General features: G+C 48.3%; 1 protein-coding gene, 1 long non-coding RNA gene and 1 pseudogene across 8 annotated transcripts; all 3 read left to right on the top strand.

Annotated features, from left to right (window-relative positions):
• Positions 1-2,299: 2,299 nt before the first annotated feature.
• STEEP1 (STING1 ER exit protein 1) lies at positions 2,300-43,827 on the top strand. 7 transcript variants are annotated; one of them, XR_006295780.1, is made up of 9 exons: positions 2,300-2,504; positions 5,641-5,758; positions 8,573-8,662; positions 19,468-19,509; positions 21,774-21,912; positions 22,991-23,080; positions 23,684-23,776; positions 25,717-25,888; positions 43,736-43,827. XR_006295780.1 is itself a non-coding variant. In XM_043571370.1 (8 exons), the coding sequence occupies exons 1-8, from the start codon at positions 2,381-2,383 to the stop codon at positions 25,789-25,791; spliced, it is 771 nt and encodes a 256-aa protein (XP_043427305.1). In that variant the 5' UTR covers positions 2,300-2,380; the 3' UTR covers positions 25,792-28,939. The 7 variants fall into 7 exon arrangements, 6 of the variants coding, with proteins under 6 accessions (XP_043427305.1, XP_043427309.1, XP_043427310.1 ...); XM_043571370.1 differs by lacking the exon at positions 43,736-43,827 and having other exon boundaries at positions 25,717-28,939; XM_043571372.1 differs by lacking the exons at positions 25,717-25,888; positions 43,736-43,827 and adding an exon at positions 25,194-25,621 and having other exon boundaries at positions 2,307-2,504.
• Positions 26,562-28,939, top strand: LOC122477133 (annotated as a pseudogene).
• Positions 43,828-51,857: 8,030 nt separating the features above from the next.
• Positions 51,858-56,654, top strand: LOC122477886. The gene is made up of 2 exons (XR_006295779.1): positions 51,858-53,084; positions 56,428-56,654. It is a non-coding gene; the product is annotated as an uncharacterized LOC122477886 (long non-coding RNA).
• The last annotated feature ends 4,294 nt before the right edge of the window (positions 56,655-60,948 follow it).

The raw sequence follows: 60,948 nt of genomic DNA, 5'->3' as shown, positions 1-60,948 counted from the left end.
AAAGCATGAGCAGGGGAGGGGCAGAGAGAGAGGGAGACACAGAATCTCGGAAGCAGGCTCCAGGCTCTGAGCTGTCAGCACAGAGCCTGATGCGGGGCTCGAACCCACGAACTGTGAGATCATGACCTGAGCCGAAAGTCGGACGCTCAACCGACTGAGCCACCCAGGCGCCCCAAGACTTGAATCGATTTTTAAAAATTTGAATACAGGTTAAAAAATTGTGAATATAGTTGTCACATGATGTTATATTAGTTTCAGTTTTACAACATAGTGGTTCAACGACTCTATACATTAAGCTATGCTCATCACGATTGTAGCTACCATCCATCACCGTGCAATGCTAGTACAATGCCATCGATTATATTGCGTACGCGGTACCTTTTATTCCCATGACTTCTTCATTCCGTAGCTGGGAGCCTGCATCTCGAACTCCCCTTCACCCATTTTGCCCATTCTCCTACCCCCCTTCCCTCTGGCAACTGTTTGTTCTTGGGATTTATAGGTCTGATTCTGCTTTTTGTTTGTTTTACTTTTTAGGTTCCACATATGAGTGAAACCATGTGGTATTTGTCTTTCTTTGACTTATCTCACTTAGCATAATACCCTTTAGGTCCATCCACATTGCACATGGCAAGATCTCATCCTTTTTTATGCTTGAGTAACACTCCGTTATATATATATTATATATGCATATATTATATATATATACACACCACATTTCTTTTATATTTGATTTAATTCACATTCGTTTGAGGTTCTAGCAGATGCCTTTAAATTCCCCTTGGTTTACACCTTGTGTGTTTTGAACTTCTTTCAGCCAGCCAAACTGTCAATTTTCTAGTCACATGCTCCTGCTGCCTTCAGTAAGTTCTGTGTTAAAAATCCACTATTTTGGTGTTGTCACTTGGATTTTTGAAGTTATCCAATGTGAACTGCCTCAATGTCCTTATTCCGGATGGCTCCAGGCTCTCGTCCTCCACAAAGAACATTCTGGGGCAGTTTCTGGGTTGGGGAAGGAAGGGTGGAAACTGTCCCCTTATGACCGTGGCAAACAGGATTATTAAGAGGCCTCTGTTTGTAAGTCATTTGCATGATTAGGGTCTAGTATCTAGAAGGTATAACAATCTCTTACAATTCAGCAATAAGATGACAACCCGTTTCAGAATGGGCAAAGCATTTGCATAGACATTTCTCCAAAGGAGATACATAAACGGCCAACAAGTGTGTGAAAAGGTGCTCATCATTAACCACCAGGGAAAGGCGAGTCAAAACCACAAGGAGATGTCACTTCACACCCACCAGGATGGTCATGATCAAAAAGACAGACAAAAGTAATTATTGGTGAGGCTGTGAAGAAATCAGGCCCCCTCCCCTGTGTATTTGTAGTGGGGATGCAAAACGGTATGCACCGAAGAACACGAAAAACGTCCGTCCTCACAACAACTTGTACGCCGACGTTCACAGCAGCGTTGGTCGTTACATCCAAAAAGTGGGAACAACCCAACTGTTCATCGGCGGCCGAGTAGATCAACAACATGCGGGATAGCCACACAACAGGATATTCAGCCGTAAGAAAGAATGAAGCTCCTTTTTACTGATTCATTACTGCTGTTTACCCATTCACGCTACAACACGGGATGAACCTCGAAAACACGATGCTGAGTGAAAAGAAGCCAGACATCAACAGCCACATGTTGTATGATTTCATTCACAGGAAACGTTCAGAAGAGGCAAATCCACAGGGACAGAAATTAGACTAGTGGTTGCCGGGGGGGCTGGGAAAAGGTGGGGAGTGACTGCTAACGATATGGGATTTCTTTGGGGGATGATGAAAATATTCTGGAATTAGTTCTGCAGGTTGCACAGCTTGGTGAATATACTAAAAACCACGGCATTATACACTTTTTAAGGGGTGAATGTTATACTACATGAATTATATCTCAACTTTAAAAAGATATCTCTACTTCATTAGGTTCTCATCCTGAATACGGCCATTAAAATCAAGACCATATTTAGATGCACACCTAAAATCTGTATGAAGCCGGTAATGTGCACATATAGTTCTTTGTTCGCTCTGGTTTCATATAGCTGCATATACAGACGTGTATACCAATATACATGAATTAACTTCAGCAGTATCAGGACTGTCCCAAGCAAAGAAGTCCCAGCTAACTCAGGCCAAGGCAGAGGAGGTTCTGAGCGCTTCAGGGCGTCCCCCCCCCCCGCATCCTGGTCGAATGGAACCACCCGGAAGTCCACGGGACTGCTACTGACACGTGACCAGCCTTCCGGCTGGGAAGAGGCTCGAGGCACGTCTGTGACATCATTTCTGCGCGACCCTTCCTTTTTGGCCAGAGTTTTCCTGCTGCTCTTCAGAACTATGCCTAAAGTAGTGTCCCGGTCGGTAGTCTGCTCCGACACCCGGGATCGGGAGGAGTATGACGACGGCGAGAAGCCCCTCCACGTCTACTACTGTTTGTGTGGCCAGATGGTCCTGGTGCTGGGTGAGTGGTCGGGGAACTGGGCGGTGTCTGCAAGACGGGAAACTTCGGGATCTAGGAGGCACGTCTCTTTGAAGAGTGGTTTTCCTCGCTCTCCATCCCTGCCCCGCTCCGGGATAGCTTTTCTGTTTTCCGTTTAACTTTGTGAGTGTATCCAGGCTTCTCTCAAAAGTAAATTTCTCCTTCAGGAAAAATAAACTGGCCATCTCCCTCTCCTCCCAGTCCGCCTCTACAAACTTTGTAACCTTTCTGCCGGGTGCTAGGATGCTGCTATGGCTCTCCTCTTAAACCAGAATAAAAGCCTCCCTTGGTCCCTCCATTTTCTTCCAGCTGTATCCCCGTTTCTTTGTTTCTTTTATAGCAAAACTTCTAAAAAAAAAAAAGCTGCCTATATTGACTGTCTCTGTATCCTCACTTCCCATTTCCATTCCTGCTGAGCTCATTTCAGGCAGGCTTTCCTTCCTGCCCCACCACCGAAACCGTATTTGTCAAGGTCGGTGACTGAACGCGTTACTAGTCCCGGTGGTCAGTAATCAGTGCTCATTTTGGTCCACATCTTAGTGCCATTTGACAGAGATGATGATTCCATCCTTCTTAAAAACACTTTTTTCTTGGCACCTGGGTGGCTCAGTCGGTGAGACCTCGGTCTTCGGTTCAGGTCATGATCTCATGGTTTGTGAGTTCCAGCTCTACTTCGGTTCAGGTCATGATCCCATGGTTTGTGAGTTCCAGCCCTGCATGGGGCTCTGCACTGACAGACAGTGCTGACCCTGCCTGGGATTCTCTTCTCTCTCTCTCTCTCTCTCTCTCTCACTCTCCCTCTTCTTCTCGAAATAAAACAAAAAACACAACAACAACAACACTTTTTTCTTTTACTTCCAAGACTCCACAATCTCCTGATTTTCCTCCTACCTTGATTTTGCCCCTTGTCAGTGTCTAGTTCCTTTTTCTGACTCAGGTTTGTAGGCATCGCAAGGCCCTAGGGCTCAGTCCTCTTACCTACTCTCAGCCCATACTCACTCTCTAAGTGATCTCAACCAGTCCCAAGCTTTAAATACCATCTCTACGGTCATGACTCCCACATGTTCATCCTTCAACCACACTTCCCCTCAGACTCCAGCTGCCTGCTCCGTGTCTCCACTTGGATGTCTAATGGGTCTCTCAAAGAGATCGTGTTCAAACGGACTTCATGACCCCCTACTTCCCACTCTCCCCTATTCGCCCAGAATCTCGGAATCGTTCTTGACTTGTCTCTTTCTCATACCTTCGATGTATCCAGTCCATCAACACGCTGGGCCGGCCCTTCCTTGAAAAATCGATCCAGAACCTTACTGCTTCTTACCACTTCATTTCTGCCACTCTAGCCCAAGCCACCGTCGTCCCTCACCTGGAAGTGCCACGATAGCCTTTGACCCTCCACTCTTTGTTTCCAGGGGGCTTTTTCCCACACAGCTGCCGGAGTCCTGTTCCAAACTTGGTGCTTTCCTATCAAACCAAGAGTAAAACCAAAGCCCATGCCTAGACCCTGCATGATAAGATCCTCAACCACCTCTCCGACCTCATCCCCTACCCCTCTTCCCCTTGCTCACTGTGCTACAGCGACAGTGGCCTTTTTGATTTTTCTTCATCACGTCAAAACCTTCTGCCTCCCAGAGCCTTTGGGATTGGCATTTTTTCTGCCTCGAACACTCTTCCCTAGGTGCTTCCTTATTTCACTGAGGGCTCAGCTGAAACGTCTCTTCATTTGAAAACTCTTCCCTGGGGGCTCCTGAGTGGCTCTGGCAGTTAAGTGCCAGAGGTCGGCTCAGGTCATGATCTCGGTCACGATCTCCCACGAATCCCAGTTCGTGGGCTCGAGCCGGCATCAGATCAGGGTCTGTGCTGACAGCTCAGAGCCTGGAGCCTGCTTCGGAGTCTGTGTCTCCCTCACCCTCTGCCCCTCCCCCACTCACGCTGTGTGTGTGTGTGTGTGTGTGTGTGTGTGTGTGTCTCTCTCTCTCTCTCTCTCTCTCTCTTTCTTTCAGAAATAAATAAACATTAAAAAAAAAACCCAGGAAACTCTGCCTGATTTTTCTTGGTAGCACTTATCACTGAGATCACCGTCCATCCTCTTAATATCCGGCCAGGGTTTTTTTTTATTGGCACTTATCATTATCCAAGGTCATATTTTGTAATTCTTATTTAAAAATTTTCTGCCTCCTCCACTAGAATGTAAACTGCATCAGGGCAGGGACTTGGCTCTGTTATTTGCTGAATCCCCAGCACTACGTTTGAACGGCACCTGGTGCTTTGAGGGCCCTCGCCTATTCATTGAATGAATGAATTCTCTTTTGATCACCTAGAGTTGAGTCTGGATACTTGTTGTCCTCAGTAAATGCACACTCTTTGGCAGCCTCAATTCCCTCACCTTTAAACTCTGAATTGGGCCAGGAAATGTCTACTCCAGCAGGTCATTGTGAAGATTAATCAACATGCAAACTGCCTGGCGTTCTCTGACTCCCCCTCCCTCTCCTCCATTAATCTCGAATGGCTGTGGTCACTTGACTTCTCTCTGACCCTTTAGGTACTTAATTTGCATTATATCAGTTTCCATCTGCTTTGTAACTGCACCTCATGTATTTCCTGCGTGTTTTCATTGTTTTCCGATGGAAACGCCTCTAGCCTGGCTTGGGTCATTTGCATACCACTTGTAGCATAGCACCTCCCCTGTCTGTCTCCATTTGTAACCACGGATCCACCCTCCCCAATGCCTTCCTAAACGAGGCTTGATGACGATGTCCTTCCTGTCTGATTCTCATGCATTATAACACGAGCCGAGTGTCCCACGGTCACAGAAACACTCATGGAAAACTTGCAGTGCTGGGAAGGACTTTTGAGACACTGTGATCTACTCATCCTTCAAATAAGGGGGGAAAAAAAAACCCCAAAGGAAGTTGCCAAAGATCACCAAGATGGTAACGTAACAGCTGCGGGTGTTCTGACACCAAGTCATTTTTTCGTTGGGGAATCCAATAATAGCCATCAATAAGCATAGCAATTATAGTGCAAAATTACAGCGCTAAGGGCCCCACTGGAAACTTGTGATTGCCTCCAGGTATCTCAGTGGCTCCTGTGACCGAATCTTTCTCCATTTCTTCAGACTGTCAGTTAGAGAAACTGCCCATGAGGCCGCGGGATCGGTCCCGGGTGATCGATGCTGCCAAACACGCCCACAAGTTTTGTAACACAGAAGACGAGGAGACTATGTATCTTCGGAGGTAAGAAGTGGATGCTCTCTGTCTGGAATTTCCTTTCTGTGCCGCAGTCGGGTTCTGAGGAATAGAAACACCCCGTCTAGCGCTGAACGGGTCATTCTTGTGGGCCTAACGCTTTGACCTTTGCGTTGGCCCTAACTTCTGCGGACACAGCAATATCTTCGCTGTGCTCTGTTGAAGTGCTGCGGATATGCGCTTCTGTTGCCATTTGATAGCTGTAATTTGGGGGGATTTTTGCAAGTAGAATGAGGTCATTTGACCTGTAATCTCTGGGAGCATGCCACGTGCCAAGCACTGAGCTGGGGACTGGCTCTGGGAAGGTGGATAAGGTATTGGGGCGCCTGGGTGGCTCAGTTGTTTAAGCATCCGACTTTGGCCCAGGTCATGATCTCGCGGTTCGTGAGGTCGAGCCCCGCGTCGGGCTCTGTGCTCACAGCTCAGACAGAGCCTGGAGCCTGTTTCGGATTCTGTGTCTCCTTCTTTCTCTGCCCTTCCCCTGCACTCACTCTCACTCTCTCTCTCCCTCTCTCTGTCAAAAATAAATAAACTTACCAAAAAATTAAGATGGGTAAGGTACTGCCCTTACCATTAAAGAGCCCATCCCTCATCGAGCGGACTGGTCACCTGTTAGGATAAAATGCTGGCGTGGTGGACAAAAGGCTATGGAAAAACAGATGGGAGTGGGTCATTCTCCTGCAGAGTGATCAGGAAAGGCACCGAAAGATGATGGCATTTGTGTGTGGCCTTGAACTAGGATTTCACCAACCAGATGAGGGGGTTGAGAAGCATCCCAGGTGGAAGAGATATGGAAGCATTGAAAGCATCACATATGGTGTGCTTGGGAAATTTGAATGGTCCTTGGTGACTATAGCCCAGGTTACTTTACAGGAAGGGGTTCGTGCATCCTGGGGTGGGGACAGAGTAAAATGCCGAAATAGACAAATTTGGACTTTATCTGTCGGCAATAGCTTGTTCTCTTTTTTAAGCAGGAGAGTGACATGGTTAGATCCGTTTTAGATTGGGAGTCCTTGCTTGAGATGGGGAGTTGAAGCCTGGGAAGGGCTAAGGTTATGTGGAGTGCAGAGCAAGAAGAGAGAGGACTCAAGATACAATCCTGGGAAACACTGGACGTTTAAAAAGCACACAAGGGGGGATGCACCTGGGTGGCTCAATCGGTTAAGCATCTGACTTCGGCTCAGGTCACGATCTCACAGTTCGTGAGTTTGAGCCCCACGTCGGGCTCTGTGCTGACAGCTCAGAGCCCGGAGCCTGCTTCGGATTCTGTGTCTCCCTCTCTTTCTGCCCCTCTCCTTCTCACGCTCTGTCTCTGTCTCTGTCTCTCTCTCTCAAAAATAAACAAACATTAAAACAATTTTTTTTAAAGGGACGCCTGGGTGGCTGTCTTGGTTAAGCATCTGACTTTGGCTCAGGTCATGATCTCACAGTTCATGGGTTCGAGCCCCGCATCGAGCTTGGTGCTGACAGCTTGCTTTGGACTGTGTCTTCCTCTCTTTCTGCTCCTGCTTGTGCTCTGTCTCTCTCTCTCAAAAATAAATAAACATTAAATAAAAAATGAATAAAAAAAAACCAGACAAGGGGGGCACCTGGGTGGCTCAGTCGGTTAAATCCAATTTTAGCTCAGGTCATGATCTCATGGTTTGTGAGTTCGATCCCCCCACATCAGATGAGTTTGAGCCCCGCTTCAGGTGAGCCTGAGCCCTGCTCTGGGCTCTGCACTCTCTCTTCCTCTCTATATCATGTGGGATTCTCTCTCCTACCCCACCCCTCACCTCCCTTGCTCACTCGTACTCTCTCTCTCAAAAATAAATAAAAAAAATAAAAATAGGGGCGCCTGGGTGGCGCAGTCGGTTAAGCGTCCGACTTCAGCCAGGTCACGATCTCACTGTCCGTGAGTTCGAGCCCCACGTCGGGCTCTGGGCTGATGGCTCAGAGTCTGGAGCCTGTTTCCGATTCTGTGTCTCCCTCTCTCTCTGCCCCTGCCCCGTTCATGCTCTGTCTCTCTCTGTCCCAAAAAACTAAAATAAACGTTGAAAAAAAAAAAAATTAAAAAAAAAAATAAAATAAAAATAAAAAGCAGACAAGGGGCGTCTGGGTAGCTCAGTCGGTTAAGCATCCAACTCTTGATTTCCGCTCAGGTCATGATCTCATGGTTCGTGAGTTTGAGCCCCGCATTGGGCTCTGCGCTGTCAGCACGGAACCTGCTTGGGAGTCTGTCTCCCTCTCTCTCTGCCCCTCCCCCACCTGCACGCACGCATGCCTGTGCGCTCTCTCTCAAAATAAATTACACTTAAAAAAGCAGACAAAAATAATTGGGACCTGGTGACGTGGGAACCGAGAGGAGAGAGCATCGAGGAGTGTGTATATCGGGGGACAGTGGCCGTCAACAGGTGCCTGATACCACAGAGAGGTCGGTTGTGGGGAATTAAAAAGTCCATACGTCCCTTCACGTATATTTTATTTATTGGGCCCCTCCTGTGTGCCAGGCACTGTCCTAGAAACCCGGGATATGCCGCTGTATTCTTTTGCGAGGACTGCTGTAACAAAGTATCACAAATGAGGTGGCTTAGCACAACAGAAACTGCCTCACATTTCTTCTGAGTCCTAGAAGTCTGAAATGAAGGTGTTGGCGGGGCCGTGGTCTCTCTGCAAGTTTGAGGGCAGGATCCTTCCTTGGCCCTTCCCAGCTTCTGGTGCTTGCCACCGGTCCATGGCGTTTCTTGGCTCGTAGATGCCTATATTATCACGTGGTCTTCTCCCTGGGTCTCTGTCTCTGTTTTTCTTCTCTTCTTTTTATAGGGACACCAGTCATATTGGATTAAGGGCACATCCTACCCATCTGCATGACCTCATCGTAACTAATTATATCTGCAAGGACCCTCTTTCCAAGTAAGGCCACATTCTGAGGTTACTGGAAGGACATGACGTTTTAAGGGATCCATCCAACCCATCACGACCAGTAAACAAGCAACGCACCCTGCCTGTATGGAGTTTGTGTTCTAGTGTTGAACTGGGAAAAGCTATAAGCTGACATCTTACTATGTTAATTTAAGTAACCAAACTGCTGTCAGCCCGCACTAACAAAGAGAAGCGGAAATACTGCTAGGCGATTCGGTAGCAAAGCAGGCATCAAGCCCCATTGGGACAACTGGGTTTCTAAAATGGTGTAGCTGGGGGCTCCTGGGTGGCTCAGTTGGTTAAACGTCTGACTTCTGCTCAGGTCATGATCTCACAGTTCGTGGGTTCGAGCCCCGCATGCTTGCTTGCTCGCTCGCTCTCTCTCTCTCTCTGTCTCTCAAAAATGAATAAGTGTTAAAATTTAAAAAAAAAAATTTTTTTTTATTGTTTGTTTATTTTTGAGAGGGAGCAGAGTGCAAGCTGGGAAGGGGCAGAGAGAGAGGGAGACAAAGAATCCGAAGCAGGCTCCAGGCTCTGAGCTGTCAGCACAGAGCCCGACACGGGGCTCGAACCCACGGACTGTGAGATCATGACCTGAGCCGAAGTCAGACGTTTAACCAGCTGAGCCATCCAGGTGCCCCAGTGTTAAAAAAAACTTTTTTAAATACAATAAAATGGTGTGCCTGAAGCGACGACAGTTGGTTCTATACGAGATACAACTCGAGGCCAATAATACGACCAGATTCTAAAATTGATGAGATCTGCAAAGGAAGGCCCTTCAGGAAACAATGGGGAAAAATACTCCAAACACTCCATTATGGTATACAGGAGGCTTTACGAGGAAGACACCCTGTCCCAAGCTAATCCATTGTCTTGTGCCTTTTCTCCCTCCGTTAACCTTTAATTTTCTGATTTTGAAAGTGGCCAACTGACTGTCTTTAAGATCACCAAGATATTTATTATGGATTTGTTATATGTATTGTAATTACATGTAGTAACGTATGATTGTATTGTATATTACGTGTATCGAACGGATGTATATTACTCAGTTAATACAGAAACTGATCTAACAACACAGCCCGGCCACAGGTCCCTATGGCACTAAAAGGCAGATGCCCTCCCCTCTGGGCCAGAAAACTGAACGGCCTTAGGCTGAAGTAGAAATCCCGGAGTCCAATCAGCCTGGCCCTAGAAGCGAGCCAGCTCCGGGCCTAACGTTAGGACCAGGTAGTTCTTAGAGTTTACCAACGAGGTGTCGTCTGCTTCCCCCCCGTTGGCACTGTTCCCTCTCTAATCAACAGTCTTTCCAATGGCCCGTTCTCGGGTGCCCCTCTGCTGGCCAGGGTGGAGTTTCGCTCTGCTCTTCTGCAGCCAAGCTGTGTGGGAGAGCACGGGTTGCTGAAAACGTGGCGGCCTGGCCACCAGAGGCCCTGGAGCCTGTCGCTGTCCGCCTCCAAGTCACGCATTCTCTTTTGGCACTGTCGTTCCCCAGGCGCCCCTTTCCCTCCTCCGCCGCTCGCACAGTTGCAAATGCGGTGCTTTTCTGTCTGGATCTCTGGTGACCGTGCCTCCCTGGTTGCTCTCCTTCCTTGATTTCTGTGAAGCTGTTCTGGAGATTCTCCTCCTCCTTTGGCTTTCTCAGTCTTCCGGATTCTTCCTCTGCCTGCCCGTTAAATGTTGGCATTCCCCAGGGCGCTGACCTCCCCTCTTTATGCTCTCCTGGGACATTCTCACCGCCTTTCATGACATCAGTTACACTTAGATGCTGAAGCCTCACAGAGTCTCCCATCTGCCTGCATTTCTCTCCCGTACTCAGAACTGTGTACCTCACTGCCTCCTCTCCTTCGTCGCCTGACGTTCTCTCTCAGATCCAACAGGCTCCATCCAGGCTCTGAGCTGTCAGCACAGAGCCCGATGCGGGGCTCGAACTCACAGACGGTGAGATCATGACCTGAGCTGAAGTCGGATGCTCAACCGACTGAGCCACCCAGGCGCCCCAGTTTTTTTTTTTTTTCCCTTTTTGTAAGTAAGCTCTACGCCCAGTGTGGGGCTTGAACTCGTGACCCTAAGATCAAGAGTTGCACGCTCTACTGACCGAGCCGGCCAGGTTCCCCTTGATTTTTTTTCTTTAAACACAACAACATTTACCATGTCCTCTAGTTTCTGTGGGTCAGGGATTCAACAGCAGTTTGGGCGGGTGGTTCCCGTCTCTTCGTGAGGCTGTGGTTACGAGGCCGACCAAGGGTGCAGTCATTTGAAGTCTCGCTTGGGGCTGGCGAGCTGAGGGTTGGCAGCTGAGTGCTGTTGGGGAGGAGCCCCAGCCCCTCATCACAAGGGTCTGCCATAAGGCTGCTTGAATAGCCTTGTGATGGGACAGCTGGCTTCCCACAGCATGAGTAATCCAAGAGAGAGCAAGCCACGATATCTTTTGTGACCAAGACTCAGAAGTCCCCATCATTTCTGCAGTGTCCTCTTGGTATTACAGGTCAGCCCCCCTCCTTTTGGGAGGGGACTGTGCAGGGTGTCAATACCAGGGTGCAAGGATTATTGGGGGCCATCTCAGAGACTGCCACAACCAGGGAGAATGTTGTGTTGCGTTTTGTTTTTGGCCTTCCCTCCCTCACATATTCCTAGAGATTAAGGGCAGGACAGAAAATCAAGGTCAATTAGTCCAGCTAGCTAGCTCATGTTAATCACTTCCTTGTACCAGTTAAGTACCTTGTCTCCATATCAAGGTGAACTTTTCGAGCGCAAGAATCCTGCCTTCTACATCCAAAACCCTTAGTACATCTTGCCTGCTTCTTGGCACATAGTTAGGAACAGATAAGTTTTTATAAACTTGACAAAATCCCATCGGTCACTGGTATTTGAAGGTTAACTCATTGAGAAGTATGCAGTCCCCTTTATTTGAAATCCTGTGGTTTGAAAGCTCAGGCTTATGAGATTGACCGACTTCGGGATTCTAGAAGTCGCTTGCGTGGCGAATCTCTCCGCTTCAGGCTGAGGTTGGATTTAGAGTCCCAGTAGGAACCAGAAGTGGTACACGGAAGCCAAGATATTGCCAAGGCCCTAGTCGCGTGACATTGGCGAATGGTGGCGCGTTTGACACAAGCAATACTTGTAAGAGAAATGGAATGTTAAAGATGGCACAGACTTCGGAGTTCTACCCCAGGCAGGACCGCTTTGTGACTTTGGGCAAGTCACCTAAGCTTTTTGGGCCCGTTTCCATGTCCCTCAACTGGGAGAATAATAATCGTCAGTCTCTACAGTCTCTATTCCTCAGCAGTTCTGCTCTTCGCACGCACCCTCACGTAGTGACTCTCCCCCCTGGCTGTGTTAGCACCATCCCGGGGACTTTGTTTTGTTTTGTTTAAGTCCTGATGCCGGGGCGCCCAGGTGGCTCAGTCGGCCGACTTCAGCTTGGGTCATGAGCTCGCGGTTTGTGGGTTCGAGCTCCGCATCAGGCTCTGTGCTGACAGCATGGAGCCTGCTTCGGAGTCTCTGTCTCCCTCGCGCTCTGCCCCTCCCCCGCTGGCACTCTGTCTCTTTCTCTCTCTTCTCTCAAAAATAAATAAACATTAAAAAAATTTTTTTAAAAAAGGCACCAGAGGGGCGCCTGGGTGGCTCAGTCGGTTGAGCGTCCGACTTCAGCTCAGGTCACGATCTCGCGGTCCGCGAGTTTGAGCCCCGCGTTGGGCTCTGGGCTGATGGCTCAGAGCCTGGAGCCTGCTTCCGATTCTGTGTCTCCCTCTCTCTCTGACCCTCCCCTGTTCATGCTGTGTCTCTCTCTGTCTCAAAAATAAATAAACATTAAAAAAAAAATTAAAAAAAAAAAAGGCACCAGAAATATTGTAGCTTTTTATGTCTAGCATCTTTCATTTAGCATGTTTTCTTTCTTTTTTTTAAATGTTTTTATTTATTTTTCTTTCTTTTTTTTAAAAATGGTTTTATTTATGTTTGAAGGAGAGAGAGAGAGACAGAGCATGAGTGGGGGAGAGAGAGGGAGACACAGAATCTGAAGCAGGCTCCAGGCTGTGAGCTGTCAGCACAGAGCCTGACGCGGGGCTCGAACCCATGAACCGTGAGATCATGACCTGAGCTGAAGTCCTACGCTTAACCGACTGAGCCACCCTGGCACCCCTGTCTTTCTGATCATGGTGATCCTAGTGTGCGTGAAGTGGGAGCTCATTGTGGTTTTGATTTGCATTTCCCTCCTGGCAGATGATGCTGAGCAGCTTTTTCATGTACTTTTTGGTCATTTGCATGTCTTCTTTGGAGAAATGTCTATGGATTTTTTGCCCATTTTTAATTGGTGTATTTGTCTTTTTAATTGTTGAGGTGTAAGAATTCTTTTTTTTTTTTTTTTTTAGTTCAAGGGTTTTAATCCAATTCTATCACATATTAATTCTTTGACCTTAGGCAGGTTACTTAACCTTGTTTTTTTAAATTTTATTTGTCATTTTTTAAAATTCACATCCAAATTAGTTAGCATATGGTGCAACAGTGATTTCAGGAGTAGATTCCTTCGTGCCCCTCACCCATTTAGCCCATCCCCCCTCCCACGATCCCTCCAGTAGCCCTCAGTTTGTCCTCCATATTTATGAGCCTCTTCTGTTTTGTCCCCCTCCCTGTTTTTATATTATTTTTGTTTCCCTTCTCTTATGTTCATCTGATTTGTCTCTTAAAGTCCTCATATGAGTGAAGTCATATGACTTTTTTCTTTCTCTGACTAATTTCACTTAGCATAATACCCTCCAGTCCCACCCACGTAGTTGCAAATGGCAAGATTTCACTCTTTTTGATTGCCGAGTAATACTCCAGAGTTGTAAGAATTCTTTATAACGGATACTGGCCTCCTATCAGATAAATAATGTGCAAATATTTTCTCCCATTCTGTGGATTAGCTTTATAGTCTCTTGATGATATTCTTTGAAGCATAAAAGATTTTAATTTTAATCAAGTCCTGTTTATTTTCTCTTTGATTGCTTGTGCTTTAGGTGTCTTGTCTAAGAAACCGTTGCCTAATTCAAGGTCTTGAAGGTTTATGTCTACATTTTCTTCTAAGAGTTTTATAGTTTTAGTCCTTTTTTAAAAAAAAATATGTATGTATTTTGAGAGAGAAAGAGAGAGAGAGAATCCCAAGCAGGCTGGCTTCATGCTGGCTTCATGCCCGATACGGGGCTTGATCTCACAAACCGTGCGATCATGTCCTGAGCCAAAATCAAGAGTTGGATGCTTAACCAAGTGAGTCATCCAGGCGCCCCTTTATAGTTTCAGTTCTTACGTTTAAACCTTTCATCCATTTTGCGTGAATTTTTTAGATGGCCTAAGGTAAGGATCTAATAAATTCATAAGAGACTCTGAAATACAGAGAACAAACTGGGGGTTGCTGGAGAGGGGGTAGGTGGGTAGGTGGGGTTGAATGGGTGACGGGCATTAAGGAGGGCACTTTCTGGGATGAATGCTGGGTGTCATATGTAAGGGATGAATCACTGGGTTCTACTCCTGAAGCTAAGACAGCACTGTATGTTAACGGACTTGAATAAAAAATAATCAGTTAATTCATCCTTTTACATGTGGATATCCAGCTGTCCCGGTACCATTTATTGAAAGAAAGAATGTTCTTTCTCCTTTGAATGGTCTTGACACCCTTGTCAAAAATCCAGGGGTGCCTGGGTGGCTCAGTTGGTTAAGGGTCTGACTCTTGGTTTTGGCTCCGGTCACGATCTCACAGTTCCTGAGATCGAGACCCCTGTGGGGCTCTGCGCTGATAGGGAGGAGCCTGCTTGGGATTCTGTCTCTCCCCCTCTCTCTCTGCCCCTCACCTGCTTGCACCCTCTGCCCGCCCCCCCCCACCCCCATAAATAAATAAATAAACATTAAGAAAAATCAGTTAACCAAATATGTATGGTTTTATTGTGGACTCTCAGTTCCTTTCCATTGCTCTATATTTCTATCTTTTATGCCAGTACCACCCCGTCTTGATTACTGTGGCTTTTGTGGTTTCAAAATCAGCAAATGTGAGTCCTCAAGCTTTGTTCTTTTTCAAGATTGTTTTGGCTATTCTAGGTTCCTTGCAATTCCATGTGAATTTTGGGATCAGCTTGTCAATTTCTGCAGAAAAAGCCAGCTTGGGTTTTGATAGGGATTGTGTGGAAGGTGTAGATTCATTTAGGGAGTATTGCCATCTTAACAATAGTAAGTGTTCAGTCCACAAATACGGGATGTCATTCCAGGTACTTAAGTGTTCTTTAATTTCTTCCAGCGGTGTTTCATAGTTTTCAGTGCACAAGTCTTGCACTTAATTTGTTAAATTATTCCCAAGTATTTTGTTCTTTCTGATGCTATTGTAACTGTTTTCGTAACATTATTTCTTATCATTCATTTTTAGTATATAGGACTACCACTAATTTTCATATATTGATTTTGCATCGTGCAGCCTTGCTAAATGTATTAGCTTTAATTGTGTGTATGTGTGTTCTGAAGGATTTCTACATGTAAGATCATGTCATCTGCAGATAGAGATGGTTTTACTTTTTCCCTTCCAATCTGGATGCCTTTCTTTCTTTCTTTCTTTCTTTCTTTCTTTCTTTCTTTCTTTCTTTCCTTCTCTCTCTCTCTCTCTCTCTCTCTCTTTCTCTTTCTTTCTTTCCTTCCTTCCTTCCTTCCTTCCTTCCTTCCTTCCTTCCTTCATCTAGTTGCCCTGGCTAGGCTTTGTGTAGTGTTGAATAGAAGTGTTGAGAGTGAGTCTCCTTGGCTTGTTCCTGATCTCAGGGAGAAAACTTCAGTCTTTCACCATCAAGCATGATATTAGTATATGTAGCTTAGGGATTGTGGGTTTTTCACAAATGCCCTTTATCAGGTGGAGGAGGTTCCCTTCTATTCCTAGTATATTAAAAGGGTTTTGAGTTTTGTGAAAAGCTTCCATTTGGGGCCTATTGAGATGATCGTGTGTGTTTTCTCTTTTATTCTATTACTGTGGTGTATTATTGCTTTGGTTAATTTTTTTTTTTTTTGTTTTTGTATGGTGCACCAATCTTGATTTCATGGGATAAATTCCACTTGGTCATGTTATATAATCTTTTTTCTATGTTGCTGGATTCAGTTTGCTAGTATTTATTTTTATTTGAGGATTTTTGCCTGTGTATCAAGCAGGATTGATCTCTGTTGTGTTGCTGTACCTTTGCCTGGTTTTGGCATCAGAGTAATACCGGCTGCATGGGATGAGTTGGGAAGTGTCTCCTCTTTTGAAAAGTTTGTGAAGCATTGGTATTCATTCTTCTTTGAACTTTTAGTAGAATTTACCAGTGAAGCCACTGGTCCTGGGCTTTTCTTTGTGCAGGTTTTTGATTACTAATTAAATGTCTTTACGTGTGATAGTCCATTCAGGTTTTGTTTCTTTTCTAGTGAGTTTTGATAGTTTGTATTATTCTGTTGTTTTAGGAGTTTGTCCATTTCACCTAGGTTATCTAATTTGTTGCCATACAGTCATTCATAATGTAATCTTACAAGTCTTTTTATGCCTGTCAGATCAGTAGTACTCCCTTGATTTTTTTTTTTTAAGATTTAAAAAAAAAAATTATTTTTGAGAGAGAGAGGGAGGGACAGAGGGGCAGTGAGAGAAAGGGAGATACAGAATCTGAATCAGGCTCTGGCCTGATTCTGAGCTGTCAGCACAGAGCCCGACATGGGGGCTCGAACTCCCAAACCACGAGATCATGACCTGAGCTGAAGTCGAACGCCCAACCAACCGAGCCACCCAGGCACCCCACTCCCTTGGTTTTTTAAAGTCCTAATAACGTTAGACTATTTCCCTGAGTATGCTATACGGTTTTGGCTTTGCGCATAGTATTCCCACTGCTTGAAATACTACTTTCTATCAGGAGTGTTGGCTTGAAATCACCTCCTCACGAAGCCTTCCATGACTGCCTCAGACAGACTTGTTGTGCCCACCTCTGTGTTCCCATTACAAGGCATACGTTTTTTCCATTTAAGAACTTCCCGCCATGATTATAATTTTTCTCACTAAAACCGAATTCTTAAAAGGATAGTTTCAACCAATATTTATTACATGCCTACTTTGTGTCCAGTGCTTTGCTCAGCTCTGGGCATAGAGTGGTCAGATAGGCATGGTCCCCGCTGCTTTCGGAGCCCATGGACCAGTGGGCTGACAGAAAAATAAAGTAATTATGATTATGGAAAGTTCTGTGAATGAAACCAAGGGCTTATACAGGGTATCTCACGAAAACTTCTCTGAAAAGGTAGTCAGGGAGGGTCTCTGTGACTAGGTGATATTTGATCTGTGACCCCCAAAAATGAGAATCAGAAAGCAGGGAGAGAAGCATTCCAAGGAGAGAGAGAAGGGTGTGTGTGTGAAAGGTCAGAGGTGGGAAAGCGCTGGTTTGTTCCAAGAATAGGAGGGAGGGAGGGAGGGCATCTGTGGGATGAGGCAGGGGCCCAAGCGGGTGCTCAGTTGGGGCCGGTAGGCCGTGGTAGGGAGTTTGATTTTCTTCTAGGTGTGTTAGGAAGCCACTCCTGCTTCTGTTTCAAGAATGATTTGTAGTGGAAGCAGGTTCTAGAATAAGCAGTTGGAGTTTGTATGTTAGGTATGAACTTAGGATGGGGAAGGCCTAACTAAATACCACCCCCCCCACACACACACGTGCACACATACTATCGATGTGACTGCACAAAAATCTAAAATTTCCACACGGGTTAGGAGGAAGTCAAGGACAAATGTCAAACTGGGGAAAAAATATTTGCAAGGCCCGTTCACATTGGCAAGTCTCAATAAACAAAAGATGTGAAGTGACCACTCACACAAAAAAAGAAAACACAAATGCCCATTAAATATGTGAAAAGATGCCTGACTTCACTCCTTAAAAAAAAGAAATGCAAATGTTGAGATCACGGTTTGCACGAGCCAGATTGGCAGCTGTGCATTTTATTAAAAAATAAATTTTTTTTTTTTTATTTTTGAGAGAGCAAGCAGGGGAGGGGCACAGAGAGAGGGAGACACAGAATCCAAAGTAGGTTCCAGGCTCTGAGCTGTCAGCACAGAGCCTGATGCGGGGCTTGAACTCACGAACTGTGAGATCATGACCCGAGCCGAAGTCGGACGCTCAACAGACTGAGCCACCCAGGGTCCCCAGCAGCCTTGCATTTTAATAACATACCTTGTTGGTGAGACTGTAGAGAAACAGGAACTCTCACACTGGTAGTGGGGATGTAAGTTGGTTCAGCTTCTCTAGAGAGTAGTTTGGCAGTATTTATCAGAATTTAAAGTGGATACACTTCTAGGAATTTATCCAACAGGTAAAAGACCTCGGCACATCCATACACAGGAATACAACGCAGCCCTTAGGAAGAATGACGCAGCTCTTTGTCGATTGATAGGGAAGGGTCGCAAATATATATTTTCCAACCAGGATACATTTTTAAGTGAACAAAGAAGTGTGCTCTCTTTGTCTAAAAAGGAAAAAAAATCTGTTTTCTTTATATACCAATAAGGATTCTTTGCTTGCATCGTCAGCTGTCTCTGAGAGGAACAGAAGAAACCAGAACAGTATTTGCCTCCGGGGAAGAGAACGGGGTGGGTGAAGGGTGGGGGGGATGATGTTTACTTTTCTTTGGACCCCTCTAGGGTACCCCTATATTTGTACCGATATGTACCACGCATACATACTGCCTATTAAAAATTTGAAACCAACAAGGGGAGGGGCCGTGAGGAGACCAGTCTGGAAGCTGTGACAAGTCATCCAGGGAAGAGACGCTGGTGGCCTGGGCTAAGACGGTGGCAGGAAGGTGGAGCAAAGCAGATCGGTTCAAGAACTTTTTTTGGGAGGAATCCAAAATCTACTGATGGAGTAGATGTGGGAAGTGAGGGAAAGAGAAGAAACAAGGATGAATCCTAGGTTTCTGTTAAGCACCTGGGTGGGCGGAAAAGCCGCTTACCTAAGGCAGTGTCGTGGGCTCTTGAGCTGGACGGGCCTGAGCCTGAAGTCAACCTATTTTTTTTTGTTTTTGAATTCAACCTATTCTGCTTCCTGTGACCTTGGGCAAATCATGTGATTGGTTTGTACTTAGGAGCCTTCATCTATAAAATGGGAACAATAATATGACCTACCTCACAGAGCCACCGTAAGGATTAAATGACTTAATACATGTATACTTGAGGGGCGTCTGAGCGGCTCACTCGGTTAAGTGTCTGACTCTTGGTCTCAGCGCAGGTCATGAGTTCACGGTTCGCAAGATCGAGCCCCCTGAGTCAGGCTCCGTGCTGACAGTGCGGAGCCTGCTTGGCATTCTCTCTCTCTCTCTCTCTCTCTCTCTCTCTCTCTCTCTCCCTCCCCCACTCATGCTCTCTCTTGCACTCACTCTCTCTCAAAATAAAAATAAATAAACATTTTTTTTAAAATTAAAAAATACGGAGCGCCTGGGTGGCTCAGTCGGTTAGGCGTCCTCCTCTTCGTCTTGGCTCAGGTCATGATCTCATGGTGGTGAGATTGAGGCCCCCCCCTCCCTTTCTCCACGCTGGGCATGGAGCCTGCTTAAGATTCTCTCCCTCTGCCCCCTCCTCTGTGTACTTTCTGGCACGCACATGTTCTCTCACTCAAAAAAAAAAAAAAAAAAAAGATTAAAATGAATACAGGTTTAACTAACCAGTCAATCTAGGAAATGAAAATTTTTGAAAGGCCCTATTACCATTTGAAGAAATGAGGTAGTGAGGTGGGTAGGTTATGAGATTGGTTCATATCTTTTTTTTTTTTTTCTTTTTAATTCCATTTTCTGCGCAGGCCTGAAGGCATTGAACGACAATACCGGAAGAAGTGTGCCAAGTAAGTATTTAACAGTGTGGGTTTCTCCAAGCATAAGAAAGTAGAGGCAGTAATGTGTTCAGAAAAGAATTATTGGATACAATTCTCTGTTGTATCTTTATCCTTATAATCTCCATTGCCTTTGAACTTCCACTGCACAACCACCAATATGCTCCCCAAACAGACTAGTCAAAGTCACATCCCTGACCAGCTGGCCACGAAAATGTTTTTCTATTTTAAAACATAGTATCAATTTTTAAATGGAGATGTGAGACTACTAAACTACAGTAAGTTTAATCTTCCTGATGTAAGTACAGTTACATCTTGGCTCTCGGAAGACTAGGAGAATTAAGGCAGGGAAATGGCCAAGAAGGCATTTTAGTTCACAGCCACACTGGATTCGTTAAATTCGTTTTAACATGTCTCATGGGTCGACTTCATGTACCTGAAAACAAGTCTAATAGAAATGACCGACCCCAATCCCTATCAAAATAACACCAGCATTCTTCACATAGCTAGAACAAAGAATCCTAAAATTTGTATGGAACCAGGAAAGACCCAGAATAGCCAAAGCAATCTTGAAAAAGAAAACCAAAGTGGGAGGCATCACAATCTCGGACTTCAAGCCGTATTACAAAGCTGTAATCGTCAAGACAGTATGGTACTGGCACAAGAACAGACCCTCAGATCGATGGAACAGAATAGAGAACCCAGAAATGGACCCACAAACGTATGGCCAACTAATCTTTGAGAAAGCAGGAAAGAATATCCAACGGAATAAAGACAGTCTCTTCGGCAAGTGGTGCTGGGAAAACTGGAGAGCGACATGCCGAAGAATCAGCCTGGACCACTTTTTTATACCACACACAAAAATAAATTCAAAATAGATGAAAGACCTAAATATAAGACAGGAAGCCATCAAAATCCTTGAGGAGAAAGCAGACAAAACCCTCTTTGACCTCGGCTGTAGCAACTTCTTGCTCAACATGTCTCTGGAGGCAAGGGAAACAAAAGCAAACGTGAACTATTGGGACCTCATGAAGATAAAAAGCTTCTGCACAGTGAGGGAAACAATCAGCAAAACTAAAAGGCAACCGACGGAATGGGAGAAGATATTTGCGAACGACATATCGGATAAAGGGTTAGTATCCAAAATCTATAAAGAACTTATCCAGCTCAACACCCAAAAAACATAATCCAGTGAAAAATGGGCAAAAGACATAAATAGACCCTTCTCCAAAGAAGACATCCAGATGGCCAACCGACATATGAAAAAACTCATCACATCACTTATCCACATCAGTCATCATCAGGGAAATACAAATCAAAACCACACTGAGATACCACCTCACCCCTGTCACAATGGCTAACATTAACGACTCAGGCAACAACAGATGTTGGCGAGGATGTGGAGAAAGAGCATCTCTTTTGCATTCTTGGTGGGAATGCAAGCTGGTGCAGCCATTCTGGAAAACAGTATGGCGGTTCCTCAAAAACTTAAAAATAGAACTACTCTAGGACCCAGCAATCGCACTGCTAGGTATTTATCCACGAGATACAGGTGTGCTGTTTCAAAGGGACGCATGCACCCCAATGTTTATAGTAGCTCTATGGACAATAGCCAAGGTATGAAAAGAGCCCAAGTGTCCATCGATGGATGAAGGGATAAAGAAGATGTGGTCTATATGTGTCAGCTCAGGTCACGATCTCGCGGTCCGTGAGTTCGAGCCCCGCGTCGGGCTCTGGGCTGATGATGGCTCAGAGCCTGGAGCCTGCTTCGGATTCTGTGTCTCCCTCTCTCTCTGCCCCTCTCCTGTTCATGCTCTGTCTCTCTGTCTCAAAAAAATAAACGTCAAAAAAAATTTTTTTATTTTTTAAGTAATCTCTACACCCAACATGGGGCTCGAACTCTCAACCCCGAGATCCAGAGTTGCATGCTCTACCGACTGAGCCGGCCAGGCGCCCCAGAACGGCAGCAGCTGTAACCGGAAAGCCGTCAGTAGCAGGAGCCAGCATTTCCCAAACTTGTCGAATGAGAAGAATCACTTGGGATCCTGAGGGAAATGACAGATGCCCGGGCCTCAGCTCCCCGATTTGCTGAATCAGGATCTTCTGGGGGAGGGACCTGGGAATCTGAGCAGCAGTTTTAACAAATGCTTGCCTTGTAAAAGTGATCCCTCAGTGATTCTTAGGAAGTAGTTTCGGGATCTGAGCACACTTCGTGAAGCCGTGTCTTGGGGGATTTGTATTCTGAGCTCCCCAGAGATTCATTCTGCTGTTTGCAGGTGTGGACTGCCACTCTTCTATCAGTCCCAGCCGAAGAACGCTCCTGTGACCTTCATCGTGGATGGAGCAGTGGTCAAGTTTGGCCAGGGTTTTGGCAAAACAAATATCTATACCCAGAAACAGGAGCCTCCTAAGAAGGTAACTATTGACACATGGGTTAATATAGCTACAGATCGCCCTACATTTTTCAATAAGATTATAATGAGAAATCGCCCTTTGGGGCGCCTGGGTGGCTCAGTCGGTTAAGCGTCCGACTTCAGCCAGGTCACGATCTCGCGGTCCGTGAGTTCGAGCCCCGCGTCGGGCTCTGGGCTGATGGCTCGGAGCCTGGAGCCTGTTTCCGATTCTGTGTCTCCCTCTCTCTCTGCCCCTCCCCCGTTCATGCTCTGTCTCTCTCTGTCCCCCCCCAAAAAAAACGTTGAGAAATCGCCCTTTATGGATGCATTCCTTATTAAGAGAATGCCATTTTCATGTATAAGCAGATGTTACATGTGACACATCCATTCTGTGTTCTTTTTGTCTTTCCTAGAGCTGTCCTCTGAGTAAAGTGAGAAGTTGTATGGTTTTAATGACCATTTATTTCCTTTGAAATGTCTTCCTTTTTCAGTGTGGACAGTGTATTATGCTGCGGGGAATAAGTCAGAGAAAGGAAATAATAGGATTTCACTCGTGGAATTTCAGAAAACAGATGAACATAGAGGAGGGGATGGAAAACTAAGATAAAAAACAGAGAGGGAGGCAAACCATAAGAGATTCTTAAATACAGAGAACAAACTGAGGGTTGCTGGAGGGGTGTTGGGTGGGGGGGGGGTGGGCTCAATGGGTGAGGGGCTTTAAGGAGAACACTTGTTGGGATGAGCACTGGGTGTTACATGTAAGTGATGAATCACTAAATTCTATTCCTAAAACCAATACTATGCTGTATGTCAACTAACTTGAATTTACATCAATAATGAAATAAGAAATAATGAATCGGGCTGAGTTTTAAATATACTTTTTAAAGCCTTGACGGCAGATGTTAGAAAAACATAATCCAAATAAAAACCATTAGCATTTGTAGATAGGCCAGCCTGTCCCAAAGAGGGGAGTGTCCCCTGCCCCAGCCCCCACCCCCTGCGGTCAGGCATGTGTGCCCGCAGGGACACATGCGCGCGCGCACGTGGCTCACAGAGCCAACTGCAGTGAATGAGACCGAGTCCTCCTCCTGTGACTCCAGGTGATGATGACCAAACGGACGAAAGACATGGGCAAGTTCAGCTCTGTCACGGTGTCTACGATTGACGAAGAGGAAGAGGAGATCGAGGCTGTGAGTGCTTCTGTTCTCAAGGGATCTGGATGGACTGGGGGTGGGCCCGGAAGGAAGGGGGACTCTAGAACCAGCCCATTCGGGTAGCAGCATAATTAGAAACTTACTCTGCTGGTAAGGGACTAGAGAACGCGGGGCTAGTCCCTGTCTCCCTGGGTCTCAAGGACATCCGCACGGTGAGAGCCAGGGAGTTGGACTAGCTCAGTGCTTGGTGTCCTACTGTGTTTTGAGCCGCTTTCAAGGGGGCAACCCCCTCATCCCTCTTCGGTTTCAAAACTATTAGACTCAACAATTTCAGGTCCCTTCCATTCTGGCTCGAGTGGTTTGTGTGGCTCTCCTTAGCGGTAGCGGCACTTACCTTTACGGTACTTGAGTATAACGAGGTTTGCGGAGAGGTGTGATCTGCTAGTTTTCAGCCGCTTTCGCTGCGATCTGCGATCTGAGCTCTTCGGGATTTACTGAAAACCCGAAGCCTTTGAAAGGGGACAGAGTCCGTTTCGGTACTTTTGGAACCGGAGGAGTCTGCTGCTCAAGGGCGACTTAAGGGCTCTGTTGCTCGTGGGCAAGACCGCTGGTTTAAAGGTGCCGCTGCTTCACCCGCAGAGAGAAGTCGCTGACTCGTACGCGCAGAATGCCAAGGTCATTGAAAAGCAGCTGGAGCGCAAAGGCATGAGCAAAAGGCGGCTGCAGGAGCTGGTGAGTGGCCCAGGCTGGCAAGGGTTTCTTGGTCTGGAAGACCCTCGGACGCTCAGGGAGATCCTTTTGCAAGTCTGTCAGGGGCTACCGGCGTGGTGGGCTGCCAGCGTGAACCCTGCTCTGGTGACCACAGCGTCCAGGCCCTCCGGTTAGAGTCCTGGTGAGTTGGCCCCAACCAGAACGATACTTCACTCTGCTGCCTGTGGTCCAAGGTCAGGAGTTAATGGATCGGGGCTCCTGGACGCTCTCCCAGGATGCAACGGCGGGCGGCGTTGCTACAGCGACAGTACCGGGACCGGGGCTTCGGCACTTCTGAGAGCACACTCCGGTTTCTGTGTTATCCACGGGCTCATCGCGGAGCACGCACGTTTATATCTGATGTTGCCCGCGTTTGTGTCTTCTTGATAGTAACGTGCTTATGCTATTGCCTTAAAATCCGACACCACTGTGCCTCCTCAGAGGGTGTACCAGTCTGTTCGAATGACCGTAGAGGATTTTTTGGCGACAGAGGTGGGGGGAGGGGGCGGGGTCTCGGGAGCTGCATGATCTTGCCATAGTGTCCAAAGCAGTGCTTACCGAATGTTCTGAGGTGAAGGGCCAGTGCTTGCTTTTTTTTTTTTTTTTTTCCTAATGTTTACTTATTTTTGAGACAGAGACAGAGCATGAACGGGGGAGGGGCAGAGAGAGAGGGAGACACAGAAGCCGAAGCAGGCTCCAGGCTCGAGCTGTCAGCATGGAGCCCGACGCTGGGCTCGAACCCACAGACCGTAATATCATGAGCTGAGCCGAAGTCGGACGTTTAACCGACTGAGCCACCCAGGCGCCCCCCCCCCCCTTTTTTTTTTTTTTTTTACAGTGCTTTCTTTTTTAAATTTCCGGCTTGTCAAGAGCAAGTTTATAATTTATCAAATGCAATAAAAATGAATTTGCCTCAGTTACTCCTATCAAATTCCTTGATTTTGTTATCCCTGTCCAATGGCTACGCAAGTTGCAGAATGCTTGCTCTCGATTCTTATACGTATCTTGCACGAACCAATAACAAACAGTTCGTGGGCAGCGCAACCTGCAGTAACACTGTTCTAGAAGAGCATTTCTTCCTGTTCTGCCGGGAATAGGATACCGGTATGCCACGATAGATTGCTTCCCTCGGCCCTTGGAGGAACCTGGGGCTGCAGGAGCCCTGCACTGATCACCTTTGACCACAGCCTTGCACGCTGCCTCCATTTTGCCACGCAGACGTCATCATTTCCTCTGTGAACCGTAACATCAGAAACGTTGGAAAGCAGCTGCTGGACACCGCCCTTCTGGTCGCTCTACTGAGTGAACACGACAGGATAGAGTTTGGGCAGTTAGAGTAAGGAAGGAAAGTACGAATTTCACGTCACGTATCAGGGCGTATGCTTTTCTTCCTCTCCAGGCTGAACTGGAAGCCAAGAAAGCGAAAATGAAGGGGACCTTGATTGATAACCAGTTCAAATGATCAGGACCTTTCTCTCAACCCACACTGGAGATCACGAGGAAAAAGAACTTTTTCTTGACTGCATGGACTGCTGTCTACCTTTTTGCCCCCGCAGAAGGCTTTCCATTGCTTTCCATTGATTTCTCCTACCTTCAGTGAGGTCTTTGAGTCCATCTGACCTGCTTTCTAGAGATGGGGTTTTTTTTCGCCAAATCTTTCTGTATATAGGTCCTCAGTACTATTTTTGGTCCATTTGATATAAACCTCTTCAGCTGTGTAGAAACTCTCTGAATACATCAGTGCTTGAGAGTCTCCAGTTTCTAAAGTAGCTGTTCTTATACCTTCTTCAAAGTTAATAAAATGCTTAAAGATTTTTGAAAAAGATACTATGATGTGTCACAGAAGAAAGTGGCATGAATTATATTTAAAGCCATAGCAAGTCAGACTCTTTGAAGTTGAAGTGACTCTCTTCTATTCTTAGACTGGCAGGTATCAGCTCTGGTTTGAATCTCTCTGCTGTCGGAAGAAAATCCATAAAAAGCCAGAATGTACGTAGAGCTTCCTTTACTTGATGTTCAGAGAAACTTGCCCAGTCACAGACTCCAGAAACAGCACAGCCTTGCTTCCTGTACTTCAAAATATTAAAGCTCTGGGTGAGTTCTTCCTTCTCAGACTTTGTACTTACGAAGGAACAGCCAGATTAGAGTGGGCGGGGGCAGGGCAGCTCGGCTCCAAATGGAAATGGGGTCTCAGCTAATAACTGCCATCCCTTCACGCAGCTGACAAGAGTATGGGAGGGAGACGTAGAGGCAGAAACGATACTGAGACAAAGGGGCCTGTCGGCCATCGGGTATTTCACAGTCGCTATCCGTAGAGGAGTGTTGTATAGTTAGACACTTAATGCCCCGCCCTTTCGGTGGTGTCAGTACGTAGTGTTGTGTACGTGGTTTTATCTGTTCCCCGGTATGACGCGCTGTCGGGGCAGGAAGGGCACTTTAACCTCGTGGCGTCGTCTGCCGTGGGTTCAGTCGTCCCAGACGTGTGTGTGAGGTGCTGTCGGGAAATAATAGGGCATTTTTCTCTGCCTGTTTTTCCCCAGCTTCCTTATTTGGAAGGAGAAGTAGGTTGGAGTAGGGGTGGACGGGAGTTAGCAAGAAGTGGGAGAAGGCGGGGGGGGGGGGGGGAGCTGGCAGTCCGGGGACAGCCCCGGGTGGGGCCGTGTTTCCATCTTCCCAGTTAGCCTGCTGCACCCAGCGGGCTCTTTGCATCTGAGGCGTCCCTCCCCACCTCATTTCCTGTCCTCACCCTGAGAGGCGCTTAGACACCATGCGGGTGGTCGGTTGTAACCTCCACAGTTCCTTGACTTCGCCTCCAAACGGTGACCTTTACCTTCACGCTAGCCACGAACCGCCATGACCACAGCCCGGCGGGCCTGTCCCGCCACCTCTGAAAGCCAAGATTCTAGAGATCCAGAGCTCTGTTCTGGGACCACAGCCTCCACTTCCTCTCGCTTCCACTAGCCCTGTTCTGTTTGGTTTTTGATTTTGATCTGATCTGATTTGATTTGGTTTTTGATTTGGTTTTTTACAAATGAGTATCTCAGGCTCTGGGAGTTATAAGTTTCCCGAGATCCCATAGCCATCAAGTGATAAAGCCAGAAATCGGGCTGCAGAACTAGGCTGAACTGCCTCTCCTGGGGGACTTTTAAGAAATATATTGTTGACAACAGATAGCAGTTTCATTTTGAGAAACCAAGTAAAATGCGTTGTGAAGACACTTACGCGGGGGGCTCCCTGTAGGAAATGTGTCGTTACCTTTCCACACATTTTCCGAAATACTCGTCCTTAGATACTAGCCCTAAACCGTTGGAGCATCTGGTTCCAATTGTGCATTTTGCTTCATCTTTAAGACTGCCAATCATTAGGTCATTAGCACCAGATAAGCACGGGCCCTTTAGTGTTTTATTCTCTCGTTCTGAAATGCTTATTGACATAGTTTCTCTATTACCTTTATTTTCTTGTAGAATGTGAGCAGCAAATACAGGGTTTTAGTGTTAGCATAAAGAGCCATGTGGAAATTTTGGAGTCTTACTCTGTGCGTGTGTGTGTTTGCACATTGTCAACTGTCATAAAATAGTAAAATGTAAAATGTTTAATAGCTGTAATAATTGGTGACATTTGGAAGTGTAATTATACTGCATAAGAGAAGTTAAAATGCTTTTTAAAAACTAGCTTGCCTCGACCATGTGGGGATCCTTATCACCGGGGACCACCTCCTTTCCTTAAGGAAAAAACTTCCCTTTTTGTCTTCCTTGATTTGTTCTGCCGCGCCCTCACCTGTCTGACTGCTCCGAGTTTTCACTCACTTCGAACAAAGCACAGTCCCTCACACTTGAGCTTTTAGTATTGGAGAATTCCTCCAGGAAAACGAAAAGCATCACTTAGAGTGAACTGAACCGGCTTCTAAACTTCGTAGGACCCCGATCCTCCTGTTTTCTCCCAGTGTTGCCATTCTGTCACTGCCTCGCTTCCTTTGGGCCCAGCCTGATCCTGTGGTTGGGGATCTGAAGGCCCCTCACCTTCAACTCTTCTCACCTGGAGTTTGTGTGTTTTTTTTTTTTAAGTAGGCTCCACGCCCAACGTGGGGCTTGAACTCACGACCCTGAGATCAAGAGTCGCATGTCTACCAACTGGGCCACCCAGGTGCCCCTAGTTTTGTTTCCTAAGTAAGCTCTACGGCCCAACATGGGGCCTGAACTCATGACCTGAAGATCAATGGCCCCATGCTCTACCGACTGAGCCAGCCAGGGTGCCTGGCCTTGAGGTTTTTTACCTTAGAAAAAAACCTTTTTTTTTTAATGTTTGTTTATTTTTGAGAGAGAGAGAGAGAGAGACACCATGAATGAGGGAGGCTCAGAGAGGATGGGAGACACAGAATCGCTAATGCCAGCACCGCCTCTAGCTCGCTGAGCTCCAAAGGAGAAGGGGATTAAGTAGGGAGGTCTCCCCACCGTTGCTTGGACAAAGCAGGCTGCACGCGAGTCGACCGGAGCCACCGAGGAAGCAACCGGCTACAAAAGCCGCTCGCAAGAATGCGCCCTCTACTGCAGGGGTGGAGAAACCTCATCGTCACAGGCCCAGTACCGTGGCATTCCGCGAAATTACAGGTTATCAGAAGTCCGCGGAACTTCCGATCCGCAAACTTCCTTTCCAGCGTCTGGTGCGGGAGATCGCTCAGGACCTTGAAACAGATCTGCGCTTCTGGAGTGCGGCTGGCGGTGCTTTGCGGGAGGCAAGCGAGGCCTACCCGGTGGGCCTCTTGGAAGACACCAGCCTGCCAGCTGTCCGTGCCAAGCGTGTAACAATCATGCCCAGCTAGCACGCGGCATACATGGAGAACGTGCTTAAGAATCCGCTCTGATGGAAAACGTTTCATTCTTCAATTTAAAAAAATTCTCTTCTTCCTCTTATTGGTAGATATTTTTTTTTCCCCATGGGGTCAGAGGTACCTAAGTATATGATTGCAAATGGAAAAACGGGGGACAGAAGTAGGTATTGGCAGTTTTTCCATTTTCATTTGTGTGTGAATTTTTAATACAAACGCGGGGACACAAAGCATTGATGCGAGTCAAAATGTTGCGGTGAACACGTTTCAGCAGTTCAACTTTATAACCATTATAAATAAACCTGTTACATTTTTCTGGACAGTGCCAGCGTTTGGACTTTTTTTAAGACAAGTAAATTTCTTATTGATGGCAAAAACAAATACATAAATACGTAAAATTTAAAAATTAAAAAAAAAATCTTTGAATAATTTGAGATGTACAGAAAAGTTCCAGAGATCGTTCAGAGAGTTCCTGTATACTCTCCACTCGGTTCCCCTAATATTAACATCCTGTATAATGGTCCGGGCTGAACTGTGTCCCCTCCAGAATTCCTCTGTTGAAGCACTAACCCCACAGCGTGATGGGATTCAGGGGATAGACCTTTGGGAAACAATCAGGTTTAGATGAGGTCATGAGGTGGGACCTTCATGATGGGATTAGTACCCTTAGAAGAAGAGACGAGAGAGCTCTCTTTCTACCTGTCTCTCTCTCTCTCTCTCTACCACGGGAGGACACAGCAAGAAGGCGGCTGTCTCCTAGCCAGGAAAAGAGCTCTCCCTAGGAACTGAATCAGGTGGCACCTGGACCTTGGACTTTGTAGCCTCCAGAACCGTGAGAAAAAAAAAAAATGCCTGTTGTTAAAACCACTCGGTCTGGGGGCGCCTGGGTGGCGCAGTCGGTTGGGCGTCCGACTTCAGCCAGGTCACGATCTCGCGGTCCGGGAGTTCGAGCCCCGCGTCAGGCTCTGGGCTGATGGCTCGGAGCCTGGAGCCTGTTTCCGATTCTGTGTCTCCCTCTCTCTCTGCCCCTCCCCCGTTCATGCTCTGTCTCTCTCTGTCCCAAAAATAAATAAACGTTGAAAAACCACTCGGTCTGTGGAATTTCGTTACAGCAGCCCGAGCAGACCAGTCCATACAAAACCATAGCACAGTGGTCGAAACCCAGAGATTAACGCTGGGACAATAACGTTAAACTACACACTTCGTTTGGATTGCACCAGTCGTTCCACTGTGTCCTCTTTCTGTTCCAGGACCCAATCCAGAATCGCACACTGCGTTCAGCTGTCGCGTCTCTTTAGTCTCTCTCTCTCTTTTTAATTTTAAGTAGCGGGGCCTAACGCGGGGCTTGAACTCACAACCCTGAGATCAAGACCTGAGCTGAGATCATGAGTCAGAGGCTTAACCTACTGAGCCACCCATGTCTCTTTAGCCTCCTCTGATCTAGGACAGTTGCTCAGGGGTATCTTGTGCTTTTGATTTGCGTCTCCCTAATGAGAGGAGGTCTTTGCAACCCTGCTCTCGATGCTTCAGGTAAATACCCGGAAGTGTTTGGATCAGACGGTAATTCTGTGTTGGGTTTTTTGAGGAACCACCATATGGCTTTCCACGGCGGCCGCCCCCGTTTACACTCCTACCAGTAACGTCCAGGGCCCCCATTCCTCCGCATCCTCACCAACACCGCTTACTTCTATTTTCTGTGTTTGACGGCAACCATCCTAACAGGCGTGAGGCTGGACTTCATGGTTTCCGTTAGCATTGAACAGCGGTGTTGAGGAACTTTTCGTATGATTCTGAGCCATTTGCATATTATCTCTGGAGCAAGGTCTAGTCAAGTCCTTTGCCCATTTTTCATCAGACTATTTGATTTGTTGTCGTTGTGAACATATTTGTATTAGTTAATTTGCCACCTGTATATCTTCTCTGGAGAAGATCTGTTCAGATCTTTTGCCCATTTTTAAACGGTGTTTTCTTATTGTTTATTTATGTATTTTGAGAGAGAGAGAACCCCAAGCGGGCTCTGTGCCTTCAGCGCAGAGCCCAACATGGGGCTCGACCTCACAAACCGTGAGATGATGACCTGAGCCGAAAATCAAGAGTCAGACGCTTAACCGACTGAGCCACCCAGGTGCCCCTGTTGTTGGGTTTTAAGAGCTCTTTGTACAGTCTGGATAGAAGTCTTTTATCAGATATGTGATTTGCAACATCTCCCAGTGTGGGAGTTGTCTTTTTATTCTCTTAATAGTGTAGTAGCTTTCATGACCCAGGACCGTGCAGATTTTCTTCCATAAGTTTTATATTTTAAATTCAGTCTGTGACCCATTTGGAATTAATTTTTTTTTTAGTGTTTATTTATTTTTGAGAGAGAGACAGAGAGACAGAGCACAAGTGGGGGAGGGGCAGAGATAGAAGGAGACACAGACTCCGAAGCAGGCTCCAGGCTCCTGGCTGTCAGCACAGAGCCCGACGCGGGGCTCGAACTCACGGACCGTGAGATCGTGACCTGGGCTGAAGTCAGACGCTTAACTGACTGAGCCACCCAGGCGCCCCTGAATTAATTTTTGTAGAAGGTGTGAGGCATGTGTTGAGGTTCTTTTTTTTTTTTTTTTTTTGTATACAGATGTTCAGTTCTGACACCATCTGCTAAAAAGCCTTTGCTTTCTCCATTCGGTTGCCTTTGTACCTTTGCTAAAAGTCCGTTGACTCTAGTTTTGGACTTTCTCTCCTGTCTGTTGTCTCTGTGCTTGCACTAATACCCCACCATCTTGACTTGCTTATTACAGATGTGTGGGAAGTGTTGAAATTGGGTCGTATGATTTGCCTAGCCGTGTCCTTTTTAACATTTGTTTTGGTTACTCTGGTTCCTTCGCCTTTCCTTCTAAGTTTTATTTATTTAAAAACATTTTTGTTTTAATGTTTGTTTATTTTTGAGAGAGAGAGAGAGAGAGAGAGCACGAGCAGGGGAGGGGCAGAGAGGGAGGGAGAGAGGGAGAATCCTCAGCAGGCTCCACGATGTCCGTGCGGAGCCCTCAGAGCCCAGTGTGGGGCTTGAACCCACACATGCCACGCGATCGTGACCTGAGCCAAAATCAAGAGTCAGACTCTTAACCAGTCGAGCCACCCAGGCACCCCACGCATGGAATTTGACACTGTCCCGATAGCTAGCCAATCCTGTGTGTTTGGGGTCGGCAACCCTCCTGTTCCCCCCCGGAACAATTTACGGCCTCCACCACTTTGCCCCAGCCTCTCTACCTGTGGGCCCCCTTTCTCCCAACAGACCTTTTTCTCCCCAGAGCACCGAGGACACAGGGGCACCCATTAGTTTCATCTCTTTCCATCCTTTTCTCCTTCCAGCCCCAGAGGAAGAGATGGCCCTCTTCCTGCTGAAGTTCATCTGTTACCTTACTCCGTGAGCTTACTGTATACCGAGTAGCTGCTCCGTGCCAGATTTTGCAGTAGGAGCTGGGGACAGAGTGGAGAACAGAGCAGCTCATGTTCTGGGGGCAGGGGTGCCAGACAAACAAGGGAACAAGAAATGGGTCAGTTACCATAGTGTGATGTGACGGAGAATGACAGGTGGTCAGGGGTGGACTCTGGGGCGGGGCCGTTGAGCCCAGGGGACCCGCGGGACGAGAATGAGCCAGCCAGGTAAGGATGGGTGGGGGAAGCAATCCGGGGGAGGCTAACAGAAAATACAAAGGCCCCGCAGAGGGATAAGCCTACCGCGTCGGAGGAACACAAAGGCCGGCGTGCCTAGATTGTATTGAGCGAGAGAACAAGCAAGCAGCAAGAGGTGGTCAGGGGAGTGAGCAGGAGCCAGGCCGTGTATGGCCTTGCGGGCCCAGATGAGGAGCTTCCATCTCAATGGCACAGTGGGAAGCTGGAGACTTCTAAGCAGAGGAGTAACATGGTTTATGCTTCCGAACGGTGCCAGCTGCCACGCACAGAATGGCTTGTCACCGGGAGGCCAGAATGGAAGCAAGGAGACCCACCAGGGGACCCCTGTAGTGGCCCGGGCGAGAGAGGAGAGCGGTCGGCCCAGGGTAGTAGAGGAAGAGTTGGAGAAACTGAAGGGAGATGTGTTTGGGAGGATTTGTTATCGGGGCAAAAGCCGATGGGTTGGATGTGGGAAGCGCGGGGAAGAAGGGAATCAAGGACGACCTCTTAATTTGTGGCTAAAATAACTGGGTGAACCGAAGCGCCATTTACTGAGATGGGAGGAACAGCTTTGGGGGGGAAGACCAAGCACTCTGTCTCAGACATGTAAAGTGCAAAACGCCTGCCGGCTGGCAAAGTGGACACGTCAAGTAGGCAATATGCAGTCCGGAGCTCAACTGGGGACGTCTGGCTAGAAGCTATCAACGTGGGAGGTTTTGGTGTATAGATGTTCTTCAAAGCCACAAGACAGGATGAGATTCCCCAAGACATACGTGTACACAGAAAAGAGAGCTGGTGCAAGGATTGAATCCTGGGGCGCCTGGGTGGCTCAGTCGGTTGGGCATCTGACTCTTGGTTTCAGCTCAGGTCATGATCTCACGGTTGTGGGATTGAGCCCCACGTAGGGCTCCAACCTGTGCATGGAGCCTGCTTGGGATTCTCTCTCTCTCTCTCTCTCTCTCTCTCTCTCTCTCTCTCTCTCTCTCCCCCCCTCCTCTCTCCCCCGTCCTCTCTCCCCCTCCCTCCCTCCCTCCCCCCCCCGCCTTGGTGTTACTCAAGTCCAGGATCAGGGACCACCCAGAAGCAGCAAGGCTGGCCCAGCAGGAGCTTGGTCCATGGAGGGAAGGCCTATCCCGGGGGAGCCACAGAGTAGATACAGTCACTGTTTTAGAGATGACACTCAACACAGAGGGAAAGGAAGGGGGTACCGCAGCTTCTACTCTCCAGTCTTCAGCCAGTGATTCCCTTTAGCCAAACCCATCAGGAAGTCAGAGGGGAAGGGCGCCTGGGAAACGTAGTCGTCCGTTCCACACAACAGAGCAGAAGAGGGAAAATGGCTCTGCGAGCAAAGAGGCAAATGACCAGCACGCGGAAGAAAGACGAGGACTTGGAAATGAGTATTGCATTTAGTAGAGGTCATTGGTGACCTTGACAAGAGCAATTTAATAGGGTGGTATGAGCAAAAGCCTGACGGGAGTGAGTTCAAGAGAGACCGGGAGGAGAGGAATCAGAGGCAGCGAATACAGATAATTGTGGGTTGTTGGGTTTTTTTTTTTGAGTTTTGCTGTGAAAGGAAAAAGAGAAACGTGGTGTGTGTAGTGGCAAGTGAGAGTGACAGTAGGTGTTTTCTGTTTTAAAAAAAATTTTTAACATTTATTTATTTTTGAGAAACAGAGAGATAGAGCATGAGCAGGGGAGGGGGAGAGAAGGAGGGAGATACAGAATCCGAAGCAGCCTCCAGGCTCTGAGCTGTTTGTCAGCACAGAGCTCAACGTGGGGCTCGAACTCACGCACCACGAGACCATGACCTGAGCTGAAGTCAGACGCTCAACCGACTGAGCCCCCCAGGCGCCCCAGTAGGTATTTTCAAGACAGGAGAGAAATACCAGCATATTTGAATGCTGATGAGGAAAAAGCCAAGAGATAATGCAGGAGAGGGAGAGAATTACCAGGGCAATGTACCTGAGGAGACAGGAGGGGATAAGGACCCAGTGCAAAAGTGATACAGTAACACAATTTGTGGAAAATCAGTCCTAGTATCTTCATCACTCAAGGGTGGAAAACACCTTAAAAAATCATGAGCTCTAACCTCCCACATACAGGAATTCCCTGTGCCACTCCCCCAGACACATATTTGGTCCAGCCTTTGCTTGAAAGTCTCCAGGCTTACCCCCTCTTTAATATAGCAGTGCTCGCAGGTGGAAGACAAATAACAAGCTTTTAAACCACACAAGGGACAGAACACTAGCCCAAATGATGAAACGGAAGAATTCTCCTCACAAGAAATGACAGCTAAAGAATTGACAAAAAACAGATATAAACAACGTAATGAACCAGGATTTGGAATGATAGTCACAAGATTAATCGTTGGGCTTGAAAAAAGCCTCGAAGACAGCAGAGAATCTATTGCTGCAGACATCGAGGAACTAAAAAATACTCATGATGAATTTGAAACTGTTGTAAATGAGGTGCAAAATAAACTAGAGGCAGTGACGGGATTCAAGAGGCAGAGGGGAGAATAAGCGAAACAGAAGATAAAGTTACGGAAAAATATGAAGCTGAGAAAAAGAAATTCTGGACCACAAGGGGGAGCATTAGAGAACTAAGTGACTCAGTGAAATGTAATAATATCTGTATCATAGGAGTTCCAGAAGAAGAAGAAGGAGAGAAAGGGGCAGAAGGTGTACTTGAACAAATCATAGCTGAGAACTTCCCCAATCTGGGGAAGGAAACAGACACTGAAATCCGCGAGGCACAGAGAACTCCGTTCAGACCTAACAGGAATAGATTTTCTGCACGACACAGAGTGAAATTGGCAAAATACAAAGATAAAGAGAGAGTTCTGAAAGCAGCTAGGGACAAACGGGCCTTAACCTACAAGGGTAGACACGTAAGGGTAGTAGCCGACCCATCTGCTGAAACTTGGCAGGCTAGAAGGGAGTGGCAGGAAATATTCAATGTCCTGATAAGGAAAAATACGCAGCCAAGAATCCTTTATCCAGCAAGCCAGTCATTCCGAATAGAAGGAGAGATACAGGTTTTCCCAGGCAAACAAAAACTAAAGGAGTTCATCACCACTAAACCAGCCCGACAAGAGATCCTCAGGGAGACTTTGTGAGTGAAATGTTTCAAGGACCACAAAGTACCAGAGACACCACTACAAGCATGAAACCTACAGACATCACAATGACTCTAAATCCATATCTTTCAATAATAACGCTGAATGTAAATGCACTAAATGCTCCAATCAAAAGACATAGGGCATCAGAATGGATAAAAAAACAAGACCCATCTATTTGCTGTCTACAAGAGACTCATTTTAGACCTGAGGACACCTTTAGATTGAGAGTGAGGGGATGGAGAACTATTTATCATGCGACTGGAAGCCAAAAGAAAGCTGGAGTAGCCATACTTATAGCAGACAAACTAGACTTTAAACTAAAGGCTGTAGCAAGAGATGAAGAAGGGCATTATATAATAATTACAGGGTCTATCCATCAGGAAGAGCTAACAATTATAAATGTCTACGCACCCGATTCAGAAGCACCCAAATATATAAAGCAATCACAAACATAAACAATCTTATTGGTAAGAATGTGGTAATTGCAGGGGACTTTAATACTCCACTTAGAGCAATGGACAGATCATCTAGGCAGAAAATCAAGAAAGAAATAATGGCCCTGAATGATATACTGGACCAGATGGACTTGACAGATATATTCAGAACTTTGCACCCCAAAACAGCAGAATACACATTCTTCTTGAGTGCACATGGAATATTCTCCAAGATAGATGACGCATCGGGTCACGAAGCAGCCCTCAATAAATATAAAAGAATTGAGATCATACCATACACATCTTCAGATCACAATGCTATGAGAAAAAGTTTGGAAAGCTTCCAAGTGCAAGGAGGTTAAAGAACATCCTGCCAAAGAATGAATAGGTCAGCCAGGCAATTAAAGAAGAATTTAAAAAATATATAGAAACAAAAAATGAAAACACGACAGTCCAAACCCTTTGGGATGCAGCAAAGGCAGTCCTAAGAGGAAAATACATTGCAATCCAGGCCTATCTCAAGAAATAAGAAAAATCCCAAATACAAAATCTAACAGGGCACCTAAAGGACCTAGAAAGCAGAACAACAAAGAAACCCCAAGGCCAGTAGAAGAGGAATAATAAAGACCAGAACAGAAATAAACAATATAGAATAAAAAACAAACAGTAGAACAGATCAATGAAACTAAGAGCTGGTTTTTTGGAAAAAATAAATAAAATTGATAAACCCCTAGCCAGACTTCTTAAAAAAAAAAAAAAAAGAGAGAGCGGACCCAAATAGAATCACGAGTGAAAATGGACTTATCACAACCAATTCCTCAGAAATACAGTCATCAGAGAATACTGTGAAAAATTATATGCCAACAAACTGGACAACTTGGAAGAAATGGACAAATTCCTAGACACCCACACACTACCAAACTCAAACGGGAAGAAATAGAAAATTTGAACAGACCCTTAACTAGTGAAGAAATTGAATCAGTTATCAAAAATCTCCCAACAAGTAAGCTTCCCAGGGGAATTCTACCAGACATTTAAAGCAGAGTTAATACCTATCCTTCTCAAGCTGTTCCAAAAAATAGAAACGGAAGGAAAACTTTCGGACTCATTCTATGAAGTCAGCATTACCTTGATTCCCAAACCAGAGACCCCAAAAAAAGGAGAATTACAAGTCAATATCCCTGATGAACATGGATGCAAAAACTCTCAACAAGATACTAGCAAATCGACTTCAACACTATATAAAAAGAATTATTCACCATGATCAAGTGGGATTCATTCCTGGGCTGCAGGACTGGTTCAGTATTCGCAAATCAATCAATGTGATACATCACGTTAATAAAAGAAAAGAACCACATGATCCTGCCAATCGATGCAGAAAGAGCATTTGACAAAATATAGCATCCTTTTTAAAAATTTTTAATGTTTATTTTTTTGAGAGGGAGAGAGACAGAGTATGAGTGGGGGAAGTGCTGAGAGAGAAGGAGACACAGAATCCGAAGCAGGCTACAGGCTCTGAGCCGTCAGCACGGAGCCCTACATGGGGCTTGAACCCACGAACCGCGAGATCATGACCTGAGCCGAAGTTGGGTGCTTAACCCACTGAGCCACCCGGGTGCCCCTAGCATCCTTTCTTAATAAAAACCCTCCAGAAAGGATAGAAGGACCGTACCTAAACATCATAAAAGCCATTTATGAAAAGCCCACAGCTAATATCATCCCAGTGGGGAAAAAGAGTTTTCCCCCTGAGATCAGGAACATGACAGGGATGTCCACTGTCACCACTGTTGTTTAACATAGTGTTGGAAGTCCTGGCATCAGCAATCAGACAACAAAACGAAATAAAAGGCATCAAAACAGGCAAAGAAGTCAAACTTCCACTTTTCACAGACGACATGATACTCTCCATGGAAAACCCCAGAGGCTCCACCCAAAGGCTGTAGAACTGATACATGAATTCAGCAAAGTCGCAGGGTACAAAATCAATGAACAGAAATCAGTTGCATTTCTATACACAAATAATGAAGCAACAGAAAGAGAAATCAAGAAATTGATCCCATTTATAATTGTACCAAAAACCATAAAATACTTAGGAATAAACCTAACTACAGATGTAAAAGATCTGTATGCTGAGAACTATAGAAAACTTAGGAAGGAAATTAAAGAAGACACAAAGAAAGGGAAAAACATGCCCATGGATTGGAAGAATAAATATTGTTAAAATGTCAATACTACCCAAGACAATCTACACATTCAGTATAATCCCAATCAAAATTGCACTAGCATTCTTCTCAAAGCTAGAACAAACCATCCTAAAATTTGTATGGAACCACAAAAGACCCTGAATAGCCAAAGTAATATTGAAAAAGAAAACCAAAGCGGGAGGCATCACAATCCCAGACTTTAGCCTCTACTACAAAGCTGTAATCATCAAAACAGTATGGTACTGGCACACAAACAGACACATAGACCAATGGAATAGAATAGAGAACCCAGAATTGGACCCACAAATGTATGGCCAACCAATCTTTGACAAAGCAGGAAAGAATATCCAATGGAAAAAAGACAGTCTCTTTAACAAATGGTGCTGGGAGAACTGGACAGCAACATGCAGAAGAATAAAACTAGACCACTTTCTTACACCATTCACAAAAATAAAGTCAAAATGGATAAAGGACCTGAATGTGAGACAGGAAACCATCAAAACCCTAGAGGAGAAAGCAGGAAAAAACCCTCTCTGACCTCAGCCACAGCAATTTCTTACTTGGAACATCTCCAAAGGCAAGGGAATTAAAAGCAAAAATGAACTATTGGGACCTCATGAAGATAAAAAGCTTCCGCACTGCAAAGGGAACAATCAACAAAACTAAAAGGCAACCAACGGAATGGGACAAGATATTTACAAATGACATATCAGATAAAGGGTTAGTATCCAAAATCTATAGAGAACTTACAAACTCAACACCTGAAAAACAATCCAGTGGAGAAATGGGCAGAAGACACGAACAGACACTTTTTCAAAGAAGATACCCAGGTGGCCAACAGATACATGAAATGATGCTCAACGTCATTCATCATCAGGGAAATACAAATCAAAACCACACTGAGATACCACCTCACACCGGTCAGAGTGGTTAGAATTAACAACTCAGGAAACAACAGATGCTGGTGAGGATGCAGAGAAAGAGGATCCCTTTTGCACTGCTGGTGGGAATGCAACCTGATGTAGCCACTCTGGAGAATAGTATGGAGGTTCCTCAAAAAATTAAAAATGGAACTACCCTACGACCCAGCAATAGCACTGCTAGGAATTTACCCAAGGGGTGCAGGAGTGCTGATGCAGAGGGGCACTTGAACCCTAATGTTTATAGCAGCAGTTTCAACAACAGCCAAATTATGGAAAGAGCCCAAATGTCCATCAACTGATGAACGGATAAAGAAGATGTGGTTTATATATACGATGGAATAGTACTTGGCAATGAGAAAGAATGAAATCTGGCCATTTGCAGCAACGTGGATGGAACTGGAAGGTATTATGCTAAGTGAAATAAGTCAGTCAGAGAAGGAGAGATATATGTTTTCACTCACATGTGGATCCTGAGAAACTTCACAGAAGACCATGGGGGAGGGGAAGGGGGAAAAATAGTTATAAACAGAGAGGGAGGGAGGCAAACCATAAGACACTGTTAAATACAGAGAACAAACTGAGGGTGGATGGGGGGGGGAGAGGGGAAAATGGGTGATGGGCATTGAGGAGGGCACTTGTTGGGACGAGCACTGGGTGTTGTATGGAAGCAATGAACCATGGGAATCTACCCCAAAAACCAAGAGCACACTTTGCACACTGTATGTGAGCCGATTGGACAATAAATTATATTAAAAAATAATCATGACATATTAGACAAAAAAAAAAAAAGTCTCCAGTCTTACAATTTCCCAACACAGCCATTTCCATTTTAAGACAGATATAATTGTTAGAAAAATTTTCCTTTTCTTCTTTTTCCATGTTCAGATCTCCTAATATTTTATTGAACTTCCACCTGTTGTGTTGTATATTTCATTCGCAGGGGTTTTTTTTAGTGGTTTCAGGACTAGAACTTAGGACTCATCACTCACATATAACACCCAGTGATCCTCCCAAAAAGTGTCCTCCTCAAGGCCCGTCACCCATTTAGCCCATCCCTCCCACCCCCCACCCCTCCAGCAACCTTAAAATTTTTCCTTTTCCAAACCAGATGCAATTCATGCCTTTCTTCTAGATTGGGTGATGGTGTGGACAAACCAGCTGTCAGGCTCATTTCAGGGTCAATTGGGAAAATAGAAATATGTGATATTAGATGAGATGAAAATGCGTTAAAATGGTGGAGGTTATTGGCTGAAGAAAGCAGCTGGCAGAACAGTAGACGGAGTGATCTTATTTGGTTTATTATATATCTGTTCATGTGCACACACACCCGTACACGGGGCGGGGAAGATCTGGAAGGAAATGCAGTGAGATACTAACCAGTGGTGATCTCTGGGTGATAAGAATATGTCATTGAGACCTAGCAGAACTTCAGTGAACAGATAGTTCTTAAACCTTCAGAGAATAGAAAGAGATCATTTTCCCCAATTCCGGACCAGTCTCACCAAAAAATATACATATAAAAATCCTGAATATAGATGTGCTAAGGTTCTAAAAAAATATATTAATAAATGGGACACCGCAATCAGTCGGTTGAGCGTCTGATTTTTTTATTTCAACTCAGGTCATGATGCCAGGGTCGTGAGCCTGAGCCCTGTGTTGGGCTTCATGCTAAGTGTGGAGCCTGCTTAAGATTCTCTCTCTCTCCCTCTTCCTCTGCCCCTCTCCCCCACTGGCGCATGCTCTCTCTCTCTCTCAAATAATAATAGAAATAATAAAATAGGATTTAGATGAAATTCTAGAGGCATTTTCTTTAATGTCAGGAATGAGACTGGGATGCTTGCCATCATTGCTATTACTCAATATTATTCTGGAATGAGCTAAGAAAATGGAGAGGTATAAATCTTTAAAAAGGGGTGCCTGGGTGGTTCAGCTGGTTAAGTGTCTGACTCTTGATTTTGGCTCAGGTCATGATCTCAAGGTTTCTGAGATCCAGCCCCATGTTGGTTTCCGCACTGAGAGTGCAGAGCCTGCTTGGGATTTTCTCTCTCCCTCTCTCTCTGCCCCTCCCCTGCTGATTCTTTCTCTCTCTCTCTCTCTCTCGCTCTTTCAAAATAAATAAACATGAAAAAAATTTTTCAATAAACAAATACTGAAAGTGACAAAATGATCATTGTTTTAATCAGGCTTCTTTGGATATTAGGAACAGATACTCAAGTTATCTTAAAGAACAGGCATTTATTGTAAGGATACATATGGGAATAAGGGACTAGGAATGGACGAAAAATTCTTAATTATGATAAAAGCCAACTATAAAAAAAACTGTAAAGCAAGTTACATACTTAAAAGCTTGCCTCCAGAAATTGGAAATGAGACAAGGATTCCCTCCATTACTAGAGTATTGGAAATCTTAGTGCAATAAAAGAAGAAAAAGAAACAAAAAGGTTAAAGATCTGGGAAGGAAAAAAATAACACTGTCATCATTTGTAGAAAACACAATTGTGTACAAAGAATATCCAAAAGAAATGAAGGATAAACATTTGAATTGACGAATGAATTTAGATAGGTTGCTGGACATGTGGTCAATATGGAAAGCTAATTGTATTTCCCTATATAAGCAACAAGCATTTGGAAACTTAAAAAAATAAATAAGTCCTTATAATAGCATAAAAAATACCTAGGCTTAGGGGTGCCTGGGCGGCTCAGTCGGTTAAGCGTCCAACTTCGGATCAAGTCATGAACTCACAGTCTGTGAGTTCGAGCCCCGCGTCGGGCTCTGTGCTGACAGCTCGGAGCCTAGACCCTGCTTTGGATTCTGTGTCTCCCCCTCTCTCTGTTCCTCCCCTGCTTGCACTCTGTCTCTCTCTCTCTCAAAAATAAATAGAGATTTAAAAAAAAATTTTTTTTTAAATACCTAGGGATAGATCTCCTAGCACAGAGCCTGCTTAGGATTGTCTCCCTCTCTCTCTGCCCCTTCCCTGCGCTCTCTCTCTCTCTCTCTCTCTCTCCCCCTCTCTCTCAGAATAAATAAACATTTTTAAAAGAGAAAAGACTATAAAAGATTATTGAGAAAAATGAAAATCTAAATAAATGGATGGAGTGATATACTGTATTCATGGGTTGGAAGCCTTGATAACATTGAGGGGTCAGTTCTCTGCATAGCGATTTGCAGATTCAATGAGACCCCATTCAAAAATCTCAACAGTTGTATGTGTGCGTATGTGTGGGGGAAGACTTGGCAAGGCAATTTAAGTTCTATGGAAACCGTCCTAGAATAGCCAAGGAACTCTTCAAGAGCTAGGTGGAAAGATAGGTCTAGTAGATATTGTCTTATTATATAGTGAAAGTAATGAAAACAATATGATATTGGCCCAGTGGAAGGCAAATAGACCAACAGAAGAGAACAGGGAGTCCAGAGACAGACCCACGCAGGTAATAACAGATATATAACATAGGTGCCACTGCTCCTCCGTAGGGAAAGGATCGTCTTTTTCAGTATACTTTGCTAGGACAATTATCTCCCATATGGCAAAAAGAAAACTTGACCACTCTCCCACATCATTCACAAAAAATCACAGATCTACATGAGCAAGATAAAAAAAACTTCTCGACTAGGGGATGCATGGCTGGCTCAGTCAGTAGAGCAGGGGACTCTTGATCTCGGGATCATCTGTTCAAGCCCCACACTGGGCGTAGAGTTTACTTAAAAAAGAAACTTCCAGGGGCGCCTGGGTGGCTCAGTTCGTTGAGCACCCAAACCTTGATTTTGGCTCATGATCTCACAGTTCGTGGGACCCAGCCTCAAGTTGGGCTTGGTGCTGACAGCATAAGGCCTGCTTGGGATTCTCTCTTCTCTCTCTCTCTCTCTCTCTCCCTCTTTCTCTGCCCCTCCCCTGCGCTCGTTCTCTCTCTCTCAAAATAAATAATCTCCAAAAACTTTTTAATAAAAAAGTTTTTCTAGAAAACAACATAGCAAAGTGTTTTCATTATCTTTGGGAAATGAAAGGCCTTTCAATCAAAACACAAAAAGCACTAACCATAAAAGACGTACACATGTGACTACATTAAAGCTAAGAGCTTCCGGGGGCGCCTGGGTGGCTCAGTCGGTTAAGCGGCCAGCTTCGGCTCAGGTCACGATCTCACGGTCCGTGAGTTCGAGCCCCGCGTCGGGCTCGGTGCTGACAGCTCAGAGCCTGGAGCCTGTTTCCGATTCTGTGTCTCCCTCTCTCTGACCCTCCCCTGTTCATGCTCTGTTTCTCCCTGTCTCAAAACAAAATAAATAAATGTTAAAAAAAAAAAATATATATATATATATATATATATATTAAAAAAAAGCTAAGAGCTTCCGTTCATCAAAAACCACCATTAAGAGAGTACGATAGCCAAGTCGCAGAGTGGGTAAAGATATTTGTAATACGGAAACGTGTAAAGCTCGTGTGCAGAATCTCCAGAGAACCACACGTCCTCTTCTAGATAAGAGAGGGGGTTTGACTTGGGAGTCTCTGGGGGACAGTGCCGGCCACAGGCCTCAGACACCGATGCCCCCAAAGGAGGGCAAGGCCAGCTCTCCTTGCCTCTGAAGGCAGAACCAGAGCGAGGGAGGGAAGGGGGACAGTAGGACTTTGAAAGAGAATTGGCTGTTTAAAGACGCTGACTGAAAGGTGCTTTTCTCTCAGGATGACCAGAGGGAACAGGTGGCCCCAGCCCATCCTGCCCGCCCTCTTAGCGTCCGAAAGGACAAGGGAATTGAGTCCTTGTTTTGTTTTGTTTTTGCTTTGTTTAGGCATGCTCTACCGACTGAGCCGGGCCAGGCGCCCCTAAAGGTCCCTTCTCAGTCCCCCGCTTGCACCTGCCAGGTCAGTCCCGATCCCAGCCTGGGAAGGAGGAGGAGCTTCCGGGAAGCCCCTGCCTGTCCTCCCGGGGGCGGCTGGGGGCTGGGGGGCTGGGGGGTTGGGGGTTGGGGGTGGGGCAGGGCATCCAGTCATGCCTTTGGAATGGAAGGGAGAGAATGATTATTAATAGACTTTCCTGTGGGGCCTGCCCCCCCCCCCCGACTTTCCTGTGGGGGAAAGTCCCAGCAGGATCTGGAGAGCTTCCACTTTGGTTCCCCTGCTCCGGGCCACCACACACGGATCTCCACTACTTGTTTGTGCGTTCTGACCCCGCGACTCCTACTACGATCCCCCTCGACTCACTGCGCTCCAGCCACTGTGGTCTCCTCCCTGGTTCTCACAGATGCCCGGCACATTCCTGACTGAGGCCTCCGCATTTGCTGTTCCTCTGCCTGGAACACTCTTCCCCCAGGTATCTGCATGGCCTGCTCCCTCACCTGCTTCAGGTCCTGACTTCAGCGTCCTCTTCTCAGAGAAGTCCTTGCTGTCCCTTCTGTCTAAAAGGGATAGCTTTTTTCTACCTAAAAGTGAGGAATCACTTCCGGAGCACCGGGATAGCCCAGTCAGTTGAGCGTCTGACCCTTGGTTTCAGCTCAGGTCATGATCTCGAGGTTCGTGAGTTTGAGCCCTGTGTCAGGCTCTGAGTTGACGGTACAGAGCCTGCTTGGGATCTCTCTCCCTCTCTCTCTCTCTCTCTCTCTGCCCCTCCCATGCTCGCTCGCTTGCTCTCTCTCTCTCAAAATAAACTTAAAAAAATAAAATAAGATTTCCTCACTTCCCCATACTTCCTATCCTCCTTCCTTGCTTCAGATTTCCTGTAAGACCCTCTATATTTTTGTTGCTCGTTTTGTTTATTGTGTGGCCCTCCCACTGTAATGTAAGCTCAGTTAGAGAGGGATTGGGGGGGGAGGTCACTGTTGATTCCCGAGCCTAGTAGAGATCCAGGTAACATAGTAGATGCTCAATAAACATCGGTTCAGTGAATGAATGAAGGAAACACATACTGAGTGCCAGGATGATGGAGACACAGGCAAGCCTAGGGCTTTCCCTCAGGGAGCTCGCTGTCTCTGCAGGGAGAGAGCAAGGAAGAGGCAGGTCTGTAGGGACCCCACCCTGCTCTGATACCCCAGACAGGAGTGAGGACACTAGCTTGCTTCCTCCGCTCCCGGAGTGCCTGAGGGGAGCCTCACTCCCAGCTGTTTGGTTTCCAGGCTGCAGAGCGGGAGCGGAACGGGAGGTCCCGCAACCAGAAAAGGTTTCCCCTCCCTCCGTCTGGCTACTTTGGTCCTGGGCCTGAGAAGGGAGTCCCTGCAAGCTCTTGGCTGCCGCCCTGGAGCCCGGAACCCTCGGCCCCGCTCCGGAGCACAAGCCACAGCCTCCCCGCCGGAGGGAGGAATACACCATAACGCGTTGCGATGGTCCATTGACCCGCTGGGGGCCACTACAATGTCAGCACCTGGGAGGCAGGGACCGTGTCCCTGCCACTCACGGCCCAGCCCCTGATCCCACTCCCTGCAGAGCATGGCGATGCCCTGGCTGTACGACTTCGGGCAAGTCGCTTCATCTCCCCTGTGCTTCGGGTTCCCCATCTGTCAGGTGGAGACAACAGTGGTCCCATCTCATGTGGCATTAGGAGCGTTAAGTGAGCTATTTAACGTTTATTTATTTTTTGAGAGACAGAGCATGAGCAGGGGAGGGGCAGAGAGAGGGGGAGACACAGATTCCAAAGCAGGCTCCAGGCCCCGAGCTGTCAGCACAGAGCCCGACGCGGGGCTCGAACTCACGAACCGCGAGATCATAAACTCGAGCCGAAGTCGGACGCTCAACGGACTGAGCCAGCCAGGCGTGCCCCAAGTGAGCTAATATTTGTAAAGTGCTTAGAACAGGTGCCGGGTGGATGGTCAGGGCTCCGTAACAAAACAAATGCCAAATACTACCTGTTGCTTCCTGAACGAACTGCAGACGTGGTCGCCCCCACCTGTCCTGAGCTCAAATGCGAATCTCACAGGCCTCGGCCACATCCCTGAACTCCTTGAAATTAAATGTTTTGTGCGCCCGCGAGAGAGGCGCATTTTTTTCTGTGAAGGGGAAACCACTGATTTCACCAGAGGGGCCCGTGAAGAAAGAATGGTTGGGGGCCCCCTGGGTGGCTCAGTCGGTGGAGCTTCTGACTTCGGCTCGGGTCGTGACCTCATGGTTCGTGAGTTCGGGCCCCACGTCGGGCTTTTTGGTGTCAGCCTGTCAGTGCAGAGCTTGCTTCAGGTCCTCTGTCCCCCTCTCTCTGCCCCTCTCCTGATTGCGCTCTCTCAAAAATAAACATTAAAAAAAAAGAAGGGTCAGGAATCACCGCTGGTCTGGTACTCCAAATGCTCACGGAATAAGCAAACCACTTTACCTCATTGCATCAATGTCCTCCTCTTTAAAGTGGGGATAACAGCTATACCTACTTTATAGGGTTCTTCAGGGGAAAAAAGAAGGCAAAGCCCCTAGTAGATTATCTGGAACATGGTAAGGTAGGTATTTTTTTTTTAATTTTTTTTAATGTTTTTTTTATTTATTTTTGAGACAGAGAGAGACAGAGCATGAGCAGGGAAGGGGCAGAGAGAGAGGGAGACGCAGAATCGGAAGCAGGCTCCAGGCTCTGAGCCATCAGCCCAGAGCTCCATAGGGGGCTCGAACTCACAGACCGTGAGATCATGACCTGAGCCGAAGTCGGACGCTCAACTGACTGAGCCACCCAGGCGCCCCGGTAGGTATTTTTTTAAATGTTTATTTTGGAGAGAGAGACAGAGAGTGAGTAGGGGAGGGGCAGAGAGAGAGAGAGAGAGAGGGAGACAGAGAATCCGAAGCAGGCTCCAGGCTCCGAGCTGTCAGCACAGAGCCCGACGCGGGGCTCGAACCCACGAACCGCGAGATCATGACCTGAGCCGAAGTCGGACGCTTAACCGGCTGAGCCACCCAGGTGCTCCACAGGTTTGTTTGTTTGTTTGTTTGAAGTAGGCTTCATGCCCAGCAGAGAGCCCAGTGCGAGGTTTGAACTTACCACCCTGAGATCAAGACCTGAGCTAAGATCAGGAGTCAGACGCTTCACCGACTGAGCCCCCCAGGTGCCCCCATGGTAAGGTAGGTATTATCGCTGGAGATTCAGAAAGCCACCTGTGGTGTGTGTGTCTGGGATTGGGGGTGCGGGGCAGGGCACAATAGTTAGAGCTCCCAGAATTCGCGCCCGGCGGGCAGGCTGGTGGCACGAGCTATAAAATGAGATTTGCTAGCAGGGATCTGCCCCTGGAAGCTGTAGGTGGTCCCGCCTCTCCCCTAAGGTAGGGCTGGAAGCAGGACTGACTCCCCTTGCATCTAGACTGATTTTAGGGCACAAGGTGACCCCTCCTGAGTAGCTCCCCCTAACGTTGATGCCATGAGAGTCCCTCGTAGCTGGAGCAACAAAGCCTTTGTTAAAATGTACGCCCAGCGGCAAACCCGTGCAGAGAAGCAGAGTGAGGCCCACCCCCTCCCGCCAACAAATTTCTTCTTCGATGGGATGTTTCGGGGGTTCTTTCCCAGGAGCCACACTGCTACCGCCAGTCAAAAGAGTTGTCGCTCCTCACTCATGGGTGTCCAGCTGTTTTCCTGAGTGGGGCACAGTGGGCAACCTTGCCCGCGCTTTAGGCCAAGAGGGCAACTGATTCTAAACTGACACCCCCCCCACCCCCCCCATCCCCGCCCGCCCGCCCGCGGGGACCCTTTCTTCTCAGAACAGCAAGGCATTGTTTTTGAACCATCATCCAGGTAATTTCCTGTGTGGATTCTCAAAGCCTGTTTAATTGGGCAGTTTACTTGTCTTTCACCTTTCTAGTACCTGGTGAGCCACTTGAACTATATTTCCTCACTGTCTCAATGGTTTTTCCTTTGTGCCTTTATAATTAGTTTTCCTTTGTCACTTGCTCCCTTTTAGAGCCGCGCCTGCTCATGAGGTTTAATCCTGAGCCCCGTGATTTTCATCCGCCTGCTCGTAGGCAAGTGTTTTTTTCTTCGTTGTCAGCTCTGAAACAGTTTTTCTGATCGGTTTTTATCCCATGTAACCTCCGCATAGTTGTGTTCGCCTGGGAGCTAGATTGCCGCCATGAACACACGCAAGTGTCACAGCAAAACCAGGGCTTATGTACCAACCCCCCTGGATCTGAGTCCTGTTTAGGAAGTGGTTTTAGGTAAAAAGTTGGGGAATTCAGGAACACAGCGCCTTCTCTAAATAATACACACGTTCCCGGGTACAAACTAATCCAAGGGAGAGAGGACAGATCCATGTGGCCAAGGATGAGGGACCTTGAAATCTGAACACTATTTGGGCCTGCCGAAATGCTTCGTCTTCTAGCTTTAACTGAGACCCCCAACGCCACTTGGCAATCCTGTGCTGTGTCCCTTGGTCAGCGCCTCCTCAGTGTCACCAGCTGGTCCGCTGATTCAACTCAAATGCAATAGCGCCCCCTTCCTCTCTGCAGTGGGCACTGTCTGTGCTTCCGGGACCCCCTTCGGGCCTGAAGGACTCCAGGCCTTTGGCAGACGGCCCCTCAGCTCTCAGACCCCTTTGGGGATTGGCTCAGCTGAAAAAAGCCGCTCTGCCCAAGGGCGTGCCCCCTCCCCAGGGCGGCCGCACCCAACGGGACGGCTGAGGGGGGTGTAGAGGCCCAACCCCCCGGTCCCAACTCCTGGCTTCAGAGCTCCTCATGGGGCTGCCCGAGGCCTTTCTCGAACCTGCACTGCAGCCCAACATCTCCTTCCCCCACCCTGCTCCCCTTCCTTCCCTTCCATGGCTGGTGGTCCCAGGAGCACTCCCTAATAAACATGCTGATCTTTATTTCAGAGCTGGCTTCTCAGCAAACCCGACCTGCCATGCCCTCTTCTCCTGCCCCAACCGCCCCGCATCCTGCCCAAGGCTGAGACCCGCTTCCCGCTTCCCCCGTGTGCTCAGGTCCAATCCACCTTCCCTCCCCTTGAGCCTTGCTCCATCACTCATAGCCTCTCTCTTTCCCGAAGCTTCGGCCGCCCCCCACCCATCACTTCCCCTCCGCATGGAAACTGGAACAAATATCTCAACAAACACCTCCTTTGGCACAGAGCCCCCTTCCAGCTTCTGTTCTTTCTTGGCCTCCACAGTCTAAGCTTCTCGGCACAGTACAGTCTGATGGCCGTTCTCTCCCCTCTTCATTTCTAGGACGCTTGGCTCCCTCCACTTTCTTTACATTCCTGGAATGCTGTGATCTCCAGAGCCCCGCCCTTAGCCTTCTTCTTCTTTTCTTAAATTTATCATTATCATTTAAAAAAAGTTGGGGCGCCTGGGTGGCTCAGTCGGTTGAGCGTCCGACTTCGGCTCAGGTCACGATCTCACTGTCCGTGAGTTCGAGCCCCGCGTCGGGCTCTGGGCTGACGGCTCAGAGCCCGGAGCCTGTTTCCGATTCTGTGTCTCCCTCTCTCTCTCTGCCCCTCCCCCGTTCATCTCTGTCTCTCCCTGTCTCAAAAATAAATAAAACGTTAAAAAATAAAATAAAAAAAGTTTAGTTATTTATTTTGAGAGAGAGAGAAAGAGTGTGCAAGTGAGGGAGGGGCAGAGAGAGAGACGGAGAGAGAATCCCAAGCAGGGTCTGCACTGTCAGCACAGAGCCTGACTCGGGGCTCAAACCCATGAACCGTGACATCATGACCTGAGCCGAAACCGAGAGTCGGACGCTCAACCGACTGAGCCACCCAGGCGCCCCAGCCCTCTTCTCTTCTTACTCATGACCCCGGCTCCAACTACCCCCATCTGCTGAAGGTGTCCATCGTATCTCCAGCCCAGACCTCTGCTGCTGGGTGATAGCACTTTGATATCCAAGTGGCTATTAGATGTTCCCACATCTTTACACTAAATACAGGAAAAATGTTTCCACTCTTGCCTACAAGATGGGGCTGATGTAGTCTAGCATCCATGCCTCGCTCACACAGTTGTTCAAAGGGTTAAGCGAAATGATAGTTTTCAACTTAGAATTCTGTGTAAATAGATAAGTTATAAAAATTAAAAAAAAAAAAAGACACTCCCACCTCGATGGCCCACGAGGACCTCACAGCCCCCATATCCACAACGGCTCTCATCTCCACCCCAGCCTGTGTCCTCCCTGTGTTCCCACCTCACTGAGTGGCACCACCAGTGTCCCCAGTGACTCAAGCCAGAAAACTGGCACTGTTCTTGGCATGACCTCTCTCCCTTGTCACCTGCTTCTCAACAATGATCATGTTCTGTGGATCCCACTTTCTCGAACGTTCTCGAACCTCTCCTTTGTGCCCTCACTGACCATGGCCTCGTTCAAGCTTTGTTGTTGTTGTTGTTGTTTTAGTTTATTTGTTTATTTGGGGAGAGAGCGAGCACGCACGCGTGAGCACTGTCAGCACAGAGCCCGACGCGGGGCTCGAACTCACGAACCGTGATATCGTGGCCTGAGCCGAAGTCGGGCGCTCAACCGACTGAGCCCCCCAGGCGCCCCCGGTTCCAGCTGTCGACCCATATAGCCCAGAAGACTGCAACAGCGTCCTCAGCAGTCTCTCTGCCCTGACACCCGCCCCCGCCCCCTCTGCTGCCAGAGCGGTGGTTCTTGGTCATTTGGACCATGGTGCTCCCCTGTTCGAAATGCCTCAGTGGCCCCCTGTTGCCTTCAGAATGAAGTAAAAACTCTCTAAATTGGCACCTCTCGGATCTGGCTGCCGCCTGCCTGACTCCATCACCCCCTCCCCACCCCCACCTAGAGCTCTATATCCTGGCACAGCTGGGCTGCTTAAACTGCTGTGAACATGCCTCATTCTCCCATGTCTCAATGCCTCCTTTGTACATGTCCTCTCTGGAAAGCCGCCTCATTACCCCCCCCCCGTTACCCTTCCCTCCCCCGCCCCCCCATTTACTTGGCAAGGGTCCTTGCAAACTTTCCCGGCTCTTCGAGGCTATCTCCAGCCCCCGCATCTCCCCTCTTTTTACAGACATCCGTTGGCCGTGTGGCACCTTCCTCACTGCCTCTCTTTCCGGGTCTCTCTTCCTACCAGACTGAGTTCCTTGAAGCCAACAGCTCCATCCCGTGGTCCCGGTACCTGGCATGGGGGGGCGGGGGGTTGGCTGGCAGCTAGTTGCCCCTTATTAAGGGCTTTGGGGATGGATGGGTCAATGAGGCGCGAGGGGGCAGCCGGAGGAGAAGAGAGAACAAGAAGCTTGAGAGGAGGCAGAAGGCAGATACCAACCATTCACAGGTTTGCTCCCGCTAGACCCCCTGGCTTTGGCGGCTGACACACCCGGTTATCCCGAAATGCAGTCTGCTTTTGCCCCCCAGAGGCCGGGGCGGGGGGGTGCCTGTGGTCTCCTCGCCTTTCTGCATTACCCAAGAGGCACAAGTGAGCCCAAACCTTCAGAGTGCTGCCTGTGGCCACAGCCGGCTGGAGAAGACCCCTGCCCTCCTCCCCCCCCCTCGGTGACCATTCCCCCCTCCCTGTGTCTCTGAGAGCCGGGCCCCCCACCCAAGCCCTGTGCTGGTTGACTGTGAGGCAAAGTGGGGAAAGCAAATCCCAACAAGGCTCACCGCCGCTTCCTGCACCACTTGTGCATCCGGCAGCGTGAGCCACCCCAGGCGCCGCGAAAAGGATTCCAGGGACGCAGCGTTGTCGGTGCCCTTGGCCTTTGGGGGTAGCTGGGCTGAGCCCGGGGCAGCTCTGGTCACAAGAAGCCTCTTCCTTCTTATCCCCGTGTGCTAGACAAATATTTTCTGCGCGTGCCGTGACATGAAAAAGGTTGATCAATCCTGTTCAATGCTATCTAGTAGTTCTGGTCAGGTACCGGGGCGCCTGGGTGGCTCAGTTAAGCATCTGACTCTTCGTTTCGGCTCAGGTCACCATCTCACGGTTCCATGAGCTCGAGCCCCGCGTCAGGCTCTGCGCTGACAGCTCAGCTTGGAGCCTGCTTCGCATTCTGTGTCTCCCTCTCTCTCTGCCCCTCCCCTGTGCGCTCTCTCTTGAAAATAAATAAACATTAAATTTTTTTTTTTAAGCTTTTTCTCCTGTCTTAAAATACGGCAGGGGCTTTTTTTTTTTTTTTTTTAATCCCCACTTTACAGGGGAAGAAACCAAGGCGCAGCAAGGTCAAAAGACCTACCTGCCACAGCGCTGTCACAGACAAATCTGGCAAGGGTAACTGGCTTCCTAAGAACGGGAAATCGAGAAAGCCCAGCCTCTGGGAGGGCAACCGGCTGAGGGACAAGCCCTCTGAGGCTGTCCGGCCACCAGTGCATTTACACTGTGCCCACAAGGGGTCAGTAGGTTCCGTGGGAGCCGAGGCCCACAGAATGGAAGGTGGAGCCATCCCCCCATCGCCGCCCCGCCTCCAGGCTGCACCGCTGCTGCCTCGAAGGAACGTCCTGGAAGTGCCTCCTCCCCGACACGCCTGGGGTTGTGACTGGCCAATGGCGTGCTTACCCCAGGAAGGCTGGGGAAGTTCCCACGGGCCACGCCTTCGCTTCTGGCCAGTCCTCCGGATGCCAGCAGTCCTCTGTGCTGGGCAGTGCCTGTAGCCGAGGCAGCTGGCACATACGCCCCCTGCCCGAAGAGCCGCAGCCGTTTCCACGGGAATAACTGGAACCAAAAATATCACAGGGCTGGGTCTGTCCGGCCAGAACCTTCCCGGGTGGGGGAGGTCGAGAGCGGGAGAGACTTGAAGAACCATATGTAACGTAGCACGTCCAAGATTTGGAGCCAGACCTGGGTTTGGATCCCGACTCTTCCTCTTTCTATCAACCGTGACCTTGGACGGGTTACTTCGCTTCCCTATGGGTCAGTCTCCTAATTGGTAGAACAAGGAAGAAAAACGCCTTTCAGGATGATTCTGAGGACCTCTTCACTCCTTTGACAAATACTGCCAAGCTTCACCTAGGCTAGCCACTAGCTTCAGGTCATGTGACGCCGCTTGGATTCAGTGCCTGGCACATAGCAAGTGTTGAATCACGGATACCTTCTCTTTGAAGGTCAGGCCATGAATCTGGACTCGAAATAGGCAGTTGGAGGCATGCCGAACGGAAGCAGGAGGAAAAACCACTGGGGGAAGGCTCCACTCATATCTGCAGTGTGGAGGTGGGGTTGAAAAATGCCAGCCTGGGGGCGCCTGGGTGGCTCCGTCGGTTGAGCATCCGACTTCGGCTCTGGTCGTGATGTCACCGTTTGTGAGTTCAAGTCCCACCCTTTGTGAGTTCTGATCCTTTGTCTCCCTCTCTCTCTGCCCCTCCCCTGCTCGTGCTCTCGATCTCTCTCAAAAGTAAACATTAAAAACAAAAATCCTGTAGGGGCGCCTGGGTGGCTCAGTCGGTTGAGCGTGTGACTTCGGCTCAGGTCATGATCTCACGGTCCGTGAGTTCGAACCCCGCGTCGGGCTCTGTGCTGACAGCTCAGAGCCTGGAGCCTGCTTCGGATTCTGCGTCTCCCTCTCTCTCTCTCTGCCCCTCCCCCGCTCATGCTCTGCCTCAAACATGAAAACATTAAAAAAATTTTTTTTACATGCCAGCACTCTGTTTTCCACAGCATCATAAAATACAGGCAGAGCAAGAGGCTTACACTCCTCCCGAGTTGAGCCCACACTGCAGTTGGGGACAGGAAGTGGGGGGGTGCGGCCGGGGAGGCGGAGCCCAGAAGAAGCTTCCCGTCTGCTCTCTGGAAGCCGCTGGGCTTCACGTTGCAGGTCACCTTGCCCGCCTTTGGGTGGTGGTTTCAGGATGTGGGGAGGAGGGGAGGGCACGCATGTGCCGCAGCAAGGACTCGAGCCCGGGCATTTGAAGGACGGGAGAACACAAGCGTATGGAAATGCCTCACTGTGGGTGAGGCCCCGGTTCCTCAGACTCAGACAAGGGCTTCAGGGGATAAGAAGACCCTCGAGTCCTTTTAGCCCAGGAATGTATCCACTTCGTTGAGTTTAGTCATGAACGTAGCCATGAATTTGTCCGATGCTGCTGCGTTTCTGTTCGGTCCGCCCCATCAACTGGAACGTTTTCCACACACTTTTGCTTCCTCCTGTAGAGCAATCCTTTTCTTAAAAACACGCCTCTCCCTAGCGTCACGTGATGCCATCTTCTGGTACATCAGAATCACCCCCTAGATTGCAGGCATCTGTACCACCAGCGGCCCCCAGCCAGCAAAGCTGATGAAGGAGGTCTAGAAGAGCCCCTGGAGATCATTTCCTGCATTAGCCAACTGAGGATCGGAGAGGCAACGTGACTTGTCAAAGGTCTCACAGCCACCAAGTGGTAGGGAGAATTAGAAATTTCCCAGGGCGCCCCGGGGGCTCAGCTGGTTGAGCGTCCCGACATCGGCTCAGGTCACCATCTCACCGTTCGGGGGGGGTTGAGCCCCGTGTCGGGCTCTGCTCCGGAGCCTGCTTCGGATTCTGTGTCTCCCTCTCTCTCTCTGCCCCTCCCCCACTCACACTCGGTCTCTCAAAAATAAATAAACATTAAAAAAATTGTTTTTTTTCAATTTTCGTAGGTTTCTAGTCAGGAGACTGGTCTATGTCGCCCCCCCCCCCCCAAGCCAAATGGCTTCCCATTTGGGATGTCCTTTGCTGGACTTCCCTCATTGCCTCTCCTCTCTGCCCTGGGCCCCAATTTCCTTTCGTTCTGTCCTTATGGGCACAGTTGGCAGCTAGGCCAAAGGAGTTTGTCGGGTGGTGGAGGCACCAAGCTAGCTTAGGCTACCTTCTACAGAGCCAGCGTCCAGGAAGCAAAGCCGTGGACCTTCCTGTCAGGTGCCAACATGACAGGCTAGAGCCAGAGTCCTTCCAGGGCCAGACTGAGGGTGAAGCAAGGAACCCGTGGAGAGGGGATGTTCTAGGCTGTGGACCACAGGCCTGGGTTTCCTGTCGGGGCCATCTCTGGGCACTATTGTGAGGAAGTTAGATCAAAGTTAGCGAAGAACTATTCGGGGTTGGTTTTGTTTTGTTTTGTTTTGTTCTATAAGATTTTATTTTTTTTTAAGTAACTTCTGCACCCAACATAGGGCTCGAACTCACAACCCCGAGATCAAGAGTCACATGCTCTACCGACCGAGCCGGCCAGGTGCCCGAGAACCATTCATTTTTTTTTTTTTTTTCAAGAAGAGTTGACTAAGCACCTTCTACAAGCCAGGTGGCAACCAGGTGAATGAGAAGGGCAAAGTCTCTACCCACCTTCACGGACCTGATAGCCTAGTGGGATCCCCATCCAGTTGGTTTTTTCAAAAGACACATACATGATTCTTAGTCACGTGTCCGTCCTCTACGGCGTTTTAGTTAGCGTTAGAGTACCTCTCGGACCTTTGAAACTTGGGTTTCTGATGCCAAAGTACTTCTGAGCCTTGGGCTTAACCAGTGGAGCGTTGGTAAATGTTTAACGACCTGCTCTCTGGGGAGAAGTGTATGCATGTATACATGTAGCTAAGTTATTTATAAATTTTACTGGCATAAAGTATGTGGCACACACATTACATATAATAGTGAAAACACAATATTATTAAGTTATTGATTATTAAGAAATTAATTTTAGGGATGCCTGGGTGGCTCCATCGGTTGAGTGCCTGACTCTTGATTTTTGACTCAGGTCATGATCCCAGAGTTGGGGGATCGAGCCCCGTGTGGGGTTCCACACTGAGCATGGAGTGTGCTTGAGATTCTCTCCCTCTATCCCTCTGCCCATCTCCCCTGCATGCACGCTCGCTCTCTCTCTTTCTATAAAATAAAATAAAATAAAATAAAATAAAATAAGGATGCCTGGGGGACTCAGTCAGTTAAACGTCCGACTCTAGATTTTGACTCAGGTCATGATCTCATGGTTCGGGAGTTCGAGTTCCACGTCCAGCTCTGTGCTGACCGTGCCTTCTTAGGCAGAGCCTTCTTAGGGATTCTCTCTCTCCCTCTCTCTCAAAAGAAATAAACTTAAAAAAATAAAATAATTTTATACATTTATTGTCAAATTTGATTAATAACATTTATGGATATTAATATACTTTTAATATTGTTAATTAGTAGCTAACTGATTCTCACAGAACGCTTTTGGTGATTTTTGCCAGACTCTTGCCTCCGTAAACTTGTGGTTGCTATTGATGAGCAAGCGTAGTTCTTTTTTTTTTTTTTTAAGTAGGCTTCATGCCCGGCACGGAGCCTGGCTTGGAGCCTGACGCCGAGCCCAACGAAGGGCCAAGAAAGGGCCCAACTTGGGCCCAACGTGAGGCTGGGCCTCTCACCGCCCTGAGATCAAGACCTGAGCCGAGATCAAGAGGGGGACGCTTCACTGGCTGAGCCCCCCCGGGCGCCCCAGCGGTTCTGACGTGAATATTGGTTGATCTTTTCCTTTCTGTGTGAGACAACAAAGACCTATGTCACAACTTCATTAATTCATCCTCGAGGAGACCAACGTCTTTCGCGAGTAGGATACTGGCTTTCAGATACTAGAAGATGATTTCCTCATTATCTGGTATCTTTCGCAATGTGACAGTTGCAGGCTTGACTCACTGTTGAGTTTGATCTGCATGATTAACATTTTCCCCCTCACTTTCTCCGGTCTAGAAAATCAACAACAACAACAATGAATCGAAGCCTGATTAAGAGCATTTACCGATCTCTGCATTACGAGTACCCAGCGCATGGCTGATTGCAAGTCCCCAGCCTCACCGTGACATTGGGAAGAGATGTGCAACTGCCCACTGTCATACGGTATTTCAGCCGCCCGGATGTGGGAGATTGTCACCTCACGTGTACGGGTCACAGTAAAATAGAGTAAAAATGGTTAGGGAGTGATGAGTTTGTGGCTATTTATTACCTAGTTTTTAATTTTTTTTAACGTTTTTATTTATTTTTTGAGACAGAGAGAGACAGAGCATGAGCAGGGGAGGGGCAGAGAGAGAGGGAGACACAGCATCGGAAGCAGGCTCCAGGCTCTGAGCCATCAGCACAGAGCCCCACGCGGGGCTCAAACTCACAGACCGCGAGATCGTGACCCGAGCTGAAGTCGGACGCTTAACCGACCGAGCCCCCCAGGTGCCCCTATTACCTATATTTCTTTATAACCTTAACAACCAGCTCACATTTGTGACAAGGTGGCATTTGGCTCCCATGGGCCAGGAGGAGCCAGCTCCCTGGGCCTGGCTAGATTTCCAGGTCCTGAATGACCCTCATCCCTTCTCCCACTCCCCTCTGCCATTAATTCGAGGACCTCCCAGCCCACCACCACAGCTGGGGAGCTCCCGGGTTCCAGAGCTAACCCTAGCGGCCACCTTGAATGAAGGCACTGGAGAGAGTGACAACGGTGGCTTTTCCATGGCTGGGTGGCCTCTTTCTGCCTGAAAAAAAAAAAAAAGCAGAGGTGGAAGACAGCCAGGGACACTCACAGTGACTCCGGAAGGCACATCTGGCAAGCACTCAAGACTAAGAGGAAAAGGAGGGATGAAGCGGTGAGGGCAGGGGAGCTTGGGCTCAGCCTTCTGTCCATTTGGCTCTACTCCTAGGCTGTAATTTATTGCTGAAGACTTTCCAGAAAGGCTGGTGACGCTGGAGACGAGGCGGCGCTGGGGGGGGGGGGGGCACCCCTTCGCTCCTGCCTCCAGGATGTCAGCCAGAGCCTGCGGGTGGTCTCCTGTCTGCTCTTGGAGTCTACATCCGGGGCCCATTCGTCTTTCGGCAGGAGACGGTGGCAGTGACTTTGGGGCTCTTGTGGAATATGACTCCCTCTGGGGAAAGCCCGCCCTGCGTTCTGGGCCATCCTCTGCGCGCTGGCCACGGATCAACCCTGTTTCTTTCCAGGTGCCTCTGCTCTCCAGGCCACCGCCCAGGCAACTTATCAGGTCCGACGGCTCCGTACAGTTGGGCCATGCTGGGATGAACCGCGCGAATGGGGACCCTGTGTTTGCACCTAGGCTGGCAGCTGCCCAAGGGCCCGGGCCCCAGCCCCACCCCGCCCCGCGCTCAGTACAAGGACCGGCCCGCGGGGACCGAATGAATCAATGAGTACAAGCCTGGCGGACATTCAAGATTTCTCCCTGGTGAAACAGAAGCACAGTGTGGAGGCCTGTGTGGAAACACTCATTTTCCCAGCGTGTACAAGGAGCGTCCTTGATTGTTGCGGACGCTTGGTGGCAGGGGCGGGGAGGGCAAACCCCGCCCCCCACCTCCGCCCCCGCCCCCACGCACACACAGGTTCTCACCCGCTAGCTGTTCTGTAACCGGGAAGTTCAGATGCCAACTGTTTTCCTTCCAGCCTAACAGGAAAGTCACCTTCACCCCCACCTCCCCGTGTGCGGCTCCCCCCGCCCCCCCACCAAGGAAGCTGCTGGCCGAAGTCCTGACTGGGAGCGATTGCTCCTTCTTGGCACCGGCCCGAGAACATCCTGTGCATCGGAGAGGCCGGGCGCCGCCATTCCCTGCCCTACGCGGGATGGGAAGTGACCAGAGGGAGGACGCAGACATCGCCGGCTCAGTACACTCGCAGCGGGGAGGGATCCAACTGGACAGGTTTACAAGCGGTCCGCTCCACGCCCAGCACCCCCACCCCCGTGCCCTGGCCAGCACGCGCACCGGCATCCACACGCGTCCTCCAGCAAACGCCTTCGGACAACCCCGTTCACAGGCTGACAAGGGGGCATCGTAAAGTCCCTGCTCAGGGAGGGTCCATGCCTGTCCTCTCCAAGGAGCACATCCACACCTTCTGTTAACGTGCCCTGGGATGCCGGCCCCTGTGAGTGTACCAGCTTGGAAGTTCTGGCGTCCGTGTTGTGTGTGTGTGCGTGTGTGCGTGTGTGTTAAGCATCTGACTCTTGATCTCTGGGCTCAGGTCATGATCTCCCAGTTGGTGAGTTTGAGCCCCGCCTCGGGCTCCGCGCTGACAGGGTGGAACCTGCTTGGGATTCCCTCTCCCCCCACCTCTCTGCCCCTCCCTTGCGCACTTGTGCACACACACACACACACACACACTCCCTCAAGATAAATAGATAGGGGGCGCCTGAGCAGCTCAGTCGGTTAAGCGTCCGACTTCGGCTCAGGTCATGATCTCACGGTTCCTGAGTTGGAGGCCCACGTGGGGCTCCGGGCTGACAGCTCGGAGCCCGGAGCCCGCTTCGGATTCTGGGTCTCCCTCTGCCCCACCGCCGCTTGCACTCTGTCTCTCGCATTGTCTCAAAAATAAACGTTAAAAAAAAAAAATTCGAAATAAGTAAATAAACATTAAAAAAAATATTAAAACTTTGTTTCTAGACCAGACTTCGCTCCTGTGCTCCAGACCCCCCAGTCCACGTGGCACCTGGATGCCCCACAGGCGGTTGAAATTTCACATGGCCTACGCTTATCGTCCTCTCCTTCCCCCTCAAGCCCACGGTCCGTCCTGTCCCACGATCCCTTCCTCAAGAAATAGCACTGCCCCTCACCTACTTGGCCAGTCGGGAAAGCTGGGCCCTCCCTCACCCCACACCTCCACACCGTCCCGGGTCACCGAGTCAGAACCTGCTCTATCCTGCACATTTTTGGGTCATCAAGCCAGCTGCGCTCCCTGTCAAGACGTTAGGTCAGGCCACCGTCTCCTCGAGCTGCAGCCCTACTGCACTGTCCTCAGCCCTGTCCTTGAACCAGCCCCGAACGATGTGCCCAGAGCAGCAGGGAGAAGGCCCACCTGCCCAAACGCATCTTTCCCTCAAGCTGTAGGTGCCCAAAGGTCCCCGTACTTCAGTCAGTTCTCGGGACATGTGCTGCCATATCAGCTAGCTCCCCCTTGAGCTTCTCCGATTTGTCCTCCTGGCATCGAATTTTCCTGGGCAAAAAGGAAGGAATGTGAGGCGAGAAGTCAGTTTTGACGCCAATGAGGAAGTCAGGGGAAGTCCCCGAGTGGGGTAGTGTGCCTAGAGGGGATTCCCAGGATTTGAGGAAAGTGGCTTCCAGAAAAGATGGGGGCTGGGTCACTGAAGGGACCGCCCAGAAGAAAGAGTGTCCAGAGGAAGGCATTATTAGCCTGGGGAAGGGAGGGTCTCAAGTGGCCTGACGGCTGGATGGAAGCTTCCTTCTCAGGGTCTCTCGGGGGTAGAGCCATCGACGACTTCCCAGAGGGAGAGGGCTCACATCTCCCAGGATGTGGTCTGAGCTTCCTTCCAGAAGGGAGGCAGAAACCGGAAACGGGGGAGAGGGAACTAGGAGTGGAGCTGTAGAAGTGGCTCCCGTTCTCCCCTCTGAGACCTCTGACCCGAAGAGACGACAGAGCCCCGCGTTTCTGCTCTGGGCGGGTGGGTTCTGACCCTCCCCGGACCCTGAAGGAGGCTTTTTGGCCTTCCGTGGTAATTCTTCACAAGACACCAGTCTCTCTTCCCCACCCCCGTCCTGTCGCCCCCCGGAGAGTCCCTCCACAGTCCCCCTCCACAGTCCTGCAAGCCCGCGCCCTCCAATGGCCCCATTCACCTTTGTCCCTCCAGTGTGAAGTGTGCCCCCCCCAACATAACAGGGGCTCAGCAAGTTACCCCCATGCCGCTCCCTGTTCAGCCCGCAATGGGCCGGTCTTCCCTCCATTGTCGCTCTTCCTCGGAAGCCAGTCCCTCTCCCGGGAACTCGCTGGGCATAACACCTTTGACGTCTCTCAGCCCTGCGGCCCTGTGACTCACTGTAGGTGACATTGCTTCCAGACCCGTAAGCTACCCACGCTGCGAATTACGAAACCACCCGTGAGTCAACGTGGTGGCGTGAGGTCTTTTTTTCCCCTGCGTATATGGGTTGTGTATTTCTCGTTGTGCTCGGGATGAAAGTAAGTCCAGAGTCCTGTCGTACTTGGCAAGCCTCTTCAAGATCTGGCTGCTGCTAATTGGGGAGACGCTGGTCAAAGGGTAGAAACTTGCGCATGTGAGGAAGTTCTAGACATCTGAGGTACAGCGCGGTGATTACAGTTAATCAGACCGTATTATGTACTGGAAAGTTGCTAGGAGACTCGGTCTTAAATGTTCGCAGCACAAAAAAGAAACGGCGAGCCCGCCCGGGGACGGAAATACCAGCTAACACTGTGGCGGGAATCGTTTTGCAACAGACAAGTGTATCAGACCATCTCGTCCCACGGGCTTCAAA

Source organism: Prionailurus bengalensis, chromosome X (genome assembly GCF_016509475.1).
Source record: "Prionailurus bengalensis isolate Pbe53 chromosome X, Fcat_Pben_1.1_paternal_pri, whole genome shotgun sequence".
Classification (NCBI taxonomy): domain Eukaryota; kingdom Metazoa; phylum Chordata; class Mammalia; order Carnivora; family Felidae; genus Prionailurus; species Prionailurus bengalensis.
This window is presented reverse-complemented; position numbering and strand designations above follow the sequence as displayed.

What these genes read in the sequence shown, in the direction of transcription:
- STEEP1 (XM_043571370.1), top strand. Translation starts at nt 2,381, where the DNA reads ATGCCTAAAGTAGTGTCCCGGTCGGTAGTCTGCTCCGACACCCGGGAT. An exon ending in GAGACTATGTATCTTCGGAG is followed by an intron (nt 5,759 to 8,572) that starts GTAAGAAGTGGA and finishes TTCTTTTTATAG; the next exon opens with GGACACCAGTCATATTGGAT. An exon ending in AACAGGAGCCTCCTAAGAAG is followed by an intron (nt 21,913 to 22,990) that starts GTAACTATTGAC and finishes CTGTGACTCCAG; the next exon opens with GTGATGATGACCAAACGGAC.